The sequence below is a fragment of the Pelodiscus sinensis genome, chromosome 1, assembly GCF_049634645.1.
Source record: "Pelodiscus sinensis isolate JC-2024 chromosome 1, ASM4963464v1, whole genome shotgun sequence".
In the NCBI taxonomy this organism is placed as follows: domain Eukaryota; kingdom Metazoa; phylum Chordata; order Testudines; family Trionychidae; genus Pelodiscus; species Pelodiscus sinensis.
This window is the reverse complement of record NC_134711.1, coordinates 269,533,569-269,605,657: the sequence shown is the minus strand read 5'-3', so window position 1 is coordinate 269,605,657 and position 72,089 is coordinate 269,533,569.

The following is a 72,089-nucleotide window of genomic DNA, read 5'->3' as shown; positions in this document are numbered from 1 at the left end:
TTCATTTTCCTATGCTGGGTAGTCTAATCTACATGCCTCTGTCGCCAGAGGCATGTAGTCTAGACGTACCCTAAGAGAGGTCAATATCCTACCTGCCACTGCCTACAGATTTTCTTTCTTCACCTTTATGTTTTTATTTAACCTTTTTGTCAACTGTGGATTGTTTTGTTTTTCACCTGAGAACCTGAGAAGGAGAGAAAGAGTCAGAAGGTCTTGGCAGGAGAGTTGAATGCTGGATCTCTTGGATACACATACTCTGCCATGCCTATAGGAGTGGGGGCAAATGTACCCACACTTTCTAAGTAGCTGTGCCCAGAGCAATCTCATGGGAGAACTATAAGGCTGATTTTCCTGATACTCCACAGAGCCCTTTCAGGAGATAAATGATTACTTAGCACTACAGATTCATATTTTTCTGACAGAAATAGAAAGGACAATTCTAAATCTATCCCCTCTATCCTGTTCAGCTCTTTAAGATCACTAGTGATTTCATGCAAATTTTTGTCCATCTGTGAATCTATTTGTTCAAGAACTCCTCCTAAACGGCAAGAGCTAGGACCTCCAAATTTGGTAAGCAGCTGCTTCTCATCCTAACTTAAGGCAAGGACAGAGTTTAATTGTGCAAGGAAAATGAGAAGTGCTGGGAATGGGACTGCTTTCCATAATATGGAAAGGGAGGGGCTCAAAGAGGAGAGACACAATACTGAGAGTGGTCATTGGGGGAATGAGCCTGCAGGGAAGAGCTATACTGCAGAGACCACTAGGGGCAGTTGCACCACCAGGAGAGTGGCCAGCAGAACTGGGGCTCTGCCATCTTGCCTGTCACCATACTAGGTAAATAGCCCACCTGCCCCAAACCCCTTTCCTCTGGCCCTTGGCCACAGTGCTGGAGAGGTAGGAGAGAAAAGGCCCCTGGCAGCTGGGGGGAGGGGTTAAGGGGAGACAATTCTCATTGGCCAGGGTGTCTGGCAGAAATCAGAAGGCTCCTAGTGGCTGAGAGATCTAGGGGGAGACAGAAGGTCCCTGGTGGCCAGGGAGTTGGGGAAGAGAGAAGGGCCATGCTTATGGTGGGGACTGTTTGGCAGTCCCCACCAGCCAGGAAGGAGAGAAGGCCTCACCAGTACGGGGTGGGAGTGGAGAGAGAAAGCCTCACTGGATGTGAGCCCTGGGCACATTCTCAACCCACCGACACATACTCTTGTACCCCCACACCACCAGCCTCCTTCCCTGCCCCCCCACATACTCAAGGCCCTGCCCTAACTCCACCCTCCACACTGCCATCTCCTTGCCCCAAAGAACCTGGGCAATGGTGGGTAAGTCTTCTAGTTTATATATATATATATACAGGGCTTGACAAATCACTGAATCTATTCACCCGTGGCAAGTAGATTTCAGCTGGTTGCCCTGTTCATCAGTAGTGCGCGCATGTGCTATGCGGGTCTTGCGCATGCGCAGTGTGGGGCTGGCGAGTAGGTTTCGCCGCCATTTGTATATAAATAAATGAAGGTAGAAATATGGTTAGATAGAGTTCAGTATTCCATTGCTACATAGGAACCCACAGAATATTAATCATAACTATGCAGGAAGTATTAGCTATACAGACCATCGAGCATATTCAAGAAATTATCATTGGTGACCTACCACCACATTTTTAAACCAAAGGAAAATTCTAAGACTTTTTATGGCTACATGATTTTGAATGATGAAAATTCTGGCTCCTGACAGTCTCAAAAGATCATTAGTGCTGTGGTACAGTAACTAAAGATCATAATTCAGCCCCAACCCTATTTAGCAAAAGACAGTATTAATCATAGAACCCTAAATGCTACCTTTCTATGTAGCTGAACACAGCCAAGAAACAAACTCAGATCAATACCCCCAATTTGACATCAATATCCCAGTTTCTGTCAAGACATCAGCAGCAAGAAACTTATTGTGCAAAGCATTGAAAATATTCTCTCCAAATGCACTATTGACAAAAGAGCTGGACATAATAAGAAATTAAATGAAGCTGAATAAAGAACCACATTCAATGTAAGACATCAAAAATACATTAGTTGAAAACAATAACCTGAAGAAGGATAGACGTATTTCAGCCAGAGTCCCTATGTGCTTGTAGTGATGCATTGTTACTTATGTAGCTCATGTGCTGCAGTATAAAACATGAAGAGAGATATTGGCTGGCCCAAGATCTGTAAGAAGTATTTTTGTTATACACAGCCTGTGCTTATTTATGGAGTAAGATTTCCTTGTTTGTAAACTGACATTTATCTCTTTAAAAGAACAATAGGTCCACCAAGTATTGTAGGAATTTTCAGATGCTTGTGTGGATTTAATTAGCTTACTCTAGAAGGTGCCCAGCATATGTTTTGGGGCTCAGTGTGTTTTCAGAACAGCTTGTTAGTCACACTTGGTTGGGAGGAAGGAAAGGTTGCTCATTTGGTATTTTCAAAAGGGTTGGGGGTGCCCTCCTGCTTAGCCAGGTGCCCTGGCATAGATGTCTCAGGGATGTGGCTAGGCTAGCCAGCACAGAGTAAGCCATTTAGACACTTGGCACTCCTTTGTTTTTTGGCATGCTACACACCTACGTATCCCACTCTGAACTGAAAGGAAAGAAAACAGAGAGATTCTGATATTCAGATAAAGCCCTTGTCCAAAATGTTCTGAACTTTTCTGTGTCAGAAACAGACATAAGAATAGCCAGAGACAGGTCAAGGTCATGGAAAGCATAAAATAAATGCTTATTTTCTTGGGGTGAGGTGTAGGGAAAATGTGGCATTAGTTTCAAATGTGGGATTTGATTATTGATCTACTGTATTTTTAAATAATTGCCAGAGGCACAGGGAGTGCTGAGATAGGCACCTCTTCTTCTTGTAGAAATACAGTTAAAACAAATAGAACTCTATGATGAAGGAGCAGTTATAATGTGGAACTGGAGCTGACTTCACCAGCTGAGTTTCATTTTCAACTTTTTTCTTTGTTTTTGTTTGTTTGATTTAATGTTGTTTTATTTTTATAATCGGTGAAATTATTTTATGGAGGGCTTAAGAGCTTCACTTTGGAATTGCTGTGACATAAAGATAATCCCTTCCCCAAAGAGCCTAGAGTCTAAGGGTACGTCTACACTGCACAGCTATTTTGGGATACTAGAGGTATTCCGAAATAGCTACCCCACGTCTTAACAAGCCTCTTGTTATTTCAAAATATTTTTTGAAATAACGGGCATGCTATTCCTCCATCCCTGTAAACCTCGTTGCACGAGAGTTAAGGGATGGCTTGAATAGCATGTTATTTTGAAATCTGTCACTCTCTAGATGCGCCAAATTTCAAAATAACACGCAATTTCAAAATAGAATCAAAATAAGATATGCAATTTGTGTAGTGCAAATTGCATATCTTATTTCGAGTTTAGGGTGCCCTAAAAATGTTTCTTTCTTCTATGTCCTTCATTCAGTGATGCCTGGAGAGTCCTTCAGTCATTGCATAAGTTATTTTCTTTTACAAAACTTGATTGTAACTTCTTTATTGCTTTAAACATTTTTATTCTGAATGAGTGTCGCACACATCTTATCATATAGTGATAATTTCTTTAATACACTTATACTGTAAGCTTCCCAGATGGGGTCCCACATTCTTATGAGGTTGTACAGCACCTGGTAAGCTGGCACTCTGATTACAATCAGGCTCTGTAGGTGCTAACTTAGGGTATGTCTAAACTACATCCCTCTTTCGAAAGAGGGATGTAAATTAGACATATCGAAATTGCAAATGAAGCTGGGATTTGAATTTCCTATGCTTCATTTGCATAATCATGTCACAGTGTTCTGTTGAAAAACGCTATTTAGAAAGTGAAACCACAGTCTAGACGTGGTTCTTTCAAAAAGAAAAGCCTTTTTCGAAAGATTCTTTACTCCTCAAAAAATGAGGTTTAATTGCTGTGACGCAATTATGCAAATGAAGCATAGCCATAGTAAGGACTATGGAAAAGGGATGCTAATGAGACACTTCGTAATTGCAAATCCGCGGGGGATTTAAATATCCCCCGCGGCATTTGCTTTTACATGGCTGCCGCTTTTTTCCGGCTCGGGGTTATGCCGGAGAAAAGCGCCAGTCTAGACGCGATTTTCCGGAAAATAAATGAAAGTAGGAATAAGGGAATACATGAAAGTAGGAATAAGGGATCTTCCGGAAAAGGGTTTATTTTCTGGAAAATCGCATCTAGACTGGCACTTTTCTCCGGCATAACCCCGAGCCGGAAAAAAGTGGCAGCCATGTAAATGCAAATGCCGCGGGGGATATTTAAATCCCCCGCGGATTTGCAATTCCAAAGTGTCTCATTAGCATCCCTTTTCCAGAAAGGGGTGCCAATGTAGACATAGCCTATAAATTTAATGGTAGTGGGAGCACTCAGGTGTCTTGAAACAACCATAAGATAAATACAATTTCTGGGTATAAAAACTAAAACAAAACCTGTGGCCCCATGCTTATTGATTTGGGGAAGGAAAACTTAACATTCTCAGGATTCATCCATGTTTCGTGTCTATTGGTAAAACAGTGGAATAAGATGCTGAACATAAGAGGAATTGCTTATCAGGTTTCCTTACCATGATTTCAAGAACCATGAAGCAAGGTAAGCATATATACTATTTTATAACAACTAGCATAAGACACACTGAAAAATTGTAAAAATGCTTGAAAGTTGGTTACTATTATCAAATATTCATAACGAGGATGCTTTAAACATGTACAACTTTGTAATTATTATTTTTTAAGTTCCAGTCTACCAGGTTGTGGATATTCTTTAGCTGCATAAAGTTTGTGAGTTATGTTTACAGTTTACCTTGGTACTACTACTATTGGTAAAAAGGGAACAAATTATTCATTTTAAACTCCCACTTTTTTCTTTTCTTTTTCTTTTTCTTTTTCTTTTCCATTTTTTTTTGTGGCCATATCAAAGACAATGGCCTCAAAACTAGTTCAGACTTTGAACTAGGGTTAAAGAAAACAGTTTCATGTTTGAAATATAAAATCAATCTGAGTCCTAAAACCGTGCACGGCATGTGAGCTTTTCCCCCCTAATCTTGGAGAGCAATCACACTCTCAGAGGAATCAGTGTACAAACTCTTATCTGAAAGAAAATGGTGGTATTTTTACAGTACGTGAACACAACCATCTGATTTATAGTTCAATCTGTTAATGCACTCTGTTATTAGGCCACCTGGCAGTTTTATGCATTGTGAATTTAAAGAGGAGCTCAATGTAACATAAGCTTTACAAGCTGGGGAAATATTATTGAAATGTAACATGAATAAGAACCAGTTAAACAATAAAATAATGTGTGTAGAGTATATATTTTTTCTTCTTAGTAAATACACAGGCAAGTTTTATATGCTTAAGTTAGATGATGTTCTTAGGAGACTCCAAGATATAAATATTTTATAAAATCTACTTATCAATCTGCATAAAAAATAAAATGGCTAGAAATAGTTTTGTCAACCATAAGCATTAAACCATTTTGAGACTATTAATCATTAAAAATTTTTAAATGGTTGCAGTGGAAATGATTTACCTTTTTGGGCTTGTGCCTTTGTCATTCATCTTTTCACTCTTACCTCTTAACTACAATGGCAGGAAAGTTTCTTTTACTTCTAAAAATTTCTGCTGACCTAACTGTTACTGCAAAAGGGAAGGAATGGGAAATAAGTGCCTATGTACCTTGCTGAGAGATTGGGTCTCTGGGTACAAGAGGACAATCAAGCCTGGTCTATACCGAGGCTTTATTTCAAAATAATCCCCCTTATGTCAAATTTATAAACAGCACATCCATACTACCAAGCCCATTATTTTGAAATAAGGGGCTGGTTATTTGAAAATCTGTACTCTTGCTTTTCTCAGGGAATAACACTAATTTCAAAATACTTCAGAGGGGTAGACGAGTTAGTCTGTAACAGGAAAAACTTAAAAAACAACAAATAGTCTAGTAGCACCTTAGGGTATGTCTACACTACCCCGCTAGTTCGAACTAACGGGGTAATGTAGGCATACCGCACTTGCAAATGAAGCCCGGGATTTGAATTTCCCGGGCTTCATTTGCATAAGCGGTGCGCCACCATTTTTAAAACCCCGCTGGTTCGAACCCCGTGCAGCGCGGCTACACGGGGCACGAACTAGGTAGTTCGAACTAGGCTTCCTAGTTCGAACTACCGTTACTCCTCATTCCAGCGCTGCACGGGGTTCGAACCAGCGGGGTTTTAAAAATGGCGGTGCCCCGCTTATGCAAATGAAGCCCGGGAAATTCAAATCCCGGGCTTCATTTGCAAGTGCGGTATGCCTACATTACCCTCCTAGTTCGAACTAGGAGGGTAGTGTAGACATACCCTCTAAGAGTAGCAAAACATGTAGATAGTAGAATGAGCTTTTGTGGGCAAAACCCACTTCTTCAGATGACCAGAGTTATTTCAAAATAGCGTTAGTGTGGATGTTCTGGTGCCTCTATTTCAAAATAACTACTCCCCATAGTAATTCAAACCAATTACTTCCCAGTGCTTCCTAGGGGCTCTAAGTTGAAGTAGTACATTTGCAATAATGGAGCCTGCCTCGAACTAATTTCAAGGCTTCCCCATAGTGGGGACACGCTATTTCAATTTTGTAAAATTGGCAGTTATTAAGTTGAATTTAGTTATTTCAAAACAGTTTCCTAGTGTAGACATGTCCTCAGAGCTACTACTACTCCTTGCAAGCATGCAGACAGGGTACAGACAAAATTGTGCTTCTTTAAGTTACTTTCTTTCCCAGGGTCATTCGTGAGGAGATGCAGTTACATCCCACCTTCTATGCAAGGCAAGGAGTAAGTTTACAGTTTAGCTCTTTATTCATCTCAGATGGTGGTTTGCAACTTCTATCTGCTGTAGAGCTGTATGCTCAGAGAAAGGCTGTGCCACTAGCTAGGATACATGCCTAGGAGTCTTTAGACATGGGTTTAATCCCTGCTTCCTCACAGGCTGCATGTTGTTTATTGTATGCCTCAGTTTTCCATCTGTAAAACTGAGACAACAGCACTTCCCTTTCCTCATGGGGATGTTGTGATGAATAAATCCCAATCATGATTATAAGGTACCCAGATGTTTTACTCCTTTTGTGCATCTAGACGTAAGGCCCAGTTTCAGGCTTTACTGCAATACAAGTCTGCTGAGTGGCTAAAGTCACTCAGCACTAAAGTTTTTGCAGTAAAAGTTCCTAAGCATCTATGTTTCTGTCCCTGAGCATGTGTACTGCAGGCTCACTATCTAGGTGTCCAAGTGATTATCTGCTCCCTAAGTCTTAAAGTGATTCACAAACCAGGGGAAGGTAGGCATTGACTGCCTAAGTCACTTGATCCAGTAGGCATGCCCACCAATATTTTGGCCATCTGTTAAGTTCACACCCAATACTAAGGATGTAGAGCAAGGAGGAGACCCTCCCTTAGAACTTTTAGCCAAGTGACTAGGGTACTCACCTTGGATGTGGGAGATCTCGGGATCCAGGCTTCCCTCCACTGGAGAGGATAGTAGATTAGAACAGGGATCTACTACCTCTCAGGTGTGTTTTATAACTACTAGCTATGGGATATTTTGATACTGTTGAACTCTGTAAATATAATTTAAGAGGCTTTTGTGAACTCTCACTTCCTGGGAGCATGCTCAAACAACAAGGTTACAGAAGCATTCTCATTCTTATATCCTCTTATTCTCTGTATCACCTATATTACTATTTAAGGGTATGTCTACACAGCAGTGTTATTTGGGAATAATTGACATTATTCCGAAATAACAAAGAGCACGTCTACACAGAAATTCTGTTATTTTGAAATAATGTCAAACTGGAGGACTTATTACTCCAACTCCTGTAACCCTCATTTCACAAGGGCTACGTCTACATTGGCCCCTTCTCCGGAAGAGGCATGTTAATTTCCAACTTCAGAATAGGGAAATCCACGGGGGATTTAAATATCCCCCGCGGGAGTTAAATAAACATGGCCGCCGCTTTTTTTCCGGCTTGGGGAAAAGTAGGAATAAGAGATCCTCCAGAAAAGGGCTTTATTCCAGAGGATCGCACCAGTCTAGACGCTTTTTTCCGGCTTTTCCCCAAACCGGAAAAAAAGCGGCGGCCATGTTTATTTAGATCCCGCGGGGGATATTTAAATCCCCCGCGGATTTCCCTATTCTGAAGTTGGAAATTAACATGCCTCTTCCGGAGAAGGGGCCAATGTAGACGTAGCCAAGGAGTAAGGGAAGTTGAAGGAAGAGTGTTTTTCTTTCAGTTTCTTGCTGGATAGACAGTGCTAAATGCCAAATTAAACTATTTCAACTTCAGCTACGTAATTGATGTAGCTCGAGTTACATAGCTTAATTTGACTTTTGCCCTGCTGTGTAGATGTGTCCTAAGAGAAATAGAGAGAGAGAGAATAAGAGAGAGCACTATTATGAGAATGACTCCATAGCCTTTAGGTTAGTGTGTTCACTATAGGCTGTAGGAAACCCAAGATCCAGTTCTCCCCCTCCCACACACCATTTCCAGCAACTCCACATCTCAATTCTTTTGTGAACCCAGGGCTAAGAGAATGTAACTCATGCTTGCATAGATAATCTTAAGAAGGAGTAAGAGGAAGTTTCAGTTTGGGAACAGGATTTGAATATAAAAGTGCTTGACCATCAGCCTAACCCATGTTCTATAAAGTTATTTACCAGATATCGATATTTGCTACTGTAGTCCCCTTAATAAAGGGGCCTCTGTTTTATTCTAAAAGACCCTGTGTGCTACAATCCAGACTACAATTCCCATGAGCCCTTGGAAAGAAACAGGAAGGGAGGACTCAGGGGAGAGAGAGGGGGCTCTCTCCATGTGCTTGAAAAAGAGGCCTAGCAGTCTGGGACTCTGCCTTGCAGTTTGGAACCAAAGGGGGAGCCAGGCTGCTGCCAAGGACATTGACCCAGTGTAGGGGCTGTTGGAGTGCAGCTACTACATGCCTGTTGGAACTGGGAGTTAGCAGGCTGCTTCCTATAGGCACAGCATGAGGCAGTAAGTTTGGGCCTTGCTGGAAGAGTGCTGCCTGGGACAGAGCTGCTGTTTAGCCTGGACCAAATCCTCACTACAACTGCAACATCAGCGCGCCAATGCAAGCAAGTGTCTGGGACTGAGTCTAAGGGTGTGCACACTCTGGGGTGGGGTCACTGTTGTCTAGCTGTATAAGCTTCAGTTATTGTTATGTGTTTTGTTAATGCTATTCCTTGCTAATCTGTTAATCCCTGTTTAGTTAAGTAAAGATTGTTTATTCTAAAGTATTCTATTAGATGTATATAATTTGTAGTTGTTCTGGAATTAGATCCAGCTTTATGTTGGAATGAGTATATTCCTGGAGGCTCTCAAGGCACCAGTGTGTGTTCAAGGCCAGCCAGGTGGAGCCACTTTACATTCATTGCCAGCAAGGGACTGCAGCAAGGGGGTGGATAGGGCTTTCCCCAGCTAAACACCATCACCACTGAGGTACTCAGGATCTCTTTTGGGTTAAAACACCAGGGGTGTGTCTAGACTACATGCCTCCTTCGACGGAGGCATGTAGATTAGCCAGATCGGAAGAGGGAAATGAAGCCGCGATTAAAATAATCGCGGCTTCATTTAAATTTAAATGGCTGCCCGATCTGCCGATCAGCTGTTTGTCGGCAGATCGGGGGAGTCTGGACGCGATGCCCCGACAAAGAAGCCTTTCTTCATCGACACAGGTAAGCCTCGTGAAACCAGGTTTACCTGTGTCGATGAAGAAAGGCTTCTTTGTCGGGGCATCGCGTCCAGACTCCCCCGATCTGCCGACAAACAGCTGATCGGCAGATCGGGCAGCCATTTAAATTTAAATGAAGCCGCGATTATTTTAATCGCGGCTTCATTTCCCTCTTCCGATCTGGCTAATCTACATGCCTCCGTCGAAGGAGGCATGTAGTCTAGACACACCCCAGGTGCCCAGGCACACCTGTGAGTGTGACCTGCTCCCCAGTAACCAGGGGAGGAAAAAGGGGGTTACACTACCAAGAGTACATACACATTCTTAGTCTTTACGTGCAGTGCTCCACCATCATCAAAAAACAATTCACAATAATTCCATAAAGTTGGTTTCTCCTTATCTAATTGATCATTATTGGCATTCTCCAAACTATCCACAAATAAGAAGCGGTTTAAGAAAGGGAAGAAGGTGATCTAGTGCATAAAAGCATGTACTTCGAGAAACAAAATAAAGATATTGTCATCACCCACTAGGATACTCTGCTACAGGACAATACTGTCTGTAGCATTATGTGCTCAATTAGGCTGTGTCTACATTGGCAAGATTTTGCGCAAAAGCAACTGTTTTTGCACAAAAACTTGCTGCCTGTCTGCACTGGCTGCGAGTTCTTGCACAAGAACACTGACGTTCTAATGTAAGAAATCAGTGCTTCTTGCGCAAGAACTATTCCACTCAGGAATAAGCCCTCTTGCGCAACTGTTCTTGCGCAAGAGACCAGTGTTGATAGGCAACATGAATTTCTTGCACAAGAAAGCCCAATGGTTAAAATGGCCATCGGAGCTTTCTTGCGCAAGAGAGCATCTACACTGGCATGGATATTTTTGCACAAAAGCATATCTCTTGTGCAAAAGCACATGCCAGTGTAGATGCTCTCTTGCACAAATACTCTAGCGCAAAAATTCTCGCGTTAAAGAGTATTTGCGCAAAATCTTGCCAATGTAGACGTAGCCTTACAGTACATGCTCATTGATAGGAAAATAGGCTCTTAAACAGCAAATTTCATTAATGCTTACAATGCTAGCTGAATCTGAAGCATTTGTTCTTTGCCTTTCTCAATCTGCCTGCCTCTGGCAAAAGTGTTTCTAAAGGGTTATCATATCTCCACAGGTGACACCAAAATTATTTCTGGGGGAAGCAGCATGTAGGAAATTGAAGGCTTAATATTACGCCACTAATGACTTTCCACTGGTTAATCCTCTTTCATACTTCCCTAACACTACACTCTTCCCTTGCACATTTCAGCATAGGGTTTTATGAACCATGCTGCGCAGACATGGTGGCTTAATAGGTCTTTATCACTTCTAATATCTGTGAAAAGTTCTTTGTATGCTAGAAATCTCTTTCAAGATATTCTCTTCCAAGACTGTAAAACTGCTTTCTAACTAGTCTTGTGGGCCTTCTAAGAGACTGAGTACATCATGTTTAGATACTTCCCATCTCTGATGGAGCTGATTTATGGGCATCTAGTTAGCTTGGAATTCTTATCCGTCTTGGGACAGTACAATGTGGTAAAAGCAAAAAACACTTGAATCAGCCTTATATATGCCTCATTGCTTCCAATTAGCTAGAATCAGCTATATCTCTCTGATTGTGGTATGATTCTTCCATGTTTAAAAAAAAATCAGGCAACTACTCATAAATAAGATTGATCAAATCTCTGCGGCTATCAGTTTAAGTATACTCTGCAAAGATTTTTATCAGCGAGGGAAGAATGATTCACCTACTTTTTTTGTTTTCTGACATCAAAGAAATTACTGCTGTTTAAGTCTCTCTTCCTGTTTAGTTGTGTATTTTAATATTTCTTTCTTCCAGGAGCTTGCTCAGGATGTAGGATTGAAGAAACTTGTTCACTGAAGTGCACTCGTTTTGAGAGTTGTTTGCACAGATGGAAGACATGACTATTTTCCCCCAGGATGATTGTGTTTCTATTAATCTATAGATTAAATTAACAAAACGATTATTATATTTCTATTTCTTAACAGAATGAGCAGTGTTGTAAGAATCTTCCTCCTGTGTTGTTTCACCCCAGTTCCTAATGAATTAATATCCAAACCACAAAAAACTACTTTTTGGCAATCACCAAAAGACTGAGCAAGTATGGAAACTGTCAGCCAGAGACGCAACCCTGTGAGGTCAAGGTTGAAACATGTAGGGTGGGACAGAGTACAGCCAGCACAATAGTACGAGAAAGCGGAGCACTTCCCCTTTGAAAAATGGAATAGCTGTCTTTTCAGTCTCTTACCTTTCTGGAGCACTAAACTTATTGAACATAGGCTTTTTTAAAATCTTCCTTTCCCTGTTAAAAAGTTTAGTTTATAAGTTTCTAAATCAATACCTTGTAAAAGACTCCCTGAAGGAACCAACTGGGTGGCATTTTCTAACCATGAGATGTGTCATTACCATTGACCTCACTACTCTTCTTAAATAGCCAGAGAAGGGCAACAAAATTGTCAATTAGATTTGCAGTGAGCAGGAGTCAGCCTTACTTAACTTGTGCTTGCCTGCATAATCATGCATATCTCTCCTCTATATCAGGAGTTGTTCAAGCCTATAATGACTAGGGTTCAGCAAGTCTGAACCTCCTTCCCTTGCTGATGATATGGAAGTTGTTGATTTGATACAGATTATTCAGGATTTTTCTAGTCTTGACAGTGTCATATTTTAAATTCCACCTCTGAGAGTTTGTGCTGTGGCTATCAAATAGGAAGAAGCAGAAGGCATTTTATCATGAAGCAAAACAGAATCCTATAGTTTTTTAAAGAGCACAGTAATTTTCTTTATTATTATGCATATCACAAAGTCACCACATAAAATCTGGCATGACTAGTGATCTGTGTTCAAGAGTGGTTGGGCCAGCAAGGATGCTGAAGATCAGAAGTGAGCTCTACTTTCAGAGCTGTGTACGGAAACTGGTATGAAACCTGATACCATTATGACTTTGAAGAAGTCTTCTTCAAGACTCTAGTGATTAGTCCAGAGCTTTCACCAACATTACATGAACTCTCAGGGTATGTCTACACAGCAAAGTTATTTCTAAATAACAGCCCTTATTTCGAAATAACTTTCCTAGCGTCTACACAGCCAAACCACTATTTCGAAATTAAATCGAAATAGCGGCGCGCTTATTTCTAATTTGGTAAACCTCATTCTACGAGGAATAACGCCAAATTCGAAATAGCTAAATTGAAATAAGCACTATGTAGATGCTTATTTCAAAATAGGGGGCCTCCAGCCCTTCCCACCCTTCCCAGGGTGCCCTGGTGGCCACTCTGGGCACAACCAGGAGAACTTCCTTTCCTCTCTCCCAGCCCCGGAGCCCTTAAAGGGGTAGACTTTGGCCACCCTAACCCTAACCCACAGAGCCAGCAGTCGCTGCCCCTGACCCAGTGGCCCCACCATGAGCCAGGCATCCAGTGGCAGCCAGCCCTCCATTTCTCCCCGGGCCCAGTCCCCCAGCTCCCAGGAGCCTGCCAGGGGCTGGAGAAGGTGGGAGCCTTCCTGGTCTAGTGCGGAGATCGTGGACCTCATTGAGGTTTGGGGGGAGGCCTCCAATGTCCACAATCTCTGCATTAGATGGAGGAACGCGGACATCTATAGATGGATGGCTGCCAGCCTGGCCACCAAAGGCCACATGCGCACCCAGGAGCAGGTGTGCATGAAAATAAAGGAGCTGCAGTAGGCTTATGCCAGGGCCACAGGGGGCAGCTCCCAAAGAGGGTCAGACACTTGCCCCTATTTCTAAGCCCTGGACCTCATCCTGGGGGGCGGGACGGTCCGTGCCACTCTGGGGGTCATCGGTTCTGGAGCAGAGGGCCCTGACTAGGGCATGGAGCAGGAGCGCCAAGAGCTTCAGGAGCCCAGAGAGAGCATGCCACGCAGCCAGGACCCCCGAGCTGTCCCAGCAGACCCATCACCAGTCCCACACGTGTGAGTGCCATCACTGTCCCCTTTTTGGGGGATGTGGAGTGAGACTAGGGACCGCGCGCATGGGCCTTGCTTACCACGGATCACACAGCAACCTGTGCACATGCAAGCATGTGCTGTGCCACCCCTGGGCACATGGCCCCAGCTGGATACCACACCGGGGCTTTGGCCTGTTAGCCACACGCATGTGTGAAGAGACATGACATGCTCCTGACCCCGGGGTGGGACACAGCAGGATACCCTCCCTCCACAAGGCCATTCTACATACTTCACCCACACTATACACAGCACAGGGTCATGGGTTCAGTCTCAGGGCAGCTCCCACTCCCGGGGATACCAGGACATTCGAACGTGGCCTGTGTGCAAGCACATCGGCTCTGATGGTGCAGGGAATGGTCATGCTCACCTTGCCCGGGGGGGCTGGGCTTCACCCACTGTATCCCCAAGGATAACTGACCACTTCTCTTGTTTCTCCACAGCCACACCAGCTGCACGTGCAGGGCTCATCACCCCAGCTGGGACATGCTCCTGCATCCGAGGGCTCCACAGGACTACCCGTGCAGTGGAGGGGTACCAACAGCAGCACCTGCGGGCACTGCAAGCCCTGCACTGCACCCTCCAGCACTGGGTGCAAGAAGACCTGGAGCTCTGGCTGGAGCAGCTTGCCCAGGGCCGTGCCATCTGCCAGCACCTGCAGGCCCTGGTGCAGAGCATGCTGTTTCCTGCCACTCCAGCGCCTGCTGCCTCCCCAGCCACTGATCCTCCTCCCACTCCTTCTCCCCCCCCACTTCTCCATCCATCCCTTCCACACCCTCCAGCTCCTCCACACCCTCCATCCCCTCCCCATCCCCCCAGGGACTCCGTGCCGCGCGGCTACATGTGGCACGGACTAGGTAGTTCGGACTAGGCTTCCTAGTCCGAACTACCGTTACTCCTCGTGAAACGAGGAAGCCTAGTCTGAACTACCTAGTCCATGCCGCGTGTAGCCGCGCGGCACGGAGTCCTCACTAGCAGACATTTAAAAATGGCGGCGCCCGGCTTTATGCAAATGAAGCCCAGGAAATTCAAATCCTGGGCTTCATTTGCAACTCCGGTTGCCTACATTACTACCCTAGGGTGGGAGTGTAGACATACCCTCAGGGACAAGTATGAGTGAGGTTTTCTTCACACACAGAATCCTCTGTGGACTGGACTTTTCACAATGAGCATCCTCCCCTGCAACTTTATCTCCAGTGGTTCCCCTAAAGAGAAGCCCTCCTACAGCACAACATTCCACTCAGCATTCTCTTGAATAATCACAACCGCTCTCTTCATTTAATTGTGAGTCTGAGCTTCCCTGTTTTGCAAATGCATCTGTATTTCTGAGCTTTGTAAACAAAGCCCAACTGATTCATATTCCAGATCATGTGACATTTAGTCTAGAGCTCCCCTGCTGTTCCAATCTATAGAATACCAAAGCCAGACAGAAGCTTCTGTTGTATATTGAGACAAATGGTTTAGATCCTATAACTATTTCCATTTTGCCAATAACCTAGCTTTCATTTTTGATCATATATTGAGGGTAGTAGCTATCTAGGCATTTCATGGGTACTGCCATGAGAGATGGGGACTGCACTCGATGACCTCTCGAGATCCCTTCCAGTCCTAGTATTCTATGATTCTATGCAGAGACACACAGACATCCCGTTGACCGCTTCACAGAGCTGCTAGATAGGTAATTTTGATAGCTGTATTGTACACCTTTTTATTTCCAGTTGCTTAGAGGGGGGCCTGGTCTTGAGCCCCAACCTCAGATCTGGAACTCCCTTGTCCTAACTTTGAAAAAGTCCAGGCCCCCATCTGAAGTTTTTGTCTCTGTTGGGCCACATTTGAGCCCCAGGTCTGATCACCCATGTTGACTTATCCCCGCCTAACCTCTCACTGCTGTTGAAATATTGATCCCCATCTTTACCCCCCAATGCTGCCAGATTCCATTGCCTATTTGCTAAACTTCCAAACAAGTATCTTTGTGCTTTCTTTCATACTGCTCATCACATATCTGAGCAACTCTGCATAAATACCCCTCAAGATATTTCATTATCATTCTTTAAATCCCTCCTGAAAACTCCCCTTACCGTGATGCCTGATGACATTTTCCCAATGGGTAGGCAGCATGTGTATTATGTCCACTGCCTGTCCTGCTACTGTTACTGTTTGCTGTATTCACCTTTTTGACTCCTGTATTTTAGGAAGGTTTTAAGCTCTTCAGGTTCTGGCCTGCCAATTTATTTGCTATTCAGTGCCTAGGGGCCTGATCCATGTCTTAAGCTCCTAGGCACTGCAGGAATACAAATAAATAATATTATCAGCATGTCTGGAATTTAAAAAAAATTGATCCAGATCTGAATTTTTCACTGTAGATCCATCACTCCCAAACACTGTCATGTAAAAATAAGAGAATCAAACTGCTATTTGTTTATGAGGTACTGGATTTATCTGACTGTAGAAAAAAAATGTATAGAGCAACCACCTCTTCTACTTGGCCCTTACAGTTCTCAGAATTAGACAGCATGCTTATTTTCTACCAGTGGGTCTTATATTTTGCCCTGAATAGCTTATATTTTGCCCTGAATAGCTTTTTCTACTGGGTATATTTTTATTTCAAACAGATAATTAGTACATTTATCAAGCGCTATTCTATTAAATTGAGCATATTTATTTAAAATATATGTAGTAATACCTAAAATCAGCTTTACCCAGCATTGCTCGGGTCCTTAACTCAATTTATTTTTGTTTTTTGGCAAATAAAATGAAGATGTTCATGCTTCAGTTAACTTGCTGCTCTGGGTTGGAGGTGGGGATGAGGGGTTCAGTATGCAGGTTAAGAAGACTATCCCATCCCTCTCTCATTGCAAAAGCATGGAGACAGATGAGAAGTGTCTCTCCATGGCCACAGCAACTCCGTTAGGCATAGCCAGGGGAGGGATGTATGTCTTCTAGCTGGGGTAGGTTCAGTTTAGTCTGTTCTCTGCACTCCCCAGCCAGAGTAAGGAATGGAGCAAATTGAGCACTCTTCCCAGGGGAAAATGTTCCCATACAGCAATGTTCCCATAAAAACTGGGGGGAGGTGAGAGCTTCAGTCCCCCAGGGGTAGCCCTGGTTTTATGAGAAGCAATCCCATTCCAGGCACATCCCATTTTCCTGGTGTAACTGCCACTAGGAGGATTTGAATCTGGGTCTTCTGAAGCTTAGTATAGGAGCCTCTACCCTTTGAGCTAAAAGCCAGCTGGCTCTCAGCCCATGCTGTAGAGGTCTCTTGGTCTTATCTGTTGCTGTGGTCTAGATGCCACTGCATGGGACAGTGAACCACACTCGGGCTACATCTACAGCGCAGGCTTCTTGCGCAAGAGCATGTCCATATTGCCATGTGCTTTTGCGCAAGAGATGTGCTTTTGCACAAGAGCATCCATGGCAGTGTGGATGCTCTCTTGAGCAAGAAAGCTGTGATGGCCATTTTAGCGATAGGAGTTTCTTGTGCAAGAAACCCCTGTTGTCCATCCACACACGCCTTTTTGCACAAGAGCTCTTGCGCAAAAAGACTTATTCCTCGTAGAAAGAGGAATAACTCTTGCGCAAAAAGCTCTGTGTTCTTACAATTTGCTGTGTTTTTTTTGTGTGCAAGACCGCGCTTGTAGTATGGACATTCCACAAGTTTTTGCACAAAAACTCTGCAGTGTAGATGTAGCATAGGTGAGAGGGTTACCCTGGGACAACCAAATCCATACCTTGCCTTAAATTATGATAAGAGGAAACTTTATATCAAATTTGGCTCTTATTGTTTAGGAGGAGTTCTTGAGCAGACAGACAGACAGGCAAACTCTCTCAAATATATAGGAGATATAGCAAAATTAGTCCCGGTGGCAGTTTTGTCAAGATGGAAGGATTATGAACCACTAAGTCACAGAGAGAAATCTCAGTTAAGCAGCATTACTATCCCTATTAAGCAGCAGTCATTGCCTTTAACTATCACTGGATGTAAATTTTTCCTGGCATACCGATTAAATTAACTTCCCAGTTTAAGTATATCTCAGTGAAATGGAAGGTGCTGTATTTATATATAATCATACGAGGGCACATGGAAAAGGAAGTTGACTAGGTTTTGAAACAGTTTGATTGCTATCATTATTGAGGATTCAAGCTGGGATGTTAATATCAATTAAAGTCGGGCACCTAACTCCCCTGAAACTCTTTGTGAATTTCAACCTTAAGGTCTATACTATAATTTCTTATTTCTTGTTAGTTATGGTTGAATATAATTTAAATGGTACAGCTAGCCTTCTCCAGAATAAATCTAGCAGCAGCTACCTGCATTGTTTTCAGATCAATGAAGGCTTACCAAATCTAGTTTATCTTTTAAAACTTCCACCCAACTACAAAAGTGATTTTATACTTATAAATGCCTATTACTGTCAGTGCACTTAATATCACTCAATTTCTGAAGGCAATTCTGCATTTTGCCATTATTAAAGTGGCAGGAAACAAAAATCAAGCTGTAAACCATTAGCTTTCTGCATGGGATCATGTGGTCTTGCTATCAATCTGGATTTCCAAAAAGGCTTTTCCTTAAAATTATTTGATAAATATTTGAAATAATATACCTGCCAAGGCCCAAAGGAGTGGAGCTTAAAGATCCAAATAAGAGGAACAAAAATGATTCATTCTGGAAACTAGAACTGATATGAGATTCATTTCCTTAGTATAAACAGCTACTTCTGTAATTCGAAAATTCTTCATTTTTGAAAGGACACCTATGGAAAATTGCAATTGAAAGGTCTAAGAATATTTTAGTATTATCCATCCATAGTGGGGGGAAAATATGCAACTAATCAATATATTCTAAGTGAGTTTGTTTAAACTTGGCCTCCCATTGCAAGTGGTTGAGAATTCCGATCAGATAATCAGAACAAAAATGCAAAATGTAGTGCATATATTTTATTTTTCTGCTTGTATAAAGGCACTTTTCTGATCATTTCATCATTAGCTAGCTTCTAGTTGTGCAGATGAAGTCTGTGTCATATTGGAAAATGGGAATCTATTTATCCACTAATGTTAGAGAGTGTTTATCTGCCTAATATCCATTAAAAATAATGGGAGTTACATGCCTAATTCCCCTCCACATCAGTGAGAAATGCACCTTAAATTTTCAGCAGTTTGAAACAGCAACTTACACTACTGCGTGTAAGATAAAGAAACAATAGAAACAAAACAGGTACCAGATAGATAGATAGAATCACACAATTTTCCCATCAGCAAGCTTTCCTATTTAAATCATTTTGGTAAATAAATACTTAGCAAGTGAAACAACTTAACTGATGTTTATATTTATCAAGCAGTCAATTTATATTCTAAAAAGCTGAATTCTCCATCCCAGTAATGCTTTATATTCCTTCATGGTAGCATACACCAAACAGCACAACTGTTTTGAAGAAAACTATAACAAAAATGCACCTTTCCATACACTATATAAGTCATTACATTTTTTTCTCTGTTTCGTGTCAGATGCATTGCATATTATCACATTGATAGATCTAGTGTTATTTCTACATTTACCATTCCACAACAACAAATAGAAAACACATAAGGAAGCTTTGGTAACAAATCTTCCTTAATATGTATGTGAAGTAGACAGTTAGTCTAAGAGAAAATATAACTGATGACAGATTTCATTTCAATCTGCTAGAGCTTATTAAGATGTCTACAAACAAAAAAGCCATACATGAATACATCTCCTTCTACAAACAAAGGAAAATTTTAATTGCTTTAATCAGCATTTGCTTTGTCTTTGCAGTGACATAGAAAACCAAGTCAGGTCTAATCAGCAAATGTCTTCAAGAGGAAATTCTTATACACAGTTTTTAAATGAGAGTAATGACATATCTTCTGTTATTTCAGTTTACACCACAATTCAAAAACGCAACACTACATTTTTAACACCATTCAATACTGTACAATTCACTATGTATGGAATAATTGCAGTTCTCTTTGTAAGGAATACTTTGTCTCTTTTTCACATAATTTCACAGAACATGTCAAATAGTCTTCGATAAAATAGCTTGATAGAAGTGGAAGAAATGCCAGACCAAAATCCTAGAAATCAGAGCAAAGCCCAAGAAAAAAATCTGGACAATAAGCAAGAGGCACTCAAAAGTCCTGCAACCAGCTGTGATGTCCAGTACTCACAGCCTGTTATATATGTGACTCTGTCCACAGTTCTGGGGTTTCTAACCAGCTCCCTGCTGCAATGCAGTTTCCACTCCCAAACAGAGCCCAGCCTAGGTCACAATATTTCCCCTTACCTGGCAGAGTAAAGGAAAGTGCACTATGGAGAGGGCTGATAAAAAATGTAGTCCCATACAGTACGTCTACACTGCACGCTTATTTCAGAATAAGCAATTTTGGAAGAAATATGCCGAAATAGCTTATTTTGAAAAATCGCCTTTACATACCAAATGCTCATCAAAATAGCACTGAGCTTTTTTGAAATAGAATGTCCACACTGACTGGACACTGAGTCACATTTAAGGCCACCCAGAACTACTTCAGGCCGAGCATTAGTTACTTCCTGGAGCTGCTGCCTCAGGCTATCTGAGGCTCGTGATTACAGGGACCTGTCCTGTACAGCCATTTCTCAGGTTCTTCACCTTTGCCTATCTCATTGAGGGACAGCAACGTTGTCCTTGTGAACACCTCAGCTCTCTAGCCACAGAGCCACAGCTGCCTCTGGGCAGTTAACTGCCCTCATCTGTCATGCAGCAGTTTCCGCAGGCTGTCCTCCTGGCCCTGCACCCCTTTTCCAGCTGCACTCTGCCGTGCACCTCCACTTCTGGTGACTGGACACCAATTTCTGACTAGTGGGACCAGCTCATCATGGACTACCAGCAGAGGCTCCAGAATTTCCACATATGGAAGGAGACCCCTTTGAAGCTGTGCCTTGTCCTTGCCCTCACACAATGGGACACACACATGAGACCCACCAAACCCCTGGAGAAGTGGGTCATCATCACTGTGTGGAAGCTTGCCATGCCGGACAGCTACCGATCCATCGGCAGCAAGTCTGGCATGGGGAAATTGACTGTCAGGGCACTCATCATGCATGGAGACACTGTCCTTGAGGCCTTGCCTTTGTCTGTGAGCCAAAACCAACAGTTTTGGGATCAGATGAAAGTGATGTACTGCAGCCTGGACAGCGGGCCCTTTCCTACAGAGGCCCAGATGTCCCCAGGAGAGCAGCCTCACCATCCACAGGTCCTGTGGACAAGCAATCATGGGAAATTGCCAGCCACACCAGGATCCTGCGGGCAGGAGGGGGGCCTCGGGTTGGCAGGGCTTGCCTCAGTGTCCAGAAGTGGTGATGTCCAAAGGAGAGAGGACTTATATCTCTGGCTGCTGGAGGAGAGGAAGTCAGGGTGAAGCGGGGGAGGTGTGTGTGAGCAGCAGATGCTCCTGTGCTTCTCTGCTCTGTCCCCAGGAGTGGGTGATGCCTCGAGCGTGCAGGCATGCCTGTTTGCTATGTGCAGCACTCCTGAGCGCGCGCGCGTGTGTGTGTGTGTGTGTGTGTGTGGCCATGTCCCCAGTCTCCTTCTAGTGGTGGCTTGTGGTGGGAGGGTGTCCGTGTCCCACCCGGGTGTCTGAAGTGTGGCTGGCCTCCCCAAACCCTGTGAGCAAGAACCCAGGGGTGCTCTGATGCAGCCTCCTGGGGCTGTGTGGCCCAGACTGGTATTGCACGTGCAGCCACATACACAGACTGCAGCACAATCCCGAGAAAGCTGAGCGAGAAGTTCGCCCCAGCCCCTTGCCACCTACCATCTCCACCCTGTCTGTGTCAGGTAACTAAGATCACCCACCTGTTGTTCTTTCCCCAGCCTTGGAAGATGTCTGGGACACATCCAGGTCATGGGGTACTGTACCAGCTCCAGGGTCAGCATGGTGACGGTGCTGGCCGCACTGGGGTCCACCTCCTCCTCCTGCTCTTCCTCCTCCCTACGACCAGCTCTGCCCCACAGGAGGGCAATGACAGGCATCTCCAGCCCTGAGTCTACTACCAGGGGTGGGGAAGGGACTGCACCCCCACCCCCAGAATGCAATACAGGTTTTGGTAATAGCAGCAGGCATGGGGTTCTGCCCTGGAGGGGAAGCTGTGCTCCCTTGCCCTGGCATACACCTGACAGAGCTCCTTCACTTTCATCCAGACCTGCTCCTGGCTCTAGTTGTGGCCCAGGCAGCCATATATTTTGGCATTGCGCCATCTGGTGCAAGATCCTGAAGGTTTTCCTCCTCATCTCAAACCTGCTGCCCCAGTCCAGGATGGCATGTGCCTCTTGAGGTGCCCAGCAGGCTCCTGGGAGCCATTAGAGTGCTCCTTGGGAGTGGAAAAGGGCTCTAGTGGGGCTCATGGGTCAGTCATGATGGCCCAATGAGTTGCTGTGGCAGCTGCAATGTGGCTGTAGGATGTCTGGGCCAGCTTCCAGCCACAAGCCCTTTCCCCTGTGGCTACAAAGGAAAGGGAACTATAAAGTCCTAATGAGTGTGGACAGAGTGACTAACAGGGCACCACGGGATTTCCTGGAGACCTCTTATTTTGAAATAACTCCAGCTGCCATGTCTACACATGCCCTATATTGAAATAGCTATTTCGAAGTAGGCTTTATTCCTCATGTAATGAGATTTACAGAAGTCAGAATAAGCCATCCGTTATTTCGAATTAATTTTGAAAAAATGGAATTGCTGTGTAGATGTTCACATTATTATTTCAAAATAACGCTGCTGTGTAGACACACCCATAGTGAGCTAGAAGAAAGGGGGCATTGGGGAAGGAGCTGAGAGGTGTAATCCCCTGCTTTGCAGATCCATTATATATAATTTATATGTATATGCCAATAAGTTATTGAGAGTGTGTTATCGACTTCAAACAGGAGAACAGACATCTAAAGCCCAATATGTTCCACCTTCAGAGCTCAGTTCCATGGCTTTCTCTGTGTACTCCCACATAAAGGCAGGGGAGGGGACAGCCATCATGTAGACCCTCCCAGTCTTTCCTCACAGAGGATCAGGGACTGTCAAAGCCACAGGAACTGCTCCAATGTTTAGGAGACGCAAAAGATCTTCCCTGCCATGCCACAGTCTCTGTTCCCTAGCATACAGCCAAATTGCTCTATCTCAGCAGTGAATGTAGGATTTGGCCCATAGTGAAAATGTCACACTAAGGCTGCATCTAGACTACATGGCTCTGTCAACAGAACCATGTAAAATAGTTTATTCAGCATAGTCAAAGAAGCAGGGCTCAAAGCCCAAAGGCTTCCCTTGTTGACCACGCTGCGTCTAGACTGCCGCGCTATGCTGGATCAGCTAATTGTCGGCACAGCATGGTGGCCATTTTTATTTTAATGAAGCGGGGATTATTTAAAGACCCGCTTCTTTGACTATGCCGAATAAACTATTTTACATGGCTCCATCGACGGAGCCCTGTAGTCTAGACGTAGCCTAATAGTCACTGGTAATCTGTACACATTAGCTGATCTATTCAAATAATTTATTATGAAATCCTGAACCTATTAAAATCAATAGCAAATCTTCCATTGACTTCAATGAAGCCAGTATTTCACCTTTGGTGCTTATCAGCTACTCACAAGATGGACAGTACTTGACCACTGTGAGTGGATCTTTTATTTTATCCCTAATTCACTGAACAAACCTTTCATGCCATTGGTCTGAGGTGGACTGATTCATGTAGAAATAACCCTTCAAGGATAACTGAAACAAAAAACAGGACTATGTAGCACTTTAAAGACTAACAAGATGGTTTATTAGGTGATGAGCTTTCGTGAGCCAGACCCACTTCCTCAGATCAAATAGTGGAAGAAAATTGTCACAACCATATATACCAAAGGATACAATTAAAAAAATGATTAAAAATATAGTTGTGACAATTTTCTTCCACTATTTGATCTGAGGAAGTGGGTCTGGCCCACGAAAGCTCATCACCTAATAAACCATCTTGTTAGTCTTTAAAATGCTACATAGTCCTGTTTTTTGTTTCAGCTACCCCAGACTAACACGGCTACATTTCTATCACCCTTCAAGGATAAATACTCTTTTAAAACCATTGAAGAACCTGAGTGGGACCTTAATCATAAGCAGGACTTTTTTTTAAAACACTTGCACATAATTTTGAAAATCAACCAGAATTGGCAGGTGCAAAGTTTCTGTAGCCCTGTTTCAAACAATAATTCAGGATTGAATCATTTCTGTGGCCCTGTTATAGTTAAAGATTTTCAACAATGGTAGAAGACAGCAAGGGATTGTTCCCAATGGCAGCAGTTAAATAACATCCTTAATTTCTAGTAAAATATATACATTGCCCTATGAAGCAACACTTTGTATTACTGGAATATATGAAGTTAAAAGTGATATGTACCTAAACATGGGTTGAGGTTAGGTGGAGGGCAGCTGTCCTGGCCTAACAATCTTCCTATTGTTACCACACCTCTGTGACCCTAGGTGTGAAAACACTTATGGTTAAAGTTATGCATACAAATAATCCAACTGAACTACAAGGACTATAGTCCAATGGGCTATCCAGATGTAATTAAAATTAATTTTAATTTTTTAAAATTTTAATTTTAAAAGTTAAGCATGCATGTACTTGCAAAATCAGTCCCTAAATCAGCAACCCAAGATGCAGAAATAATTCACTATGTAGCATCTGCTGGGCCATGCCCACTAGATAAGAACAAATCACAAACTCCTGTCCTCCATGGAACTGAGGAGCAATCACTAGAAGTTTGGATGACAGTTAACTTGATAATGTTCAACACCCAACTCTGTAGTCCATATGCATTTGTAGAGATTTGCTTTTAGCTATTTTAATGAAAAGGCAAAAGTATTATCCTAATATGCAGTGATTAACAGAAAAGTGAAAAATATATGAACATTCATTGATATTATCAATAAAATGGAAAATACTTTTTAAATGAAACAAGTTCCACAGTAAAAAAACTTAAAAAAGAACAATGGTCCTGTATCCCCTTAGAGACTAACCAAAATATATAAACAGTATCATGAGCTTTCGTGGGCATATCCCACTTCTTCAGATTACAAATATTAGTTCCAGAATAGAAAGTCTTTTGTTGGAAATGTGTTTCTAACGAATTTGGGGCTTCATTGCCTCTAGGATCTTCCACAGGAACAGCAGAAGAGCTACAATCTGGCCCTAATCTTTCTGTCACAGTTTCCCCATCAGTAAAATGGAGGTAATGAAAACACTACATGAAAGTGTTTACTGCATTTTTGTATGTATTGTTATACATAGAAGCAGTGGGTAGAGTAACGTCTACGAGACAGATCTGACTTCTGTTCCTAGCTTGATCACTAAGGGTATGTCTACACTACCCCGCTAGTTCGAACTAGCAAATGAAGCCCGGGATTTGAATTTCGCGGGCTTCATTTGCATAAGCAGGGAGCCGCCATTTTTAAAACCCCGCTGATTCGAACCCCGTGCAGCGTGGCTACACGGGGCTCAAACTAGGTAGTTCGAACTAGGATTCCTATTCTGAACTACCGGTACACCTCGTACCGGTACACCTCGGTAGTTCGGAATAGGAATCCTAGTTCGAACTACCTAGTTCAAGCCCCGTGTAGCCGCACTGCACGGGGTTCGAACCAGCGGGGTTTTAAAAATGGCAGCTCCCCGCTTATGCAAATGAAGCCCGGGAAATTCAAATCCCGGGCTTCATTTGCAAGTGCGGTATGCCTACATTACCCTCCTAGTTCGAACTAGGAGGGTAGTGTAGACATACCCTAACTTACTTTGCTACACTAGAATACTTATTTTGTTGCATGGGTGAACCTATTATGCAGTATTTACACAACATGAAGTTTCACACTATGATACATACATGAAAATGACTTGCCTTATTGTCTTTCCAGAATGCTGACAGAACACGTGGATAAATTATAAAACATGTTTTCAATGTGTTTATTGCACATTTTTATTCCAGTTAGGGATTTTTACAAATTAACATTAACTGTAATCAAACAAATTTAACATGCAACTAAGAAAAATCTGATATTTCCATTCTTGTTGATTAGATATTAATTTCTAGCCTAATAATTAACATATCCTTCACTCAAATAGCTACTGTGGTTTCTTTGAGAGAACAACATCTGCAGAAATGTGGCTTGGTTCTATAAAGTTTCAAGCTTCATTTCCCTGCAAATCTGATCTTTTTTTATCAGAGCTCAAAGGCTATTTTCATTTTTATACAAAATGTTCAGAAATTCTATTATTAAATTGATGTGAAGGTCTAAAATTCTGGAAAAACAAGATGTAAGATATGCTTTATATGAGACTCATTGGCAATAAACTATGGTACCAGAGGGGGAACAATCATTTTTCTAACCCCAAGTTTTAAAATAAAACTCTATGATTAACATAAGTTCAATAAGCATCCTTTCATTATAAAGCACGTCTCACACTAAGCCATAATAAATAACCAAGGGAGAACTAATCAATTGTGTTTGAATAAGTTTCAAACTACAGTTGGTAGACAAGTATAAAACAGTTAGGGTATGTCTATACTACAAAGTTAATTTGAAATAACAGCAGTTATTTCGAATTAACTATAATAGCGTCTACACAGACAAACCACTTATTTCGAATTTGGTAAACCTCATTCTACGAGGAATAACACCAAATTCGAAATACCTAATTCGAAATAAGTGCTGTGTAGAAAGTTATTTCGAATTAGGGGGCCTCCAGCCCTTCCCAGTTTCCTCTGGTGGCCACTCTGGGCCAAACCAAGAAAACTCCTCTCCTCTCCCCCAGCCCCTGGGCCCTTAAAGAGGTAGACTCTGGCCACTGGGCAAGTGCGAGAGCCAGGCCTGCCAGCAGCCGCAGACCCTCAGCCAGTGGCCACACAATGGCAGCCAGTGGCAGCCAGCTGTCTCCCGCCCAGTCCCCCCAACACCCAGGGGCCGTAGATAGCGCGTGCTCTCATGGACTAGTATGGAGATCATAGACCTCATTGAGGTTTGGGGGGAGGCCCCCAATGTCCATGATCTCCACACTAGGTGAAGGGACGCAGCCGTCTATGGCCACATATCGGCCACCATGGCCAGGAAAGGCCAGGGTGCACTCAGGAGCAGGTGCATCTGAAAGTGAAGGAGCTGCGGCAGGCATCGCCAGGGCCACCAGGGGTGGTGCCGCAGCAGGGGTTGCCACCTGCCCCTACTTCCCTGCCCTAGACTGAATCCTGGAGGGCGGGGCGGTCCATGTCAGCCCAGGGGCAGCAAGCTGGGAACTGAGGGCCCTGACCCGGGCGCAGCAGAGGGGCCACCTCCAGCTGTCCCGGCACCGGAGTTGGCAGGGTCATCCAGGGAGGCCATACTTGCTAAGTGCCAGCACTGTCCCCTACCCTGGGGGGAAGTGGGGAGGGAGACCAGGGACCGCACACATAGGCCATGCCTCCCATGGATCACACAGCCACCTCTGCACGTGTGAGCACATGCTGTGCCACCCCTGGGCAGGTGCCCCCCTTCTACCTCTTCCTCCTCAACTTCCACACCCTCCTCCTCAATCTCCATCCCCCCACCTCAACCTCCGCACCCTCTTCCCCATCCCCCCGGGGATGCCGAGGCCCCCTCCCCCATGGTTCTGGGAGGCAATTGGCCCGGCGAGACCCCCCACCCTGGAGTGCTGAGCTTTCCCTCCCCCTTCTTCCCCTTGCTTCCCCCTTCCAGCTCCCTCCTCCCAGTTTTCCCCCTCCCCTCTCCCACCCTCTCTCCTGCCCTCTCCCGCCTCCTTTCCCCCAGCTCCCCAAAGGTTCATGCCCCCCCCAGTTGTGTTAAATAAAAACAGTTTCTATTTTTGAAAATACGTGTATTTTAGTTGACATCAGGAGTGGGGGGGGGGCTAGGGAATGGTTAGTGGAAGGATGAGAGGGAGGAATGGGGCACAAGCCCCAGGTGGAGCAGACCAGAGAGACTGTTAGCGCTCCTCAGGGTGGAAGCTCTCCCGCAGGGCCCTCTGGATCCTGACAGCCCCTCAATGGTCCTCCCGGATGGCAGCCTGCAGCCAGTGCAGCCAGGCTGCTGGCATCGTGTCCACGAGACACAACAGACTCCCCAGGGGCAGGTCTGGTTTCATGTTGCAGAGTGCCGTGGGGTCCCAAGTGAGGGCAAGCAGAGCACTCCGAGACACAAATGCTTTGCTGTCCCTCAGTGAGGAAGACCAGCAAGCAGAGAAACCTGAGAACTGTCTGTCCAGGATGGGGGGGTCTTAAGCACAGACCTCAGATAGCCTGAGGCAGAAGACCCACACACTAAGTCCGATCCTGATGCCCTGCTGGCACTGGTTCTGGCCAGCCTTACCTTCAATTCAGGGTCCACTCAATGTGGACATGCTATTTCGAATTAGAAAAACACTATTTCAAATTAGTTTTTGTTTCTAGGCGCGTTATTTCAAAATAGCTTATTTTGAATTAAGTAATTTGAAATAAGTTAATTCGAAATAGTGCTGTAGTGTTGACATACCCTTAGAAAACTAATTCACAATTTATAATTGTGAACTCCTAACTTGCTTTTCATTAAATAATCCGAAATATGCAACATATAACATTTCATACCACATTTTAATTTTTGAGGTAAATGACAAGTAGAGTTATTACTTTCTGAATAACAAGTATTTAGTGGCCATGGATTGGTTCTTCAAATCATCCCCCACACACTGGCATCATCCTAGTGCGGTTTGAGTTTCAGCCTGCTCTCTATCTATTGCATTGATCAAGAAGCAGGTTTAAAACTATGTATCAACAGTATACTGATGATGCCACAAGCCCATACCTATGTATGATTCACCCCCTTTGACTGACACAAAAATGGGACATTTCTTCATCAGTGGATAATTAAAATGGTGTTTCAATAAGAAAGCATTGTCTATCTCAGTAACAAGCAATGCAGATTAAGGAGGACGATTTAAAAGTCTAATTGGTTCTGCCTATGGTACTCAATGAAAGAGGTGGAAGAAACACTTTATTCCTGCATGCATTTCTAAGCAAATATGAATATGGATTCTAGGACAGAGGTGGGTAATAATTTTTGGCGGGGGGCCACTCCAAGATTTGGAAAGTGGTTAAGGGCTGCGCTTTTCTGTGGAGGGTGTGTGTGGTCTAGGATGGAGATTGGGCACAGAAGGGTGCACAAAATAAGGGACTGGGGTGCAGGAGATGGCTTGAGGTCTGAGAGGCAGTTTGGGTAAAGGAGGGGGTTGTAACCTGGGTCAGGGTATAGGGTCAGAGAGAGGGTATGGGTGCAGGAGAAGATTCTGGTCTGGGAAAGGGGCACTAGGAGGGGGTGCAAAGTCTGGGAGAGAGCTGTAACTTAGGAGAAGGGGAAAATAGGGTGCAGACTACAGAAGGTGTGGGGATGACTTGGGGCAGGGGAATGGGGTGTACGGTCTGGGAGGGTGCTTGTGAATAGGAGAGGATTATGGCCTGGGGTGATGATGTAGGAGAGGTCTCAGGGTCTAGGAGGGAGTTGTGACCAGGGGCAGGGGCCTGCAGAGGGTTTAGATGGTGACCTGGGGGAGGGAGTTAGGGTGCAGTAGGGGCAGGGCTGGGAGGCTCTTACCTAAGCTAGCATCCCTGCAGAACCCCCAACGCAGGATGGGCTCCCTGCCTGCTACAGTCCCAGATCACTTAAAACCACAGGCTGTGCCTCCATGTGGCTCTCAGCTCCAGGAGGGAGAAGAGACTTGCACTGCTCCCATCCTCCAGGCCAATCTCTCAGCTCCTATTGGCTGGTTGTTTCCATCCAATAGGAGCTGAGAGATTGGCTTATGTCATTTCCTATTGGCCAGTTGTTACTAACCACTAGGAGCTGAGGATTGAGCTGGTGATGGGGAAATCATATGAACTTTCCCCCTCCCTGAGGAGCAGAGAGCCACAGGGATTGAGTTTTAAATCATGCAGCTATATGCCTGAGGGTCCTGGCAGGGTGGACCATGGACTGGATATGGTGGCTTGGTGGGCTGCATCCGGCCCCCAGACTGTATTTTGCTGATCCCTGCTCTAGGAACTCGTCTACGCTACATGGGAAAGTCAAAGTAAGATATAGAACTCCAGCTATGTAAATTATGTAGCTGGAGTTGAAGTATCTTAAATCCTCATCTACACAGTGGAGGTCAATGGGAGCAAACACTCCCATCAGCGTCCCTTACTCCTCATGAGGAGCAGGAGTCCTGGCACTGAAGGGGGAACCTTTTGAGTTTGATCTAGGAAGTCTATACTACACCCGCTAAATTGAACCCCATAAGATTGACCACAACAGCATCGTCTTCCCTGTAGTGTAGATGTGCCTGAAAGGCTTAACCACATGTTGTGTTATTCTTGATTAACTCCCTTGTTGTCCTGTGTTGAAGTAGGATTAAGTATGCCCAGACTCTCTAGGACCGAGATTAGTCTCATATAAAGTGTTAACTAGGAATAGCTATTCTGCTTCAAATGCAAACTCTCTTAATTGGAATTAATTTTTCAGGATTGACAAACCCTATGTAGAATATCTAATCCCGTTCTCAACAGGTCATCTTTCATCAATGCTCCAATATCCTATCCAAATGCTTCAACTCCTGCAGCTCTCAAGTAAAATGCTGGTGGAAGACATGAGTATGTTCTTATAGCAATTCATCACAAGAATAAACTCAGTCAATGTAAAAAAATGTGTTACAAATTATTTCAGGCCAGCACCCTCCTAGATACAATCATTACAACATATCCTCCCAATCAATGGGGAATTTGGGCTCTCTGTTACTTCCGTAAAGCAATGATCCAACCATGGCAAAAATGATATTATGACCATCTAAATATCTAGTCCCAGTCCAGTTCCAGCTCCAGTCTAACGTCAAATTTATGGCTCTCTCTCCATAACACGAGACATATGGAAATTAAGGGATCATGATTTACAAATGTTGCCCAAGTATACCTCTCCTATAGAGGGCCACATTCTGAGATGGTTCCTCATGGACGTGTCTATCAGACATAATAGTCTTGCGTCTCAATCCTGGTTTCTGTCAAAACCTGCAGATGTCACCCTGCAGACCCTCTGTGATAGGAGTGGTGGAGGAGACATTTGAGATGAGTCCAAAGGTGTGAGGTATTTATGTTCCCTTATACAGCTATGCATTTCATACACACCTACACGCATTATTTGTATTGCATTTTCCTGATATGCATATGAAAAACATTAGTTCTGTTTTTGCAACATACATGTCATTGTTCTAAGAGCATCTGTGAAATAGGCTCCCTTGGTGTTTTGGCAAAGATTTTGTTTTGGTGAGAAGCAAGTAGGAGATTGTTACCTAGTGGACTATGTGTGGGGCTTACATTAGATAGTGTGGAGTTCTCTTCTTGATTATGCTAAGGAATACTCAGGTGCTCCATTTGTAAAATCGGATAATATTTGCCCTTCTTTCTAAAGGACATTGATATCTACAGAGGAAAAGTACTATACAAGTGAAAGGTATTCTTGTTTTAATTATTTATTACCTGGCAGGCACGGTATATGGTAATATTTATATCTTAGCATATGTACATATGTGCATTCAGATACAAAGAACATTGTAGAATGTAGATTTAGTCCTTAAGGGTATGTCTACACTACAAAGTTAGTTCGAACTAACGGACGTTAGTTCGAACTAACTTTAATAGGTGCTACACTAGCGCTCCGCTAGTTCGAATTTGAATCGAACTAGCGGAGCGCTTAGTTCGAACTAGGTAAACCTCATTTTACGAGGACTAACGCCTAGTTCGAACTAGCTAGTTCGAACTAAGGGCTGTGTAGCCCTTTAGTTCGAACTAGTGGGAGGCTAGCCCTCCCCAGGTTTCCCTGGTGGCCACTCTGGCCAACACCAGGGAAACTCTATGCCCCCCTCCCGGCCCCGGACCCCTTAAAGGGGCACGGGCTGGCTACGGTGCCCGTGCCAGGTGCAAGCCTGCCAGCACCCAGCTAGCAGACCCTGCACCTGGCACGGCACAGAGCCACCCACCCGATGCCCCCCAGCCCACCCCCTCTTGCCGGGACCAGGCTGGCGGCTCCCGGGAGCTTGCCCTGGACCGCAAGAGGCGGGCACCTTCCTGGGCTAGTGCGGACATCGTGGACCTCGTCCACGATCTCCGCACTAGGCACAGGAAAGTGGCTGTCTAGGGCAGGAGAGCTGCCAGCCTGGCCACCCAGGACCAGGTGTGCATGAAAATCAAGGGGGTCCACTGAGACCCCCGACACTGAGCCCTGAGCTTACAATGGCCGTCCTGGGTCAGACCAAAGGTCCATCTAGCCCAGTAGCCTGTCTGCCAACAGCGGCCAACCCTAGGGACCCTGGAGGGGATGGACCGAAGACAATGACCAAGCCATTTATCTCGTGCCATCCCTCTCCAGCCTTCCACAAACTTTGGGCAGGGACACCACTCCTACCCTCTGGCTAATAGGACTCCATGGACCCAACCTCCATGACTTGATCTCACTTCCCTTTAAACTCTGTTCTAGTTGTAGCCTTCACAGCCTCCTGCAGCAAGGAGTTCCACAGGTTAACTATTTGCTTTGGCAACAACAACAACTTTCTCTTACTAGTTTCAAGCCTGCTACCCATTCCTTTCCTTTGGTGTCCTCTAGTCCTTCTTTATGGGAACTCAGGAAGAACTTTTCTGAATGCACCCTCTCCACCCAACCCCTGCTTTTAGAGACCTCTATCCTGTCCCCACTCCGTCTCCTCTTTTCTAAGCTGAACAGTCCCAGTCTCTGTAGCCTTTCTTCATCTGGGACCTGTTCCCAACCCCTGATCATGTTAGTTGCCCTCCCCTCTCCCAGCCTTTCTCTTCCCCTCTCCCACCTCCTTTTCCCAGTGTCCCCCAGTTTTTTTCAATAAAGACAGAGTCAATGTTGGAAGAAACGTTATCTTTATTTTGTACATCAATAAGAAGAGGGGCTAGGGAAGGGTAAGTGGAAGGAGGTGAGGGAGGAATGGGGTACGAGCCCCCGATGGGGAGGACTGGGCTGGCTCTGCGGGCTTCTGGGGGTGGAAGCTCTCCTGCAGCCCCCCAATTACTCCCTCTCCCCAGATGGCAGCCTGCGGCAAGTGCAGCCGGGCTGATGGCCGAGTGGTGTGATGTGCCCAGTGTGGGCACTCAGGGCACTCCAAGCCAGAACTTCTTTGCAAGCGGGGCACCCCTTAGAACTGTGTGTCCGGGGTGGGGGTCGGGACCCTTTAAGCGCAGCCCTCGGCTAGCCTGAGACAGCATCTCCATGCTCTAAGTCCTCCTTTTATGCCCTGCCGGCACTGCTTCCGGCCATCCTTAAGCCCTGTTCAGAGTCCACTCAATGTGGACTTACTAGTTCGAACTAGCAAAACGCTAGTTCGAACTAGTTTTTAGTTCTAGACGCGTTAGTTCGAACTAGCTTAGTTCGAATTAACTAATTCGAACTAAGTTAGTTCGAACTAGCGCTGTAGTGTAGACGTACCCTAAGAGAACATAGCAAATTTGGTTAATCTCATTGTATTACTGTATGTCATCTCTGTCTAGCTTGCCAGATATAGATCTGCATCCTGATATCACTGCTCAGGTCAGTACCAGAGTTTGACTTACTGCCTTGCATAAGCATAAATTTTACAGTTGTCCAGAGAGATAAATATCTGATGTAAGAAAATTCAAAATGAACCCTAAAATAAATTGCTGGCATAACAAGGGGACTTTGTTGCTCCACCCTACCCACAGACGCTCTAAAATAAGATGTGCCAGAAATATAAATGCAGTCTACACTGAAAAATACAACAATCACAACTGACTGAGTTTCAAAACTGTCCTAACTTTTCAGTTGTGTGCTTTTTATATGTTAAATATGGTTCAGAAGATTAAAGTCTTCATTTTAGGCAAAGAAAGGAAATAATGTTTCCTGTCCCATTTGCCAGCTAAGTGAACAACTGTTCCTGCACAATTAGAATTGTTAATTGATTTGAAAACACAGGGCTTTGAAGGTGGAAAACTGCTGACATTATTTCAATGGGGAAATGCACTCCTGAGAGAGAGCACTGCAGTACAATTTCTTTCCTTGTTTTGTTGAATATACATCTATAAAAACACTGTGAATCATGCAGTAAAAACTGCTGTGCTGATATCATAAATCTCTGATAATAAAAATTTCATTGTTGAAACAATAAAATACACTTTTATTATAACACAGAGTATCCACCTAAACATTGTCCTTTTAGCTTCTTCGAGTTAAATGTATGCACAGTTTTACAGTCTATAAACAGATCTGGAATAAAAGTTAATAAATGTCAAAATTTGCATTTCAAAAAATTCTTGCTGCATTTTAGGGAAGATCAATCTATGAACCTTTCAACATTATGTCAAATGAAATGCTAATTGTACCTTTAGGAATTTCAGAGACAGTGACAAGAAACTAAATGCTCTGTTCCTTTGCATCAGCAAGTCGAGGATAATTGTATATCTACTCTTGTGAACTTCTAAGAAAAAAAGAAAAATGCTAAGAAAAAAGGGTTTTCTATTCTTTAACTCAGGAGGGTAAACTCCTTCAGCCACCCTTCATCAATCTACCTTCAAATAAAGTGTGTTAACATGTTGACAATGGACAAATCACACAGAGCTGCATTTATTCATTTTATAATAGGTTTGTCAAATGAGCTTCAGCTAGAGATTTAAGAGGAAGAAATATTTTCCACCAGGAACAACTGACTTATTCTGTTCAAGTTGCTAGAACACTTAGCAGCCTATTTTTCTTTCTTTCCTTCTCATTGTTTTGGTGAGGAGGGAGTCCGGTGGGAGAAGGAATACCAAATCCAAGCACCAGTCCTTTGAAGGATAAAACACTGGAAGCTTAAGAGGGGTTTTTGTTATAACCTCAAGATAAACCCCTAATACATTTTTTGTTTTGTTTAGCAATCAGTCTTAGCAATGATTCTCTAAGCAATACAAATTATATGTTCGAGATACAAGTGCATGGACTACTGTTCTAATGAACAAAGCTATTTGGAAAGTAGCAGCTAATTCAGGGCTTGCTACTTTTGTCTTGGCATTAACCTATCCATATTGTATTGGCTATATTTATTATAGTTACACTGAGTCTGTTAAGATATTTGCTTACTGTACATAGATTGTGAGACAAAATAAAGATGGGAAAATGTTTATGCTCATGTTAACCTATTCAGTCAGCTATAGCCTGCTCAGAGCTGGACTAGTCATTTTCTCCCTCTCTGAGTGATTTTATAGCAAATAGTCTGTGGTTTCAAAAGCAAAGACCACTCACAATCCTGACTCCTTGGCCTGTGAGACTATATTTATATGTATGAGTTCATATGTATGAAAACCATCTATTTCGTTTAGCAGGTGTTTAACACCAGAATGTTTTAGGACTAGAACTCACATTGAATAGTCTGCTTATGTTGCTACTGTGCATATGAAAAAGTCACTATCTATTATGAGAGTGGAAAGATCTATAAAAGTATTTGGGACTTGATATTGCTCTCAACAAAGCCAATTATATTTTTGTTATTAACTAGAACTGGGCTGTTGTTTTCAAATATGCTCCTATTGTGAACTCTGTATTACTATAATATCTCATTTCTCTTTTTTATATCTCATTAGGTCCATGAAAATTTTGCAACCCAAAAAGTTAGGAATTTAAGATGATTCAGCCATACACAATGATTTAACAATAACACACAGACTAGTTTTTGGCTCAGATGTTCTGTTATTGTGTGTGTGTGTGGGGGGGGGGGGGAGAGAGAGAGAGAGAGAGAGAGAGAAAGAGAGTTTTTAAAGTGCCTATCACTATGGTATATACAATAAAATATTTATGTAATTATAAGATATTGTTGACATGGGTCAGATCCATGAAGTATTCCTCCTCTAGAAAAAGTATTTCCCAAATGCATGAATCATACAATTGGATGATTATTCCCTTTATCACTGAGCTACTCCCCATCCCCTATCCGTAGCCCAATGTTATTTAGTTTTACTGAACTATATGCAATATATATCACAATAGAATGAGAAACAAAGAAGTATAGGAATAAAAAAATAAATAAAAGATCGGTTTATAAGCAGATGTAGGTCTTTGGTACATATGTAACAAGTAAAATGCTTTATGTAATAAACAAATACATGATATGATGTTTCAATGTGGATAAGTTTCTGTGTGTCATTCATACTTCATACACATATTTGCAACATAAATTTAAGCATAGCCCCAGTCATGTCACTGTGTCCCTTCAGCACAGGATTTCCGTGAAATATACCTGAATTCCTTCAAAAGGCTTTAATTGGAAGAACTTTCATAATTTTGCTTTTAGTTTCTAAGTTACATTAGAAAGAGTGGATGTGAAATGGTCAGAACTTTCCTAAACAAAATGTTCATCTTTTGTTAAGAGTCAAAACGGAAGGCTAATAAAGACCATTTAAAATAAAAGGGACCATTACTCCTCAGTTTTATATGAGCTTACATGCTTTCATTGTGCAAAGTGTGTTATTAATTTAACATGCCAGATTCATAGGTTTCTGCAATATCAGGTTTGATGTATTCATTATCGGCACTCAGTACATTAATTCACGCTGAAGTCCGGTAAATCAAAATTATACCATCTGGCTTCCTGTTCTTAATGATGAATTTGATGTAGGGGTGATTAAGATTGTTAGGCTTTTGAATTTTAATGTAAAAATTAGGGGATTAAAAAGGCATTTAGAAATGACCAATAGTTAGAATAAACTTACTGACAGGATCTAATTTGTGTACTTGCTAGTAAAGCTCCATTTTAATTAGCAGCCACAGTCTTTCAGCACAAGCTCAAAGAGACAGAAGTTTAGTGATTAAAAAGATGAAGCTGTTAAATTGATAAATTGACCTTGAAATACTTGTAACTGTGGGGGATGGCCTAAAAGCTTTACGGCTAGTGTGCTGTGTTACCACACGGGGGAGCCAGGTCCAGGAGTGACCATAGAAATTCTGCCTTTCAGGCTCATCGACCAATTGGTTTGCCATGTTTCAGAATATCCCTCTGGCCAACTGGGTGGATGATATACTTCAGAGCTGAGATGACCCTCCAGTTCACCTGCCAACAGTAGTTAAATAATCACGGAATTTGTTCCCTTGCATTTAGACATCAAGAAGCTAAGGGATTAGCAACCACTAGCAGGCAGATTGGAGTGTCATCTCAATTCTTATGTTACCCACCCTCTTGTCCAGAGAGATGTACTGAAACATGGCAGGAAAGTGCTGGTGATGGGTAGGGAAATTTACAGGAAAATGACATCTTAGGTGAATATGACCTTGCAACATTCATTCAGACTAGACTAGACACAGACATGATTGGCTTTTACTTGCCATATACCCCTGAAGAGGATCGAGTGGGCTGGAGTCGACCACAAACAAATGCTAAAATAACTGTTGCTAATTTGACATGAGTCCTCTTAATTGAGAGACCCATCAGACAGCTGAGCTAATATCTTAGACTGAAACAAAGATATATACCCTGTTGCACTGAGATAATTACCTCTTTAATGTACGGAGAAGAAATGTATCAGCAAGAGTAAGTTAGGAAATATATGATATGTAAGCTTATAAGGGGCATAGCTCACTTGATATTTTATTATAGCCAATAAGATAAGGGAACTGGAAGTCCTACACACAGTAAAATAGAAATGAAAAAAAGTTATGGCTCCCATGTCTTGGCAAAATTCCCATTATTTGTGGCAACTCAGAAAAATGTGATATGTTAGATTCTCACCTCCCCTGTGAAATTCATAAAAATAGTCCTTAATATAAGTACACTATGGTGAGGATAACTTACAACAGAAAACAAGTACATTTATATATATCAACAATTTGAAGGATTCTTACTCCTTGGCAAGTCAGGAAATATTTTAAGTCTTATATTTTAGAGGAAATCGAATCTTGACTAACCACTGCAATTTATGTCATTTTAAATAAGATATATTTGAATAAGTATATTTTTCATGCCCTAAAAAGACTGATGTCTTCTTTTATAAGCTCATCCTGTGACACAGTTGAGTAGGTAGGTATATTGATTTTTTTCTTTTTCTGATGGCAATGAAGTGTAAATGGAAAATATCAGACTTGGCAATCACTTAAACCATGTGAAAATTTCAGAGTGAAGGCTATTAGAGTCACTTTGTGATCTCCCTAGATGACCAAGGAAAAAAACATTTCTACATTTCTTCAGATCCTTTGTGTGACAGCTAAGGAGAATAACATTTTTTCTAATATGCCAGTTATAGTCTCTAGTTGAGAATAACCTCAGTGCTTTCTTATGTCACTAGCTGAGAGAAGATGAAAGACCCAGCCTTGTGTAAATGGCTTTGTCTAACCATCAGTCTTTAGCTCTGCATGGCAGCTGTACTATTGACATTAGCTTGTGCACTGGGTGAAATTGAAGTGAGTTAAATGTGACCTTGGCTTAGTTGTTGAAGTAGGAATGAACTCTACTGGGAGTGAAAAAAAATAAGACCAGTTTCTCTAACTTCATTTTTTCTTTAATGAGTTTAACTGCACTCTTAGGATTTGATACATTTTATTAAAAAGCTTTTATTTCCTTTTCTATTATACAGTGAGTAATCACCATTTAGTAAGGTTAGCTTGCCCTTTTTAGTATAAAATCCTGATTTTTAGATGTTTATATCCTCATTATTATAAAAAAGAGATATCTCAAAAAGTTCTGTTTCCCGGTCTCCCCAGTGTCCACAAATATCCACTGTAACATTTCATAATAACCTGTTAACTACTTTCATTAATTAGAGGTAAAGTATTAAAAATGGTCAGTGCTTCTATTGACATTGCATAGTCTGTTAGGTTACATCAGGATGTACTAAGCTACCTGGTAGTAAATCATGTGCTTCTGAATGCAAGAGAAATGCAGGTAAGCCAGGATGCTTTGGAACAAAGCCAAGATTTACAACTTTTTTATATTCTGATGTAAGTCAGTGAGCGTATCAGATAAACATGAGGGGCTACGTCTACACTGGCCCCTTTTCCGGAAGGGGCATGTTAATTTCAGCGATCGCAATAGGGTAATCCGCGGGGGATTTAAATATCCCCCGCGGCATTTAAATAAAAATGTCCGCCGCTTTTTTCCGGCTTTTAGAAAAGCCGGAAAAGAGAGTCTACACTGGCCTCGATCCTCTGGAAAAAGCGCCCTTTTCCAGAGGATCTTATTCAAAGTAGGAATAAGATCCTCCGGAAAAGGGCGCTTTTTCCGGAGGATCGGGGCCAGTGTAGACTCTCTTTTCCGGCTTTTCTAAAAGCCAGAAAAAAGCGGCGGACATTTTTATTTAAATGACGCGGGGGATATTTAAATCCCCCGCGGATTACCCTATTGCGATCGCTGAAATTAACATGCCCCTTCCGGAAAAGGGGCCAGTGTAGACGTAGCCGAGAAGTTTCAGCATGGACAGAGGCCTGGAAGCTCTTCTCAAATTATTCCCTATTCTTGAATAGATTTGCCTCATATTCCCATTCTGTTTTATAGTCCAAATTGTGCCCACAATAAAACCATGCAATCTCACAGAAGGAACAGAAAAACATAAGAGAAATGATACAGAAATGTAAATCTCTTTCTCAGATCAGGGTATGAAACAAGATATATTTTGTAGAGAAAAGAACAATTCTATAGGGAGCGAAGGAAGAGATGGTATTACCTAGTATCATATAACAGTGGGAAGGGAGATTTGGAGACTAAGGACCAAATCTTTCCCCAGTCCTGAAGGACACTTTGGCTGTTGCAGAATCATTGCAGCTTTCCTGTACAGATTGCAAGCAGGATCCTCACATCTCAGATATTACAATGACGGGTGCCATTATCAGAAAATAGACACAAAGTTGTGCATTCCCTCTGAATAATGGAGCACCCTGCTCTACAGAAAGATCTTCCGCACAGTTATAAAGAGCCCTAAAGGGACTGGCTTGGGATACAGTGGCACGGTTATCAAATGGGCTAGCTAGACACTCCTACTGTACACTGGGGCAAGATTTGCTCTCCCCCCCCCCAAAAAAAGTAAAGATTGGTGCCAAGTCTACACTACAGATAAGATTGAAGCAGCCACAGCTGATCTTCTGGGGTTCAAATTAGAGGGTCTAGTGAAGACACGCTAATTTGAACTGAGAGGGTGCTCCCCTCAGTGTGAGCAGTTCTGCTTCTATCTGGAGTAAGGGAAGTCGAAGGGAGAGCATGATCCCGTTGACCGCCGGCTGTGTGAACAGCACCAAAATTCTACTTAAGAATTTGACTTACGCGATGCAATTAATGTAGCTGAAGTTGTGTGTCTTAATTCGATTTTATGCCTTAATGTAGACCAAAGGTGGAAAACTATCTTTTACTTGTCAGTATATAGAACTGTGTAATACAATCAGCTATCACAAGGCTGGAGTTAAATCGTACGACTGATCTTTTAAAAAGAAATTAGATATGCAGGGACTAGTTTTGGCCTCAGTTACAAACACGCAAAACTTACCCAGGGGCTGCAATCTTATTTCTATATGGTTGAGTTGAAGACATGAGCACAACAACGCTGATTTCAGTGAAAAATGCAATCACACATTTCATAGTATAATTTAGTTCCTAGTTTCTCATGCATACTTAGTTTATATTTGTAGACCTATCTTCCTCTTTTTTGATAAGAGTCGAAAGAGTATTGTCCCAACCCTATTTATACAATGGTCACATATTTCCCTCTGCATTGTATTTCACATGCCTATTAATGCAACCCAATTTTTGGCTTTCTTATTATTTACTGCTCTTAAGGAGGGAGCCAAAGGGGTAAGATTTATACTCCACCATCCGCAGATTTTCTGTATAGCCATTTGACAACTGAGAGTATATCTCTTTTAATCTTGTTTCTTTCTCTTACATTTTTCTATGTTATTCCATAAGCCATTTATCTGTCCTTGATCCTAGTCTCTCCTGCTTGTTCTCTACTATAGTGTCTGCCTCCTTCATATTGACATATTGGGCAGTTTTGTACAATCATCAAATTTCACTCTGTCACTGAACATTCTATGTTCCAGATTGCCTATATAGAAAAACAAAAACAGTCTTAATACTGATACTTTGGCCTTATCCTTGCCTCATTCCTTCATCTGCTATTGTTAGAACTTATAACTAACCACTCTAATGGAGAGAGAATATGAAAATAAACTCACTGCCTCCACCATACATCACCAGCTGGCAGTGTATTTTTATTTAGCCCTGTATAAAAGCTTTCTGGAAGTTTTACGAAATACTTTGTCTATAGTTTTCTGGTTTTATCCATTTGTATTTTGTTATACTTGGTCTTGCTTTTGCAGAATACTGTCTGTTTATACTGTATTTATTACTGTGGTGCCCACAGCCACACTATACTATGGGAATATTCTCGGGAAAGGCTAGCATTAAGTGAAGAATTCAGTGAGTTTATATTTGTACAAATTTCACACATTATTTGATGAGCAGGGTTTACAATACTAAGGGTGAATGTGAGGGAAGAGAGCAAGAGGACTGGAACCTGCAGAAGCTTAAAGCAGCCTGCAGGTTTATATAGCAGGTGTATATAGCAGAGGTGTATATAGCAGAGGTGTATATAGCAGAGGTAAGAGGCTCTGAACCATAAAGAGCATCTGATAGCCCATGTATTCCAGATCTTCTTTAAGAAACAGGATTATCAGAGACAGGGACCCTGATGACTCCTAGAACTGCAAGACCAGCATCAGACAGCCATGGACATCTGGAGAGAGAACAGCATAAGTTAAAGTTGATTCTGCCAGTATTACCTTCCAGAGTGGGGAACCTCCAGAGCATCTACTGCATACAGTTCATCTGGGTTAGCCATTGGTGAGCTGCAAAATGTTTTGTTACTTGACCAGTTGCAGACCTGTAGACAGACCACCACTTCCTGCAGCAATCACTGGCAATGGTAAGTCTTGGCCACTGGGAGTTGCAAGTGTTCGTGCTTGCTGATGCTACATTAATGGTGTCCCATGGCCCACCAATGATTAACCCTGATGAACTGCATACATACAGCCCTTGGGCCAGAGGTTCCCTTCCCCTGGTTTATTTACTTACTAAGGTCATGTCCGCACTATAGGCTAGATCAACAGGAAGCAATCAATCCTACAAGGGTCAATTTATCAAGTCTAATATTTAGACACTGAGGGTGTGTCTAGACTACAGAGTTTTGTCGACAAAAGTGGACTTTTGTCGACAAAACTATACCTGCGTCTACAATACCGCTGAGTTCTGTCGACATAATGTCGACAGAACTCAGCAGTTTTGTCGACGCTGGTAAACCTCATTTTACGAGACATAACACCTTCTGTCGACAGAGTTTCTGTCGACAGAAGGTGTTATTGAATGTAAACTGTCCTTTGCGTCTACACTACCATGTCGACAAAGCAGCTTGCTTTGTCGACAGAACTCAATGTAGTCTAGACGCTCTTTGTCGACAGAAGTTTTGTCGACAGTATCTGTCGACAAAACTTCTGTCGACAGAAGCCTGTAGTCTAGACGTACCCTGACATACCAGAGTGAAGACACTGCATTAAGTTGACTTCAGCTACATTATTCAGGTAGCTGCGTAACTTAGATTAATCTCTTCCCATAAGTAGACCAGTCCTCAGACATTGGCTATTCCCAAAGATTATACTGTTGCATAGTGCTGCTGAAAAGTTTTGCCCCAATCGCTCTCCCTATCCAGCCTTATCACAGTTATATGGAGGGGAGTCCCTTGAATAAGGAGAAAACCAAGTTACTACATAAGCCCCACCTACCTCTTGAAAATGTTGGCCCTGTTTAGTGGTAATTCTTTTGCCACCTTTCACACATTTTGTGCTCAGGGAATAATCCAGTGCTCCCACTGTCTTCCCACTACTAAAGTTAAAACTGAAGGACTTAAAAAAACCCTCTAGAACCCTCCACTAGAGTTGCTATTTGCTAGTGGAGGTCACAAGAAGTGTTCCCTCTATTTTTTTTATGTTCATGTGTGCACTGAATTTTGTTATGTGCACCAGTATGAAAATGATGTGGAACACAAAATTCATTCTGCGTGTGATCAGTCTGTGGTGGGCACGGGGCAGAGGAGTTTGCAGTGTGGAAGAAGCTCAAGATTTGGAAGATGAAGTTTCTGTCTGAGACTGCAGGCTCTAAGGTGGGGCTGAGGATGACGGATTTGGGAATGGGAAGGGGCTCAGGGCTGGGGAAGAGGGTTAGGGTAAAAGTTATGTCTGGGGATATGGGATCTGGGATGGACCTGAAGATGAGGCTCCCTTAGGGGAGAGGACTTCCCTCTGTCAGCTCTCCATGCAGCAGCTCTGGTCCATGTGAGAGGCACCTCTCTGCTGTCCGTGGCAGCTCTGATAAGACTGGATCATGCTGGAAGAGGGGCACCTCTCTCTCGGCTATGGCAGGTCGGTGCTACTGGGGATCGTGTGTGTGTGTGTGTGCACGCGCGCGCGCACGCACGCAGAGGAGAACTTTAAGAAGACACCTCTCTCCCAGCAGCAACAGATCCTGCTGGAGCTGGAGGAGTGTGCATCTCCCCTGGCTACAGCAGCTCCCTGGTAGGACTGCCTAGAAGAGCACACCTCTCCCCCGACTGCAGCTCCGCACATGGCAGCTATGAGCCCATGTGCAGCTTAAAGGGAACCCTAGTCACAAGCTGTTACAGAAGAAATAAAGAGCTCTGATTAAAGGTGACTTTTAATATATGCATATTTCTGTGTAACTATGCAATTTACATATGTAGCTTTATTAAAGGTTAGGTATATCAACTTTATTTTTTTAAATTGATGCCTTAATATTTTTCAAAAAGTATTTTAGTTCTCCTTTAATCTTATATGTCTGTAACTTTCTAGATCTTACCAAGATCACTTCTCAAATTTGTGTTATGTTGTCCTTTTTTTTATTCCAAATAGATTATATAAAAATCTTTCTAAAGGTTTCCCTGTCTCTTCTGGGACCTTTCATCAGACGTGTACCTTCTGGCCCTTTAGGTTTGTCAGTCTTTAAATCTTCTAATTTCTAGGTCACCTCTTCTGGCATGATTCTGATTTTCTTCAGTATGCCTTCCATGTCTGCTTTAAAATTTATGTCTGTATCTGGCATCTGTTCCCTAACATCCTTTGTGAACACTGAGGCAAATAATTCATTTAAAAATTTAGCAATGTGTACCAGTCCTGTCAATAAAGTGCTCTTGCTATCTCGGAGGCTTTTCATGATCACTTATTCTTTAAGCATTTAATTTTCTTATTAGTCTGTTTATCCTAACCTAATCCCACGTTTCTTCTCTCTCTTTCACCAGTCCAGCTCAGGAGTAACTGCATTAACATGAATGAATTTAATCTGGTGTAGGCATGATGTAAACAAGGAAATGGTCAGGCCCCTGATATTTACTTTTTCCAGTCTTTCTCTTCTTTTGCCTTACATACAGTTTTTCTTACTCTCTCCATTTCATTCTGTAATTGTTCTAGTTCTCCATATACTCCAAGTTACCGTGCTCTGCTCTGGCCAGCACTTTGTCTTGTTGCTTGCTTGACCGTGTAACTCTGTCCACAGACCTAACAGGCTTGAGTCTCCACAGCATTGCACCTTAGGCAGTCATTTAAAGCTGTGCAAACTTCTGGAGCAGAATGGTAGGTTTTTCTACTGCCCAGGTTGATCAGGTGTAAAAATGAGTACAAGGTGTAAGTCAGTAGAGAATCAGGATCACAGGTAGGCTGGTGCATTTCCTCCCACTCCCTGGTGTTGCTCAAAGTCTGATGGGGAAAAAATTGTGTCCTCAAGCTTACTTTTTGTTTAACAAAAAAGGCAATAGTGTGGTGAAATCCTCCCATTTATTTTAAATGGGGGTGCAAGTAGGAGGGTGTAGTTGTACCCATTTAGCTGAGGACATCCACAAATCAGGTAGCCAAGGGTTTTCTGTAAAGTCAAATTGCACCTGTGTAACTAACAGTGTGATTTCAATGCAAGTTAGATAAACTAGTACAACTTTGCACTGGATATCTCTTTGTTTAGACTTGGCTTAGAGCGGTGTAGGTTGCTTGTAATTTATTGATTGAAATAGAAACAACTTTCTATGTTGACCAAAGATGTCTAAGGGTACATCTAGACTACAGGCTTTTGTCGACAGAGGCTTTGTCGACAGATACTGTTGACAAATCTTTTGTCGACATAGAGAGTCTAGACTGAATCCAGTTCTGTCAACAAAGCAAGCCGCTTTGTCGACATGAGAGTGTAGACGCAAAGAACAGAACAGTGTAGATGCAATAATGCCTTCTGTCGACAAAACTCTGTTGACAAAAGGCATTATTCCTTGTAGAATGAGATTTACTGCCATTGACAAAACTGCCGAGTTGACACAGGTATAGTTTTGTTGACAAAAGTCCACTTTTGTCGACAAAACCCAGTAGTCTAGACACACCGTAAGTGGGTGCAACTGAGGTTATAATTATTTGCGCTTGTAATTTTTTGCCCACTTTACACTCTAGGTACAATACAGTGCCAAGAATATTAGAAGCCTTGTGAGGCCCAGGTAAAATCATAGCCTTAACTATCATCATTACTGATTTATGTTTGCTATGCGTCTTGTTTTTTCATACTCATATCTTAGAAATACCCATGAGTACCTCAGTTATTCTCAGTTATTTCCATATTTGCTGGGGTTTGTTTTTTCTAACATTTTTTTTCCTTTTTTCCCTCTTTAGGTTTAATGTTTTGTGATGCTGACGAGTCCACCCATCTGCTACTTTTATCTGCTTCTTTCCTCATGTCTGGTAGTATCTATATACACTCTTCATACATCTGGCCTCCTCTCCTATCTACCAGTTTGAATCCTCCCTCTTGTTTCTACCTATCCTCTTAGCAGCTGGTAGATCACTGCCTATGCCAGTAGCCACCTTTTCCAAAAGCTGAAATCAACTCTGTGCTACAAACTAGTGTAACTCTCTGTAGGCTGGAATAAATTTACTCTAGACCACAATTATTACTACACTGATTGATGCAAACCCTCTGTACATTATGAAAGTGTACCTTGTTATGCAGACGCTCACGGGGGATGAGTTAGGGCTGATGAAGAAACCTTAACTTTGCATTTTGCACAGTTAAAAATATAATGTGGTACAGTCCTTCTCTTATGGGGGTGTGATCATACCCATCCCTTTAATGTTGCATGAATATATTTTTTCTTTTTCTAAAGCTTTAGGTGAGACTTGAGCATATTATTTATAATACTTATGCTATGTATTCATCTACAGCCGGTCCCCGAGTTGTGAAGCTGTCGTAAATGGTGGACCCCGAGTTACGAACGTGATCTGTGCTTACGAACAGCGCAGTCACATGTAACTCTATGAGGGCCGACTTACGAATGAACCAAGTTACAACCAATTGCTTGGCCCATAACCGGTTCGTAAGTCGGAAAGAGGCTGTATTACATGCAGTAAGACCATGAGCAATACAAAATAACTTAGCAACGGCAAAAGACCACTGAGTCTTAACTAACCCAATATGAGTGTCCTTTTATCTTGGGTCTTACTCCCATATCCTACAAGATACTTAGACACCTAACTATCATTGCGATCCCTTTGAGCATCTGCACTTTGCTCTTTCTTCCTCTAGAAACAAATCTAATTGTCTCTTGAAGTCTTGTACGCTCTTTGCTTCAACTGCCTTCTCTAGTAACCTATTTCCTATTTATTATGTTCCATGTAACTAGGAGGCAACTCCCATCTCACACTGTCTTAACAGAGCTGTAATGCCATAGAATCATACCTATCTAATGGCATGCAGAATCTAGGCTCAAGTTTCCTAAATTTTGACATTTATCTCTTAGTTACTGCATCTACTTAACATGTATTATTAAATCAGAGCCTGGTTTCCAGTACAGAGGCTAACTAAAAGCATTACAGAGAAAACTCATTAAAAACAATATAAGAACCTAGACACACATGTTCAAAAACTTACTGGATACTCCTCAACTCCAAGCTTAGACTCTGGAAGGGTATGTCTACACTAGAAAGTTAGTTCGAACTAACGGACGTTAGTTCGAACTAACTTTCATAGGCGCTACACTAGCGCTCCGTTAGTTCGAACTTAATTCGAACTAACGGAGCACTTAGTTCGAACTAGGTAAACCTCATTTTACGAGGACTAACGCCTAGTTCGAACTAGCTAGTTCGAACTAAGGGCTGTGTAGCCCTTTAGTTCGAACTAGTGGGAGGCTAAGGCTTCCCAGGTTTCCCTGGTGGCCACTCTGGCCAACACCAGGGAAACTCTATTGCCCCCCTCCCGGCCCCGGAGCCCTTAAAGGGCCACGGGCTGGCTACTCACTTTGTGCCAGTTGCAAGGCTGCAAGCACCCGTGCCTGCACAGCCTGCACCTGCCACACAATGAGCCAGCCATCCGAGGGCTCCCAGCCCTCCACTGCTCCCCAGGACCAGCCTGGCGGCTCCCGGGAGCCTGCCCAGGGGCGCAAAAGGCGGGCGCCCGCCTGGTCAAGTGCGGAGATCGTGGACCTCATCGAGGTTTGGGGGGAAGCCTCCAATGTCCACGATCTCCGCACTAGCCACCGGAACGCGGCCGTCTATGGACGCATGGCTGCCAGTCTGGCCGCCAGGGGCCACCAGCGCAGCCGGGAGCAGGTGCGCTGCAAAATAAAGGACTTGTGGCAGTCCTACTCCCGGGCCTGCCTGCCAGGGGCCGACCCGGAGGCCTGCCCCCACTTCCATGCCCTGGACCGCATCCTGGGGCCTCATGCCGTCCCTGCCCCCGGGACGTGATTGACCCCGGGGCAGAGGGACCGCTCCTGGAGACGGAGGAGGAGGAAGAGGGCTCTGAGAGCCAGGAGCCTGCCGCCAGCCTGCCTAGGACCCGGGACCCCCGAGGCACGCCACAGACCCGCTCGCCTGCATCGTCAGAGGCCGGGGACGCGTCCACCTGTGAGTACCCTCGTGTTCCCCTTATGTGTACGGGGGGCTGGGGCAAGAGGGAGCCCCGGGACCGTGCGCCTGGGCCTTGCCCACCACGGAGCAGCAGCTGGGGATCCTGCAGGGGCCCTGGCTTTGCAGAGGGGAGCTGGGTTTCACACACCTGGGCCCCTGGGGAAATTGACCGCTGGTCTTCTTGCACCACAGCTGAAGCACCTGGGCCTGCAGGGCGCACCACACCGCCTGCAGCAGCCGCCCGCGCCCGGGCAAGCAGGACAGCCAGGAACCAGGAGGACTACCAGAGGTGGCATCTCCGGTTCCTGGACCGACAGCTCCGTCTCCAGGACCACTGGGTCCAGGAGAACCTCAGGCTGCGCCGGAGGAGTCTGGAGGCCCTGGAGGAGCAGGGCCGTGCCCTGCGAGGCCACCTCCACAGCCTGCTGGACCGCTTTCCATTTCCTCCTCCCCCTGCTCCCCCTCTTGCTCCCCCTCTTGCTCCCCCTGCTCCCCCTGCTCCCCCTGCTCCTCCTGCTTCCGCTCCTGCTTCTGCTCCTGTTTCCTCCACACCCCCTGTCCCCTCTGCCCCCCCTCCACAACCATTCCCCACCGACGCCCCCGGACCCGCAATGTGGCGAGACGGGAGAGGCAGCCGGACTCCCACCCCTGAGCTTTCCTTTCCCTTCCTCCCTTCCCTCCCCTCCCCTTCCAGCTCCCTCGTCCCAGGTTTCCCCCTCCCTTCTCCCACCTTCATTCCTCCCTCCCCCCACCCCAGTTCTGTGAAATAAACAGATGTTTTTGTTTGAAAAACAGGTGTCTTTATTTGACAGTAGGTAGGGAGGGGAAAGGGGAAGGGGGGAGGTAGGGTGGAAGAAGGCCCCGGTGGGGCATGCAGGGAGAGGTCAGTCCTCCTCCTCCTCCATCTGGAAGCTCTCCCGCAGGGCTTCCCGGATCCGGATGGCCCCCCGCTGGGCTTCCCGGACGGCGGCGGTGCAGGGCTGACCGTAGTGTCCAGCCATGCGGTCAGCCTCAGCCATCCAGGCTGGCAGGAAAGCCTCCCCCTTCCGCTCACACAAATTGTGGAGCACACAACATGCCGCCACTACGGGAGGGATGTTGTGCTCGGCCAGGTCCAGACGGGTGAGGAGGCATCGAAAGCGGGCTTTCAGTCGCCCGAAGGCCCCCTCCACCACGATGCGGGCCCTGCTCAGCCTGTTATTGAAGGCCTGGCGGGAGGGATTGAGGTGCCCCGTGTAGGGCTTCATGAGCCAGGGCTGCAGTGGGTAGGCGGCATCCCCCACCAGGCAGACGGGCATGTCCACGTCCCCGACCCTGATGTGGCGGTCGGGGAAGAAGGTCCCGTCCTGCAGCCGCTGGCACACGGAGGAGTTCCGGTACACCCGTGCGTCGTGTGCTTTGCCGGACCAGCCCACATTTATGTCCGTGAACTGTCCCCGGTGGTCACACACGGCCTGCAGGATGACGGAGAAGTACCCCTTGCGGTTCACGTAACGGGACGCCTGGTGTTCCGGGGCATGGATGGGGATGTGCATCCCGTCGATGGCCCCCCCGCAGTTGGGGAAGCCGAGGGCGCCGAATCCCCGGATGACGGCGTCCGGGTCGGCGAGGCGGACCACCCTGCGGAGCAGCACCCGGTTGATGGCCTTGACCACCTGCGGAGAGAGACACAGCAAAGCGCCAATCAGTGGGGCGCCCGGGTGGCTGGGAGCGTGCGTGTCCTGGCAGTGCCTTGTGCCCCACTCCCGGAAGCAACCCCCCTGGCGGCGTGTAGTACGGCCGGGACAGCCCGACCCCTCCGGTGCGGGGCGCTTTCGCCTCCTCCCGCCCCCCCCTTTGTCCCTGGGGCGGCCCATCCCCTCCTCGCAGCCCCCCTCCCCCCCGGCTCGGTGGCCAACGAGTGCCGTACCTGCATGAGCACCGCTCCGACGGTGGATCTCCCCACGCCGAACTGGTTCCCGACGGATCGGTAGCTGTCCGGCGTGGAGAGCTTCCAGAGGGCGATGGCCACCCGCTTCTGGAGGGGGATGGCGGGTCTCATGCGAGTGTCCCTTCTTTGCAGGGCAGGGGCGAGCCACTCGCAGAGCTCCAGGAAGGTGTCCCTCCTCATCCTAAAGTTCTGGGTCCACTGTCGGTCGTCCCAGCGCTCCAGGACGATGCGGTCCCACCAGTCGCTGCTGGTGTCCAGACGCCAGATGCGGCGGGGCACGCCGGTGCCGGGGCGCCGCCGCGGCTCCTCCACGGCCCCCAGGGCGGCCAGGCGGAGAGGCAGGGGGCTGACGTTCCCCAGGTGGTGCCAGGCAGCCTCGAGCCATTGCTGGCAGGCTTGCAGCAGCAAGTCCAGAACGTGCACCAGAAGGTGCAGGGCGAGCCGTGGCTCCATGTTGCCACCTGCGGCGGTCCCCCCTGAAGGGAAGCACCGACACAGACGGGCACAGAGACCGACGCTTTGCTGTCCCTCGGCGAGGTTGGCAAGCAAGCAGGAAAAGCTGAGAACCGGCTGTCCAGGGGGGTCCCTTTAAGCTCGAGCCTCAGATAGCCTCAGACAGCAGCCACACAAAGCAACTGCTGACCTGATGCCCTGCCAGAACCGGTTTCAGCTGCCCTTAAATGCCCCCCTGCGTCCAATCAGTGTGGACGCGCTAGTTCGAACTAGCAAAACGCTAGTTAAAACTAGTTTTTAGTTCTAGATGCGTTAGTTCGAACTAGCTTAGTTCGAATTAACTAAGTCGAACTAAGTTAGTTCGAACTAGCGCTGTAGTGTAGACGTACCCGAAGATCCTTAAGAACCCACAGCTGGGTTTTCCCTGCAGTTATAAGCTCATAACTGTCACATTCAGAACTAGCACCCAGACTTGGCAGATCAGCCTGTTTTTTTATATAACTTGGGCGTTTGATCTCCAACCTTAGGGAACTGGTAATCAACAGAAAATGACCTGCTCCCTCTGGGTATAGCTTCCCAAGGCTGGGTTTTTACATATCCAGAAGTGAGGAATTTGACTTAACCTGTTGATTTTTTCCCTAAAAAATCCACTTCACTTTCAGGGCACGTCTCCACAGCAGGGCTGAAGTAGGAATAAGCTATGCAACTTCAGCTATGTCAATTGCATAGCTGAAGTCAAAATAACTTAACTCGGCTTTTGGCACTCTCTACAGAGCAGGAAGTCAAAGGAAGAACACTCCTCCTTAGATTTCCCTTGCTACTCATAACATGAAGGTTACCATGAATCAGAATAAGAAGTCCTCCAGCTCGACATTATTTCAGAATAAAGGCTTATAGTGTAGACACGCTTTTTGTTATTTCAGAATAACGTGAGCTATTCTGAAATAACACTGATGTGTAAACATAGCCCCAGTGTCCCAAATGTTCATTCGTGTTTGGCACAATTTCAATATAGATAGGAGAGAGGTTCTGGAGGCCAAACTTAGGCTTCTAGGAAAGAGATTGAAATCCAGGATCTCTATGGTAGCATTATCTGAAATCCTTCTAGTTCCACACACAGGGCCAGGTAGGCAGGCAGAACTTCAGAGTCTCAATGTGTGGATGAGACAATGATGTAGAGAGGAGACATTTAGATTTATTAGGAACTGGGGAAACTTTTGGGAAAGGGGAGCATATATAGGAAGGATGGGCTCCACCTACACTAAAATGGAACCAGATTGCTGGCACTTAACATTAAAAAGCTCATAGAGCAGTTTTTAAACTAAGGGCTGGGAAAAAGCCAATCAGTACAGAGGAGCACATGGATCGGAGAGAGACATCTATTAGGGAAGGGTCTATTAATGGAGATTCTCTATTAATGTTCTAGTAAAGAGGAGAGGATGGAAGATGATAATGTCAAATAAGATCAGATGAAAAACAATCAAATAAAAAAGATTCTCACACGTCAGGAAATGGCAGACAGATAAATAGTGACAAATTTTTAAAGTGCTTATAAACAAACGCTAGAAGTCTAAATAATAAGATGGGTGAACTAGAATGCCATGTATTAAAGGAGGATATTGATATAACAGGCAACCCCAAAACTTAGAGGAATGAGGACAATCATTGGGACACGGTCATACCATGGTGCAAAATATATTGGAAGAACAGAACAGAACAGATCGTGCTGGTGGGGGAGTGGCACTATACATGAAGAAAATGGAAGGTAGAATCAAATGAAGTAAAAATCTTAAATGAACCAAAATGTTCCATAGAATCTGTATGGATAGTAATACCATACTCTAATAAGAATATAGCAGTAGGGATATATTATCGACCACCTGACCAGAATAGTGATGGTGAATATGAAATGCTCAGGGAGATTAGAGAGGCTATCAAATAAAAAAACCTCTGTAATAGTGAGAGATTTCAATTATCCCCATATTGACTGAGTACGCTTCACCTTAGGACAGGATGCAGAGATAAAATGTCTTGATACCTTAAATGATCGCTTCTTGGAGCAGCTGGTTCTGGAACCCATAAGGAGAGAGGCAATTCTTGATTTAGTTGTAAGTGGAGCACAGGATCTGGTTCAAGAGCTAAATATAACTGGGCCGCTTAGTGGAGAGATGGAACTAGTGGTATCCCCCAAGTTTCTGTACTGGGACCCATCCTATTCAACCTATTTATAAATGACCTGGAGAAAGAGGTAAACAGTGAGGTGGCAACATTTGCAGATGATACTAAACTGCTCAAGATTATTAAAACCAAAGCAGACCGTGAAGAGCTTCAAAACGATCTCACCAAACTAAGTGATTGGGCAACTAAATGACAAGTAAAATTTAATATTGATAAATGTAAAATAATGCACACTGGAAAAAAGTAATCCCAACTATATATACAATATGATGGGGACTAATTTAGCTGCAACTACTCAAGAGAGAGATCTTGGGGTCATTGTGCATTGTTCCCTGAAAACATCTACCCAAAGTGCAGTGGCAGTCAAAAAAGCAAAAAGGATGTTTGGAATAATTAAAAAGGGGATAGAGAATATGACAGGAAACATCTTATTGCCTCTATATAAATCCATGCTATGCCCACATTTTGAACACTGCTTATAGATGTGGTTGCATAATGTCAAAAATGATATATTGGCATTTGAAAAGGTTCAGAAAAGGGCAACAAAAATTATTAGGGATTTGGAACGGGTCTCATTTGAAAAGAGATTTAAAAGAGTGTGACTTTTCATCTTAGAAAAGGGGAGACTGTTGGGGGGGGAGCTATGATAGGTCTATAAAATCTTAACTTGTGTGGAAAAGGTGATTAAGGAAATGTTATTTACTTATTCCCATAATATAAGAACAAGGTGTCACCAAATGAAATTCATAGGTAGCAGGTTTAAAACAAACAAAGTTTTTCTTCACACAGCACATGTTCAACCTGTGGAACTCCTTGTCAGAAGACATTGTGAAGACCAGGACTTTAACAGAGTTCAAGAAGGAACTAATACATTTATGAAGGTTAGGTCCATCAATGGCTATTAACCAGGATGGGTAGGAATGGAGTCCCTAGCCTCTCTAAGAGTCTGAGAATGGGTGACAAGAGAAGGATTACTTGATGATTCCCTGTTCTCTTCACTCCTTCTGGGGCATCTGGCATTGGCCACTGTCAGCAGACAGGATACTAGCCTAGATGGACCTTTAGTCTAACCCAGTATGGCTGTTCTTATGTTCTTATAGCCGTTTGACCTCCGAGCCCTTACATCCTGAAGAAGTTGAGGCTTGGAACAGGCTAACACACAGAGGACTATTGTCTGAAATAATCCAGTGCAAGTTCACAGAAAAATATCATTTTCAAATTTCAAAGATAGAAAATGTTCCTTTTTGAAACTCAGCTTCAATATATTGATAGAGGGCTGCTACAGGCCACAGAAGCTCTTTGGACACAGCCCAGTTAATCACAGTGGAAGAATTGCTGAGAGAATGGTAAGTTAAAAGTCACAACCTTTTAATCTCCTCAATACAAATGGTTTGTGGATGTGGAGCTTAGGCCTTCTCTATCATTTCAGATATTGTGCATTTTGGAAGACCTAACATTTCTTATGGTGCTTGACTGGGATACCAAGCATCTTTGCCATCAAAGTATTTCATACACACACTGACTGAACAGTACATCTAGGAGTGACTAAGCAGGTGAACTGCAAAAGTGGCCCTGAAAAATATGCTCTTCTCCTCAACATGACTAGCTATCTGGAGCTCCTGAGTATGGGAGCTATCAGCATCCAGTACTGGTAAGAATTTATGAGGGAGTCAACAGTGTGCTGTGTTAACACTTGCATGGCTTCATGCTTCCTGATACCTTCCATTGTAGTTTGTTCAGAGTACAGGCAAACATGGAGAACTTCACAGCCATTCCCTTTCCTGCACTGCTACATACCTGTACTGAGTTCACTGTACTTCCCTCCACCCTGACAAATCCCACGTGGCATGTATGAACTACTTTTTACAGAAAGGGACTAAATTTAAACTTCTTCACCCTTCCTGCACCCATCCCCTTGCAGAACAGTCATTTCAGGATGCTCACTACACTGTTGGGCCGGTATTGAACAGGGTACATACAGGGAAAGTAACATAAGGTTCTTATTTTAACAAACTAGAATACATTGGCAAAAACATGCACCTTCCCTTCCCAGTAAAAATTCATTTTACATGCATGTGTTTACTGTTTGCATATCCTGGTCTCCATTTTGAATTCCATGTGGAAGAGGGTAGGTAGGATCCCAAGGCACTGTATGAAATTGGACATTACCTGGAGCTTATAATATTTTTGCATTGTTTCACAGGGTAGACACCCCTCCCATCCCTCTATTAATAAACATAAAAACGGTGCCAGAAATGTTCCAGGCTCCAGGGCAGTTTCTCTCTCTTCCATTTCTGCCTGTAGTTCCATGGCAGGCTGTTCCTTTGGAGGAGCATCAAAAAGCTTCTCCAAGTACAGCCCCAGGATGTGCAGCAACTGCTCCTGTGACACAGCCTCCTTTGAGACTTGTTTCATCAGCAGAATCACTTCATGTGGCTCATTCAACACCTGCTATGTGCTCCTGTCAATTCCCATGCTAGTTTCTGGGATCGGCAGGCTGCCATCCCATCAGACAAGGCCATCATACTCTGCAAGTGGGTAAGTGCTCAGTGCAATCTCCAACAACCAGTTGAAATGAGCATGGTGTCCAAGTTGCAGTCCTAGTCTCTGGTTTTCCAAAATCAACCCTGTGCCACATGATCCTCTCCCTTATTTGGTACGAGATCTGATAAATATATAACACTTTGTTGTTATTTTCTGGTATGAGCTGTCATTCCTGATACTCTTATTAAAATTTATTGTTCTGTTGGCTTCACATCAGGGATTAACCAAAAATCTATCTGTGTTCCCATGATCATGATGAAGCCTGCTTTGTAAGGGACTTATAGGATATGGCTACACTGAGGGGGATGGGGAGAGGTTCGAAGAAGGTATGCAAATTGCTCTTGCATTTGCATATCTTCTTCAGGTTTTTTTTCCGGAAGAAGATTTTCCGATATTTGGCCCATCTACCTGGGGCCAAATGTCAGAAAAAAACCCTCTTTCGGAAGCCCCCTTATTCCTCGTAAAATGAGATATACAGGGGTCTTCCAAAAGAGGGTTTTTTCCTGACATTTGGCCCCATGTAGATGAGCCAAATATCGGAGAATCCTCTTCTGGAAAAGAAAAGAAAGAAGATATGCAAGTGCAAGTGCAATTTGCATACCTTCTTCAAAAAAAAAACAAACCACAGTGTAGCCGTACCCTTAATGGTCAATATCCATTGCAATGCAATGGTTCTCCTAAAGTTGGCTTGCAGCTTAAGAACATAACAATTATAAGAATGGACATACGGGGTCAGACCAAAGGTCCATCTAGTTTAGTATCCTGTCTTCCGACAGTAGACAATGCCAGATGCCCCAGAGGGAGTGAACAGAACAGATAGTCATTAACTGTTCCCTCTCCTGTCATCCATTTCCAGCCTCTGACAAACAGAGGCCTAGGTACACCATTCCTACTCATCCTAGCTAATAATTATTGGTAGATCTAAACTCCATGAATTTATCTAGTTCTTTTTTGACCCTGTTAAAGTCCTGGCCTTCACAACATCCTCTAGCAAGAGTTCCACAGGATGACTATGACCTGCATGAAGAAAAACTTATTTGATTTAAACCTGCTACCTATTAATTTAATTTGTTGACCTCTAGTTCTTACGTTATGGCAGTCAGAATAAACTCAAAAAGGTTAAATGCCAAATTGTTGCTCTAGAACATGGAAGAGTGTTTCCATTTCCTTGGACTTGATTGTAGATCCTTGAGTGGGTGAGGAGCAAAGAAGTTGGCTCATAGCCTGTGGCCTCATGAGGTACATGACATTGGGTCTGGGTCCAGGCCTGAGTCTGAGAGATTTTTGGGTAGATGGAAATGGCTATGGGCTTGAGACTGAATCCAGGTTTACACTGCAGTGTAATCATACTCTTAGTGCGCATTGTGTCAGTATCTAAGTATTTACCTCTAAGATAAATTAGAACTGCATTTTGATATCCCCAGCTGACTCCAGGAATGTTGTGCTTTTCTACTTCCTGAATAAGGGAACTATAGGAAATACATCAATAGACTCATCATGCCAATTAATGTGAAAATGCTTTGTCCACAAAGAGGGTCTTGTGGCATTCCCTGGAAGTGGTAATTCTGTTCTAATCTATTCTCCAGAAATTAATTCCAATGGAATGCTATATCTCTGGTTCTTGTGGGCTTCATTCAGAGTTTCATCCAAGGAACACAGATGTGTTGGGAGTTGTGAATGGAGCTATGGCCATTGACATAGCCTAACTTTTTGATGGTGTATATCTGCTTTTAACACAGATGCCTTTATCTCTGATGTCTTCGAGGTTGCCTAATATGTGCCCTTTTCCCCCCTTCCTCTTCCCCTCTGACTGAAAAATGGAGGATGTGAAACTGTCTACTTGAATTGCAGTGCTTCATATCTGCTAAGTAGATGAGAAGTGATGCCTTCCAAGAGGATTAAAATAGTAAATCTGCCTTGGTATTATCTAGGACTACTAAAGTGAGAACAAATATAAGAATGGTTAACTTCTGCCCAAAAAATGCAGCCCTGTCAGGGAATCTGGTGCAATGTAGTTGTCTCCCAACCTGGTTAAAACATGATTCTCCAACCCGTAAGACGGATTTAATATTAACAATGTTTTGTAACCAGGCTAGAGTAGAGTAAGAAGTAAATCTAAAGGCTATAATAGCTAACAAAAGCAATTCAAGTTATTCATTTCCCACGTTTATGTCACATTTCACATGAGGCAGAGCATGCACATTTTTCTTTATGCAATACATTTATTCCCTGTGCTAGAAAGATCAGATTGTATTCAAAGCAGGACATTTTTTAATCAATTTTTCTTTTACAATTAAATTAAGGAAAAGTAACTTAGAGTATGTAGCAGAGATGGAGGAACGCTGGTGATGACTTTAGATAAAAAATGTAGGTGGGACATTCGAGTGTGCCTTAAACAAAGGTAAATTTGTAAAGTACTCTGTTACTTCTCTCTAGAGAAGCTGAGGGCTGTCCAATTAAATATAGGCACTTTATTGGAAACAGCGCTGGTGATGCTGTCACTTCCAAGTCTCTGATTGGAATATGCATTTTAGGTCGAGGTCATCAGCAAAGGGATCTCCTGCCTAGCTATTTCAGAATGGATTATCTTCCAAAACTGGTGTGAAAAAGAGGTAATTTCATTGAATTCACTAGAGTTACACTGGTGTAAAATTGGTATAAGTGGTATATTGGAGAATGAGGCCCATCATCCACTATTCTATTACATTAACTGCTGCGAATGGCACCTAAAACTGAGTTGGAGGTAAATTCATTTTATTCTGATTTAATTTTCCTTACATCTGAGAGGCATAGTGCTCCCGGTACCTAGATGCCAGAGCCACTGTTGAGACAGGGTCTTTGATGTGCAAGGAGAGACAAGATGATAAGAGAGAGCAGAAAAGAGAACAAGGTAATGCTGTTGTAGTGAGAGAGAGAATGAGAGAGCAAGAGAAAGAATAGCAGATTGTAATAAAGCTAGAGATGTGATGAAGACAGTAAATACTCAAATTTTGTATTTCTGCAGCCTTCAGAATACTTAGCAAATTGAGCATCCCAACTTATTTTTCTCTGCAAGGTAAATAATAATTGTTACCCCATGTTACAGGTGGCAACTTGAGGCCCAGAAAGGATAACAGACTCACTTAAGGTCACACAGCAAGACAGGAGTAAAGCTGGGAAAAAACTCCAGAAGTGTTGATTCCAAGTCTTCTGCTCTTAGCCAGTACAATATGCTCTTGCTCCAGGGCAGGGAGTTATAAAGTGACAGAAAGGAAGATACAGAATGATGCAATGCAATGCAATGCAGAAGGAAAGTAGCATTTAAATTAGACTTCCATGCAAATTCATTTTGGGTTTTCTAACTGAACATTATAAATATATTTCCCTCACTGCCGGTTCATAACTCCCAGCATTCAGGCCATTTCTCAACACACATAAAGAATAAGGATAATATATCCTCAAACTTTTCCACTGTAACTATATCCTGGAAAGAATTGCTTAGAGAAAAGGACAGGGAACTAGGACTCTGGAGTTCTGTTCTTCTAGCTCATCTACTGGTTGTTTTCTATTCCTATTTTATTCTTATTTTATTCTTATTCTTATATATATATAGTTTAACTATATATATAGAGAGAGAGGGCTCGACAAACTATAGAATCCACTCACCCGTGTCAAGTAGATTTCAGCTGCGCGCCCCATTTACCGGCAGCACGCACATGTGCAATGTGGCTCTTGTGCGTGCACAGTGCGGGGCTGGCGAGCAGCTTTCTGAATTATGTCAGTTCAGGATCTACCTCAAACCCAAATACTCCTGCCCCATCCCTTCGCTGAAGCCCCACCATTCTGGGAAGATGAGGAACGGGGAGGGGACAGAGTGACATCAGCGACCCCAGCCTCTGTCTCCTTCCACCCTGCACAACAAGCAGCAGGCTCCCAGGGGTCAGCTCTGAGGCTCTGGGCAGGAGCATCAGGGCAGTATGTTCTGAAGATATCAATCTCTGCTTTGAGGTTTACAGAGGAGAGGCACCATATAACTACAGCAAACATAAAATGGTAAAATCAATAACTTCTATTTTTTCTTGACTTGTAATGTAAAATATAAATAGTAACGCAAATGGGAGCGAAAGCTATATCTGCCAACTGCCTCAGCCAACAAAAAAACCTCTCTCATCTTTCTTATTTCTCAGCAGCAAATTAGGAATGGCATGAAAGTAGCATATGTCAAATATGTTTCATGGATCAATTTAAAATTACATTCTGTGGGCAAGAATTTAGGAGATACAACGAACAAGTATCCAAACACGATCTCTTCTTGTGATACTAGGGAAGAAAGGGTTAATGAGATACTTGGGATGTATAAACAGAGGGATAGTAAGTAAAGGAGAGGGTTGATTTTACCTCTGAATACAGCATTGATAAGACCATTACTATTATTCTTATTTTATTATTTGCATTAGCATTGTACCTGGGAGCCCTGGCCATATACTAAGACCCTATTGTACTAAGCACTGTAGAGGCACAGAACAAAAATGACAGTCCCTGCCCCAAAGAGACTGCAATATAAGCATAACACAGTGGTCACCAACCAGTAGATTGGGATTTACTGGTAGATCTTGAGCCTCTGACAGGTGATCCTGACAGGTGTGGCTGGGAGGCTATCAAGTGCCAGCACTTCAGCTGCACCCACCCCCATACTGCCCTGCTGCTCCTGCCCAGAGCCTCAAAGCTGCTCCCTGGGAGCCTCCTGCTTGTTGTGCAGGATGGAGGGAGCAGAGGCTGGGGTCGCTGATGTCACTGTGTCCCCTCCCCGTTCCTCATCTTCCCAGAATGAGGGTGGGGCTTTGGTGAAGGGGTGGAGCAGGAGTATATAGGTTTGAGGTAGATCCTGAACTGACATAATTCAGAAAGTGATCTTGTGCTTAAAAAAGTTGGAGACCACTGGCATAACACACAAGTCATAAGTGGATACAGACAGAAAGGAGTGTAGTCCCCTTACTAAAGGAGCCTCTGACTTTTTCTGGAAGGATCCTTTGAGCTGCAATCTAGTCCTAGAGACAACAACTCCCATGAACCCTTGAGGAAAAAGGAGGAAGCGGGGGCTTGTTTGGGCATTTTGGGAGAGAGAAAGGCTCTCCACTTTGGGAAAGAGGAGCCAGGCTGCTGTGTAGGGTTGCCAGGTGTCCGGTTTTGAACCAGACAGTCCAGTATTTAAGCTTTCTGTTCAGGAAACAAATTGAGAAAATATAAAGGAGAAGATATAAATGTCTGGTATTTTCTAAGTAAGATGTAATGTAGATTGTGATGTAATGTCAAGTGTGTCCGGTATTTTTGTTGAACCCATCTGGCAACCCTACAGTGTTGTGGAGGAGCCTTAGTCCAGTCTAGGAGCTGTTGTGTTGCAGCTGCAGACTGGGACTGAGACCTGTGGGGCTTGGATCTAGCAGGCTGCTTCAGAGGTTGCTGATTGCTCCTAGATGGGAGAGACTCTGGCTCAGCCTGTGGCTGAGACGGACTACATAAACCTGCACACAGGAGGAAACTGTAAGTAACTGGGCTCTTTGGGAAAGTGCTGCCTGTGACAGAGCACAGAAAACAGACTGTCTCTGAGTCCAAAGAGAGGCAGAGTGACCAGCCCAGCAAACTAGAGCTGCTGGTATCTGGTGGAGACTGCTCCAGTGGCAGAGGGATTTTGCAGCTGGCTGCTCAGCTTGGACTAACACACACAGGACCAGCACGGTGCTGTCTCCACTCCAGCTACAGACCATCAAGCATGCCCATGCAAGCAAGTGTCTGGGACTGTGAATCCAGAGGAGTGCACACTCTGGGATGGAATACATGGTGGCAGTGCACATGCCAGATAGATAAGTTCCCTTTTATTTCTGTGTGCTTTGTTAATTGATTTTATTCACTTTTAATCTGTTAAACCCTTTTTCTTTAAATTGTCAAGTAAAGGTGTGTTAATTCTAATTTAATCAATTAGATCTATATTGGTTATAATTGTTGTCCTGGAGTTAGATCCAGATTATTGCTGGAATAATTTTATTCTTGCTGGCTCCCAAGGCATACCATTAAGTGTGTACAGGGCCAACCAGGTGGAGGCACCGTCATTGTATATTCTTTAGGAGCAAGGGATTGCAACATGGGGGTGGATAAGGAATCCCTAACTAAACAACATCACCACTGTGGCACTTAGGATCTCCTTTTGTGTTAAAGACATCAGGCCCCCAGGCACACATGTGAGTTTGACTAGTTCCCAAATAACCCAGGGAGGAAAAAGGAGGTTACAGGGGAGTACAAGGAAATACTGATACAATACTTGTCAGCATCACAACAATCATCTCAGCACACCAGCAGCCTAACTGTTCTCAAGTTACGAGAACACTCGCACACAATTTTGGTGGCCACATTTTAAAAAGGATGTTGAAAAATATGATTAGGTCCAGAAAAACACCACAAAAACTATTTGAAGGCTGCAGAAAATGTCTTAGAATGAAAAATTTAATGAGCATGATCTATTTAGCTTATTAAACAGATAACTGAGCCTTGATTACAGTCTACAATTACTTTTGTAGTTAAAAAATACCAGGTACTAAAAACCTCTTTAACCTACTAGGGTATGTCTACACTACCCTCCTATTTCGAAATAGGAGGGTAATGTAGGCATACCGCAATTGCAAATGAAGCCCGGGATTTGAATTTCCTGGGCTTCATTTGCATAAGCGGGGCGCCGCCATTTTTAAATCCCCGCTCGTTCGAACCCCGTGCCGCGCGGCTACATGCGGCACGAACTAGGTAGTTCGAACGAGGCTTCCTAGTTCGAACTACCGTTACTCCTCATTCCACAAGGAGTAACAGTAGTTCGAACTAGGAAGCCTAGTTCGAACTACCTAGTTCGTGCCACGTGTAGCCGCACGGCACGGGGTTCGAACGAGCGGGGATTTAAAAATGGCGGCACCCCGCTTATGCAAATGAAGCCCGGGAAATTCAACTCCTGGGCTTCATTTGCAATTGCGGTATGCCTACATTACCCTGCTAGTTCGAACTAGCGGGGTAGTGTAGACATACCCCTAGAAAGGAATATAACAAGAACTAGTGGCTAGAAGCTGAAATCAGACATACTTCAAATAGAAGTAAAAGTTGTAACAACTCTGTGAAAGTCTGAGTGTGTGTGTGTGTCAGACAGAGGCATGCAATCTGAGTGATAGTGATATACACAATGTGTGAGTAATAGAGATGCACATTGCCTCTTTAAATATGCCGAGACTTTTCAGACCTCGAAACAGCTGTGAGTAAGTGCCTTCCATCTTGAGCCCTGTTTTGAACCCCTCCTCCCTGCTCTGTGTAGATGGGCTGCGTCTACACTGGCGCGATCTTGCGCAAAAGCGGCTGCTCTTGCGCAAAAACTTGCTGCCTGTCTACACTGGCCACGTTTTCTTGCTGACTTTCTAATGTATGAAATCAGGGCTTCTTGCACCAGAACTCTGATGCTCCTGCTCAGGAATAAGCCCTTTTGTGCAACTGTACTTGCGCAAGAGGCCAGTGTAGACAGGCAACATGAATTTCTTGTGCAAGAAAGCCCTATGGTTAAAATGGCCAATAGAGCTTTCTTGCGCAAGAGCGCATCTACGCTGGCAAGGATGCTCTTGCACAAAAGCACATCTCTTGTGCAAAAGCACATGCCAGTGTAGACGCTTTCTTGCGCAACTACTTTAACACAAGAACTCTTGTGCTAAAGTGCTTTTGCGCAAGATCACGCCAGTGTAGACGTAGCCCTCGAGTACAAGGGTGGAAGGAGGGGGACATCTTGACATCAGTATTCTCCTCCCCCACATGGCACAGCAAGCAGGAGGCTCTGGGGGGGGAGGATGCTCCAAGCTCCAAAAACAGAAGGCAAGAGAAGCACAGCAGTGGAAGGGAGGGGCAACTGAAGTGCTAGTACCTGAAAGCCTCCTGGCCAAATTAGTCAGGATCAGCTGACAGAGGATCCCAATCTACCAGTAGATCCCAATCTATTAGTTGGTGACCACTGAACTAAATGGCCCTTTATGGCTTTAAGATCTATCAATTTAGTTTCAATGTATAATTTCAAAAATTGTAAGATGAAAGGTGAGATGAAGCCACCCATCATGTGGAGAAACTGTTTATAAAGCCAGCAGTTTACTCCTTTGAATTACATCAACTGCAATATGGCATGGATCAAAGGATTACATCCACAATTATCTCAAGCTTTAAACTCTGACTTGATTCAGTCCTAAGAATGGAAAATTAGAAAAGCAGAAACAATATCCAACACTTAAACAATCCGTTTTACTCATGTGAGAATTATATATTCCTTTTTATCTCCTATTAGGTTTTTAATCAATAATAAGCAGTATTATCAGTCAGAGGCAAAAACAGTTATTGCATAGTAAACTATGCTGTGCTGCATATTGTAAAAAAAAAAATTTCTGAAATGCAAAGTAGAAATAAGCAAGATAAAGAGAGTACCAACTAAGCCCCTCATCCTGACAACGTTTATGCATGTGTACACTATTTATGCCAATGAGTTCTCCCATTGACATCAGTAGGTCTATTCACATTGACTTATGTATATAAATGTTGGTAGGGTCAAGGCCTAAATAATGAATAAACCTATTCATGCCATCAGAGTAATGTGCTCATGCAAAACTCATTGGTGCAGAGAACTGGTAACAGAACTCAGGGTTTCCCTTCAAAGACTCCCTGCTTTAATGTATCCTACATTGATGATAACTGAAATGCTTGAGTGTTTGGTAGTTCAAGAGAAATACATTGGAATTTTCAGTCTAGTTCTTATTTAGACAGAAAACAATCATCATTTCCAGCAGCAGCAAAGAATCCAAGTGTGGAATGGGTATAGACAGTGAACTATCCTTGTTTCACAAGAAATGGTCTTTCAGAGTTGAGGCATAATAATGTGGAAGCATTTTGAAAGATGGTGGAAAGCTTCTTCAGAAACAAATACATCTACTATACAAGGAACAACCTTACCCTGAAAATGAAGGAATGTGATGTGACTTCCCTCAAAATATATTACTGTCACAATATACAGTGATTAGGGAGACAGTACCTAGTGCTCGCATAACATACACATGAAAGAGGCATTGTTGGGCAGCAATGTGATTCATTCCATTTTTACTCCAACAGTAAAAGAATCTGCAAAGGCTCAGATTCTTCAGTTATACCATTGTAACTATTCTGGCTTTGGTGGATAGTAGAATCTGACTGAAATAATTACATGGAATGGTTCTTTAGAATATGTGTTAACTATTTAAGCTAAACAGTCTTTTCCCTCTTGTATTTTGTTGCAACTCTCGGAGTACCTATCTCAGACCTGAAAAGCTCAAAATCTGTCTCTTTCACCAATAGAAATTGGTCCAATAAAATATATTATTGCACCTTCTTTGTCTCAGGCTAGGTCTACACTATAGGGTTGTTTTTTTTTGTTTTTTTGGAAAAAGCTACACAAATTGCACTCCGCAATTTGTGTAGCTTTTTCCGATTGCTTTTCCAGAAGAAAATTTTCCACCATTTGGCCTCATCTAGATGGGACCAAATGGCAGAAAAGCCTCCTCTTTCCATGGAGCCCTTATTCTTTGTAGAAAGAGGTATACAGGGCTCACCGAAAGAGTGCATTTGCTCTTCCACAAAAAAAAGTGGAAGAGCAAATACTTTCCCTGGATGTGGCGGAGTTTTTCCAGGATACCTTCAGTATCCTGAAACCCCCCCCCCCCCTCGCAGTGTAAACGTATAGTCACTGAGCAATGGCAGTTTTTAAAACTGTTGTGTCTAAATTATAATCTGCATGCAGTTTCTGAGATATAGTATTCCATTAATTATTTAAGCAAATTTTGATTATATAAACAGAAATATTGTACATTTGAGTAGTAGAAATAACAGATATCTCTATGCTTTAATGTGATAATGTGGTCCTACCAGCTCTATGAAACCCATCTCTTTGTTAAATAAGACAGGACCAGAGGTTTATGTCTGTTATTTTTGTTAAGAGTTCTGAATTCTAACTATAGTTATAGTCTCACTTCCTTTATTTTATGTAATCTTGACTTCTTACTCCTGGCCCTATTAGAGTCAATAAGAAATTTGCCAAGGTCAAGATTTCTCCCTTGAAATTAAAGAGAAGAAAAGAATATTTTGATGGTTTTGGGTAGCATTAGTTGATGTAAGTATTTTATTTAAAGACAGTTATCAATTAGACTGGCAAGAATCCAAGTCAGACCAAAATTATGTATATTTCAGTCTAGCAAGTGAAAATGTCCCCAATATCCCAATTATTTCCAACAAAATCTTGCAATAGATCCTCAATAGTCTACTTTCTCCACAAGTCCATCCCAATTTTTCAAACCTTTCTGATATTCAAGAAAGAAGAAATAAATAAAACAAGATGTGGCAATTGGATGTAAATGAATATATTATGCATTTCTGTAGAAACAAAATTATAGAGAAAAATGATTAATTCTGTCCAAGTGCATGGCATTTTTAAAGTATCAAATTCTGCACTCAGTTACATCTGAGTGAATCAGAAGTAATTCTTCACTTCTTCAGACTAGCTCATGATTACCCCCAGTGAAACCGATAGCAGCATTTGGCCAAAAGTCCATATTCAGGAGGTTCTACATTCAGTCCAGAAGACAACATTTCTGCTTTTTATGGAAAACAAAAGTCCTGGTATGTATTAAAGCCCTAAATGCTGTTATAGCTCTACTAAAAAGCAAGCGTTTTTAAAAACAAATGTATTTAGAATGTTAGTTCATTCCTGCAGTCTCTTCCTCTCTTGTGTAGGACATTGAAGTCAATGGGAAATCAATACATCTACTTATAGGTAGACTTTGAAGAATTGGGCCCTATATAACTTTTATTATTGTTTTTTCACTAACCTTGGAGATTTAGTCATCTCTGAAGGACTATGGAAAGGAAGTGGGGAAACCACTACCAGACTACATATCTACATGATAAAAGGACATTACATACTATCACTATTTTACAATGTGCTAAACAAATCCCATTCAAAAACAAAGAGATTGAAAGCATGATAATATAATGAGATTAAAACAACCACCAGTAAAACCATGTAATGGATTAAAAAAACACACACACACACAAAAACAACAACAGAAAAGATACCCATATAATTCCCAGACTTTAAGACTGACTAAAGAAAAATAATGAAAGCAAGTTACCTTTTTAAGTTTTATTTTCTACTAGCGGAAATACCCGATGTCGCCCGGGGAAAATACAGTAAAAGGTGTGATGAATGAACTAACATTCTAAATACATTCAGGAGTTCGCTAGGCAATATTTCTGGTCCAGTGCTACTGGAGTGGAAAATATGTTGGCAGATTTGTCTGATCTTTTCCATAGAATCATAGAATCCTAGGGCTGGAAGAGACCTCATCAAGTCCAACTCCCTGCTAAAAGCAGGACCAATCCCAATTATATCAGCCCAGCCAGAGCTTTGTCAAGCCGAGACTTAAAAATCTCTAGGGACGAAGATTCCATCACCTCCCTAGGTAAGCCATTCCAGTGCTTCACCACCCTTATTGATATTTTCCTTATATACAACCTAGACCTCTCCCACTGCAACCAAAGACCATTGCAACTCGTTCTATCATCTGTCACTACTGAGAACAATCCTCTCTCAATCCTCCTTGGAACCCCCCTTCAGGTAGTTGAAAGCTGCTATCAAATTCCCTCTCATTTTTATCTTTTATAGACTAAATAAGACCAAATCCCTCAGCTTCTCCTCATAAGTCATGTGTTCCAATCCCCTAATCATTTGTGTTGCCCTCTGCTGAACTCTCTACAATGTGTCCACATCCTTTTGGTAATGGGGGTGAGGGCAGAATTGGATGCAATACTCCAGATGTGGCCTCACATTGCTAAATAAAAGAGAGTAATCATGTCCCTAGATCTGCTGGTAATGCCCCTACTAATGCATCCCAATATGTCATTAACCCTCTTGGCTACAAGGGCATACTGTTGACTCATATCCAGCTTCTCATCCACTGTAATCCCCAGGTCTCTTTCTGCCAAACTGCTTCCTATCCAGTTGGTCCCTAGTCTGTAGTAGCACTTGGGATTCTTCCATCCCAAATGCAGGACTCTGCACTTGTTGAACCTCGTCAGATTTCTTTTGGCCCAATCCTCCAATTTGTCTAGGTCACTCTGGACCCAATCCCTACCTTCCAGCATATCTACCTCTTCCCCCTACCTTAGTGTCATCCATAAACCTGCTACGGGTGTAATCCATTCCCTCAGCCAAGTCATTCATAGAAATGTTGAGCAAAACTGGCCGCAGAACCATTAGAGGACTCCGCTTGATAATGACCACCAACCAGACACTAAGCCAGTTCCACTACCCACTGAACCCGACAATCTAGCCATCTTTCTATCCACTTTACCATTCATTTATCCAATCCATACTTCCTTAACTTGCTGGGAAGAATACTATGGGAGACCACATCAAAAGCTTTATTAAAGTCAAGGTATGTCACGTCTACTACCTTCCCCATATCCACAAGTTTGAAGTTTGATTTAACGCAGTAATAATGGAATTGAATCTAGTTGGGAAATAAAGTATCTTGTGTTAGAAAAAGTGTTTTATATGATGTAAATTCAAATCAAAATTAATTTTTTAGCTTTAAGTATGAAAGGCAAAACCCGCATGGAAAAAATCAGTCTAAATAGCTCTTGTTTTCCTGAAACAAAAGAAATAAGGAAGAAAAGGAGTGGTGCTGATCACCGTTGGCTATTTCTTATGGATATTTCAGAAGATACAATATTGATCCATTCTCAGCTTTCTTAATTTGAAGGTAATTGTTTGATTTCAATAGAACATCAAGCCCTCCTTTATCTTCTAACAGGTTATTTTAAAATGTATTTTTAACAACAACAACTTGTACTAGTCAGCTGGGAACATGATAAGAATGTGGAGACTCTCCTGGGACGTAAACCTCCATAATTTCACAGTCTAGCCATAGCCACTGTGTGCTGTTGTAGCCAATGTGTGACAGTATAAAAGGTGGTGATGAGAAGAAATACTGAAAACAGTCAAGATTTAAAAAATTAGGTGTTTGGTTTTGTGCTTTTTTGACTAATTAAGCAAATCTCAAGATCTAGCCCCATTCAATTTACTGTATCCGTATGGGGAGCTGGTGAGTTCTGAAGAATAGTGACTGGCCAAAATCTAATTTCATAGTCTTCCCTGTGAAAAATGCCAAAGTATTAGTCTTGTGGATGAAAATGGGTCCTTGCTAATTCTGGTCTGTGTAGTGCTTTTCAGTTTCACAGACTTCATGCGCTGTTCATAGGTAGAGAAATCAGACCAAAAGCATACAGTGAAATTTAAGCCAACTCTTATCATTTGAATCTGTGAATCAGAATAAGGGTGCAACTTAATGATATTTGCATTTTATGACACCATTTATGTGAATATCCCAAAACATTAATGAATTAAGCCTCCCACTTGAGACTGGAAAGAATCATTTCAAACGTAAGACTGGAGGGAGAGAGAGTGATATGGCCAATCAGTGGCACTTGGTGAAATCATGCTGTCATTCATCCTTCAAGCAGGCAGTTTCCTCCTTTCTATCTGACCTTATTCCTAGAGAGAATTTGATAATGACCAAATGGGCTGCATTGTAGCCTGCTTTGTGCTTTAGCTCTGGCAATTATTAATTCTGTAACCTTTAAAGAGAAGTCAACTGCAATTTAGTCATCTCTGCCAAAGAGATATAGATAATGTGAGGTATTTTCTGGCATGGGGTTATTCCTATCTTGTGTAAAAAACAAAACAAAACAAAACAAAAAAAAACCCCTCACTTGTTTTCCCCCAAAACAGCCATGCGGTCCTCTTACTAGCATTGAGGCAACATAGTGAGCAAGATGATCTGTAGCACATGGCATTCACTGAACACAGCAGCAGTGTGGGAGAAACCAGAAGAGAACTCATTGTGGCTCCCTTAGTCTGAAGTCAGTTCTATAGTAACCTAGAAATGCTTTAGAGCGGCCCAACAACACTTTGGTCACCCCATCCTCCCCACACTGGGAGCTACAGTGTCAGATGGTATAGTAACCATCTCTGCCAGCTGGGGAATCTCACATGCTGGTGAAGTATCTCTGGCACAGAATACCTAGGGGCTAGTCAGGCCCTTTAAGTCATTGGAACAAAAAAGAGAACCTGTCCCATTATTTTTGCAAAAGACAATTAGTTTTAATTAGCTTATTCAAAATATACAAAATAGAAGCCATAGAACTTTATGCAACTGGAATAGAAATGAATTGCTATTCTCTAGCTCTTTGAGGATAGGTGTCCAATAGTAAGAACTTTTATTCCTCTGGCTCATTGATTGGTTGTCCCAGAAGAGAGGCAATAGTCTAAATAAGTATGAAAAATGAGCAATCTATTTTACCCCTAGAGAAATATTCTGTGTCAGCAGTGAGAAATAATAGCAAAGGATGCACTCACTTGTGTCTGTTCTTTGGATAGGAAGGGAAATTTTTCACATTATGGTGAGTTTGGTACCTTTCACAAGTACTGTACAGTATTCACTTTAAAAAATACAGTAAAATAATTGTGTTGAAATACTCTGCATTATCCTGTAATCCGATATATGGAACACCATCTTTGTTGTTTCTTTCTATTTCCTGGTACCTCCCATTTTTGTGGCCCATCTAATTTACTGATTATCATAACAGGTTAAGTTGTTACTAATCAACTTACCCAAATTTCATGTTAGATTTTTTTTAAAAGTAGACTTATGTAGAGAGCTAATAGCCATGCTGTTTTTGCAACTCTTCAAGTTTGTCACCTAATAACTGACAAACACAAGATAAGGATATATAGTACATCAGAAAATGTATGCTAAGAGCTCACCTGATGCAAAAAAGAATACACTTTTTTAAAAATTACATCTCAATTTACACAAAAAATTAATTCAAGATAGGCCAAAATTCCTCACAAATCTTATTCTAGACAATAATTATCCCAATTTATCAAACAGCTAAACTTCCCATTCTCAGTCACAAGTAGTTTCTGTTCACAGTACAAAACCACAGACATTTTTAGATTACCAGGAACTTCTTTGTCTATATAAGCTATGCAATGGTAAGACTATTCTTGGGAAAGTAATATTTTAAGAGTAACAAAACTCATAGTTTATTCGACCAGCATATAAAACCATTGAAGTATAATACATTTATCATATTAAAAATGCATCATTAAAATTTAAAAGCAGGTGCAGTTACTCAATAAGCTAATGGTATAGTCTGAAGACTCCACTCAAGATTGTATTGTTGAATTCCCACTGGGATAAAAAAGAAAGAGGAAAAACAGAGGGAGGGAATTAGAGTGACCTTGCACCAAGGTGCTAGATCCTCATACTAAATATTTGGTAGGCTGTGACTGAGCTCCACTCTGAGGATCTTTAAAGCACTGCATTATCACTGTTATGAATGAAAGTGCACATGTAACCGGAGCTAGGAGAGCATGAAAAAACAACATTCAGTACTGAGGGAGAGAAGTGTGTGCAGATCTCCATGGCTTTACTCTGGGGAAAGTCTGATTAAGGAAGAAAATGAAAGTACATCAAATAATTTTATAACAAGGTAGTGAGATGGGAGAAACCCCTGTCATTTACCAGGATCCCACTCCACTTCTGTAATATTATAGAAAGTGTGTATCATTCACCGGGAGATGGTAATAGGGCTCACTAGGATACATAGTGAGAGAGACTATGACCTTCTTACATCAATAACTCCGCCATTTTAACAGCCCCATCTATTCATTTAGCCCCAGCAGGAATGTATTTAATAAAACTCAGGTAAATTGGGAAATAGATTTCAATTTGTTCCTTTCTGTTTTTCAAATAAAAAGTCTGGTCCGTTCCCATGAAGTATGGCAAATTCTCATTGATTTCAGTAGGAGCCATATTTAGCTACTTTGATACAGATGAAATTCAAATTGATGGTTTTAACTTCTGAAAGCCCCAATGATTTGGTTACTATGAATCTGAGAGAGCACCTCAGATATATTTTCGCAAGTAAGTCTAGATAAAACACTTTGTCTGGTGGGTTCATGAGTTGTACAGACTTCTGTGGAAAGGGAGGCCGGTGGCAGTACTAGGATTGGAGGGAGAGAAGTGAAAAAAAAAACTGATGTTGGTAACAACCTCAGAGATTAATCAAGCTTCATTTCTATGTACCAATTGAGACTCAGCCATTGGGCTGCTTGATTTTTTCCACAGAGAAAGGATGGGAATGGAAAACCTGCATTTCAACTGACCATGTCTTCAGTGGTTGGGGTTCTTACGTGCTGTACTAGCGAGTCTTCTGGCTCTGCTTTGATTAAGACAACTTCAGGTCTTAGGCTACTCAATATCAAGTGACTTTAATGATTTTATTCACACATTAAAGTTAGTAAATGATGAATTTCTCTGGCTCTTGTTACATAATACGGACTGAACCAGAGTTCTGCTCTGAAAGTTAGCACTTGTCTGCATGATCTGCACTAAAAGGGGTGTAAATTCTAGAATGCACTCATGTTTTATGCACTAATTGGCCTGCATGGATCCTATTGGTGAACACTTGAATTTCTCTAGTATAGGTTAACACAGCTCAGTTTGAAACAGGATTACATTAATGTTCAGCAGAGAACAGAGCATTAGTGTGCAACATGATATTGTGTGCTAGGATTTACAGACTAATTATGTATGCAAGATATTATGGACTTGTGCAGTTAATATGAAAATAGCAGATAGTGAGAAAATAGAACCAGGCTATCCAATTTGACCATGGAAATTTTGTGTTCCTATCTTTCCTCTGAAACCAGATACAAAATTCCCATTGTATCAGTTGGAGTTCAAGGAGGTGCATTTCTTTCACAGGCACATTACAAGTGGATTTTATATAGATAGTAAATCAAAAAAATAATTATCAAATATTAAAAATTCTATAAATGTATGTAGAAATCTTCTCCTTCACTGAACAGAGCATTGTGTTGCAATGGATACATGTATAGGCTGAATTTAAGCTGCATATCATCAGGCTATATTGCTTATGATGGTATCACGCTGTATGAGGTGACAAAGCTGACCTAGAAAATGCTTCAATGAGCTGAAATTAACATAGTCTGGAAACATGAGCAATTGTAATGACAGCTGTTTTAGCTGAGCAGCAAACCACAAGATTGCAAAAGAAAATAAAATTAAATCT